Genomic DNA, 70,346 nt, shown 5'->3' on the forward strand with positions numbered 1-70,346 from the left:
ATAGTACCCTCTCAGGAACTACCAGTTAAAATTGCCTCTAAAACTAGTATCTCCAAATACATTTGGTCTATTCTTTAAACTTTTTTGCCAAATTCTACAAAGGCAGAGAGCATTAGCAATTAATCTTTTAATTAATGCTTATCATAAATGATACAGCAGTCTTCAGGAAAATGTATAAGATGCTATAATTTTTTATGTGCAGCATGTTCATTTGTAGCCTTCTGTGCAATCAGTGTGAGCTCTACGTCTCTATGCATTTTTAAATGGCATCAGAGCACATTTATCACTTTAAGTGACGATAAAGGTTTATAGTCCTTTGCTCCTGTGCCGTCTCCAGTCACGAAATCCGGGCTCCTCGTGCCAAGTTCTCCCTCAAGAAGGCAACCTCAGCGGCAGCGTTATCTTTATGAAGAAGACATGATCTGCTTCACAATGATCGCTTCCTGGTGAGGAGTTTCCAGGGACACCACGTAGAGAAGAGCGATTTGGTCTCCTTTAAAACTCAAGGCTGCGAGCTGTGGAGCTGGCAGTTTCCTTCCTTCCTTCCTTCCTTCCTTCCTTCCTTCCTTCCTGTCTTTCTCTCTTTCTTTCTTCCTTTTTTTTTTTTAAAGACTAGATCTCATTATGCAGCCCTGCCTGGCCTAGGACTTGCTATGCAAACTAGGCTGGCCTTAAACTCACAGAGACGCATCTGCTTCTGTCTCCCAAGTGCTATAATTAAAGTGGTGTGTGTGTCTTTCAATAGATAAATTACAAAATAAAATGGGGTCAGGGTTGCCTGAGAACCTCCCCGTACATTTTGAGGTATTGTGATTACCCTTGGTGGCCCCCCTGAGATGGGTGTACATCTCTATTGCCAAAGACAATATGCGCTCTGGACACAGCGTCCACAGGATCTGAGCCTTCTCCTCGAGGACTAGTTTTCATGGTTCCAGAAGCTGCCATGCAAGTTCCTGAGGGAGGGAAACTTGCAACAGTCCTACGCAGCTTTGATGCCTCCAATCTACAGCAACGACCAATCTGGCACAGTGGCCCTACAGGTGCAGTAGTGGCACACATACCTTGGCAGTAACCAACAGCTCTCTGACTGGATTTAAGACCCTCTGAATGAAAAGAAAATCATGCCGGGCGTTAAAAACGTAGCCAACTACCCTGGCCTAGTGAAGTGAAGGATCTTGAACCTCTAATATCTATTTTACCAAACCAGCATGACCCTAGCTGCATTACAAATATTTATTCTTCTGTCTCTAGATAAGTGTAGTTCTCACCCCTCATCAAAGAAATTTCTCTTTGCATCAATGGAAATCAATAGAGAGAACCACAACTGATCGGAATGGAGGCCACTCACCTAATCAATGTACAGCATAAGCCTGAGGGATCATTTTGGTCAGGAAGATTGTAAGAACTAGAGGAAAAGGAAGTTTGCAGTGAGGTTGTGTCTCCTAGCAATGTCAGAGAAACTCCCATGACATCCCACCAACAGGGCTGCCTAAAAACGACTTGAATAAGGATGACACCAATGGACATACTAATGCAGAACGGGGAATGCTCTCATGGCCTCAAGCATAGACAAATACCACCCTCTGCCCCTTTGGTCCACAGCCTGTCCTCTGACCCAGGCCACCGCTGCAGCACCTGCTCATACACACAAGTAATAAAAATACATAAATATTCAAACAGCCAAACCCAAGCCATTACAATCCAAAGGCCTGCCGTGGTGGCACACACAACTATAATCTCCACACTTGGAGGGCAGAAGCAGGAGGAGATCTGGAGTTCAAGGTCATCCTTGGCTTCGTAATGAGTTAAGGCCCAGTGTGTGCTACATTACACTCCACCTGGAAATGCATGCTCCCCTCCACTGACACGCATCCCAAAACACTGGAGAAGAAAATGTCGGCGAGTCACGGGAGGAACGCAAAGCTGCTGCGGAGCTCGTGAGCATCAAGCATCGAGGCTCTAGGTCTGCGCATGTGCGGAAAGAGTGGTCCTCCTTCCTGGGCACAGATCAGACCATTTAATATAGATTATTATTATTGTTGTTGTTATTATTATTATTACCAGAGTTTCTCTGCATAGCCTTGGCTGTCCTGGACTCCCTTGGTAGACCAGGATGGCCTCAAACTCACAGAGATCTGCCTGCTTTGGGGTCCCCCCGCCACGAACCGAGTGCTGGGATTACAGGTGTGCGCCACTGCACCACTTTATAAAATTATTTTTGTTGCTGCTTCATAGTTGTAGTTTTGCTACCATTGTGGGTTGTGTTATAAATGCTTTTGGAGATAGAAGTTTGATGAAGGGGTTGTAATCCTAAGGTTGAGAGCCATTGAACTAGACTTTTTATCTTTTAAATTCTCTGTGGAGATCTATTTGTTTTCCTAACTGCTGTTAAGTGAGCCCCTCCCAAAGCTATGCAACAGGGGATGCAGGCCCCACACTGTAGGTCTGAACCCAGGAACTTGGCTGTGGTCTCAGAGCAGTACTACACAGACAGAGAAAGATCTAGAAATGCATGTACAGACTATATAGTATGAGGGAAAAATAAGACTATCAGAAGAGACCCCTTAAGCCTAGCACTCTCGGCTGTGTCTTTGGTTAGTGTATTCATTTAGTCTTCAGTGATAGGAATTGAACCGAGGTCCTCACAAATGCTAGGCGTGAGTGCTATGAAACCTCGGCTCCAGCCCAGGTCTGATTCAAAAGTCTTGTTGTCAGGATTCTTTCTTATTTGAAAATTCTGGAATTTTCTACTTTGCCTCCATGAAGACAGTGCTCTGTGTGTGTGTGTGTGTATGTATGTTGGTGTGTGTCTGTGTGTGTTGGAGTGGGTGTGTATATGTGGTTGTGAGTGTTTGTGTGTGTATGTGGTCTGTGTGTGTGTGTGTATGTGTGGTCTGTGTTGGAGTGGGTGTGTATATGTGGTTGTGAGTGTTTGTGTGTGTATGTGGTCTGTGTGTATGTGGGGTGTGTGTGTGTATGTATGTGTGTGTGTGTGTGTGTGTGTGTGTAGTGAGGAGACAGGGAAGCACATTTCCTTGTCCTCTTTGGCTGTGACTCCCAGCCACCGCTCAGACTCTTCCTGCTCAAAGGCAGCTCCCACTGCCAGTTGTGTGCCTGAATGTGCAAATGTTATCAAAATGTCCAGGCGGCACGGGGAAGAACAATGCCCCAGAGGTTAATGAAGTCATGGGAACCTCCAGTGCTCAGGCCCAGCCTCAACTATTGCTGTCATTTGTCCATATCTGGCCAGTGTGCTTGCCCCTTGGTGTCCTTAGGGGGCATGGCAGGGCTGCTGCAGCTGTCCGCATCTGGTAGCCCGGGATGAGGACACCTGAGCCAGAGACTTAAAATGGAATATGTACCCTAAGACACACATTGTGTTGGAGCTACGAAACCCCGGATGCTGCCAATCAAGTAACCAGGGAGATGAGAAGAAAACTCTTAACCCATCCCAACCAAGTGAGACCGTCTGGAAATCTGGGAGATAGCGAATGGGGAAGGACACGAGCTAGAGACGGACCCACTGGGCGCTGTGGTCATTCTGGTATTTGCAGGTAGAGGAAGATGGAAACGCATAGTATGATTACATCTATTTACTTATGGGGGCACGCACTCTACAGTGACCATGTGGCACTTGCATAGCAGGATATGGTGGTGCATGCATTTAATCTCTGCCCTTGAGGCAGAGGCAAGTGGATCTCTATGAGTTCAAGGCCAGCCTGGTCTACAGAGCTAGTTTCAGGACAGCCAGGGCTACACAGAGAAACCGTGTCTGTAAAAACCTAACCAAACCAACCCAAAAACTTTCAGACGTCAGTCCTCTTGGAGCATGAGGGACCCAGGGTTTGAACTCAGGTCATCAGGCTTGGCAGCCTTTATCCACTGAGACATCTCCCTGTGTGTATGTGCTTAGCTTAAACATGCTTAGCATAGTCTCGCTCCTGTATACTGTAGAGTGAAGATGGTCCAGTAACTGAAAACCCCATGTGCTTTTTATCCAAGTTGACTGGGTTTAGGGATACAGGGCAGTGTGGCTGCGACAGCCTTCACTGTGGTTATGTGGGTGAAACAAGTGTTTCCTTGAATGGAGAACAGCACTCACGGTAGGCTTCATCTGCACAGTATATTTTGGGTTGCTCCTAAGGGCAGATATTTCATCTTTTAGCTGTGTTTATGAGCCACAGCAGGCAGAATTATAGCACGATAAATATCCTTTTGTGGTTACGTCCCGTGCTCGCTGTCTCTGAAGAGTGAGTGAGTGGTTTAGGAGCAAAGCTAGCAGGGTTAGTCCAGACCCTACTACTTAAGAGCTGTGGTTTAAGGCAAGCTATTTAACGCCCCCAAGGGCCACAAAATCCTCACCCGGAAATCGGAATTAATAACAGCACCTGCTTCGCGGATTGGCTGTGGAGATTCTGTGTGGCTATCCCAGGGTTTTAATCTGGCTCAGCTCTGGCACATATGCCAAGGATCGATGAACTCAAGCTGTTACTCTTTGAATATAAAGTACCACACAGGCTCATGGTTGAACTTCTGGTCCCCGGCTGGAGGTGCAATTTGGGGAAGTTGTGGAAACTGAAGAAAGGTGCCTGGCTAGGAGGATCAGGACATGGGAGGCGAGCCTGTGAGGGTTTGTTGACGTGGTCGCCACTTCCTGGCTCTACTTAGTGTTTCCCGTTCACCGTGAGAAAGGAATACACTCACACTACCATGATGCCTGCCCAGGCAGCCACACACAGAGCTCTCTGAATGCGTGAGCCAAAGCAAGTCCCGTAGGCTGCTCCTATCGGGCGTTTGGGCAGAGACCTTGCTCACGTTGCTTTTTTAAATCATTCTCCGTCAAGCACTATCATTTGTGGGTACCCCTGAGTTCCCTGCGCTGGAAACTTGGTCCCCAGAGCAACAGTATCAAGAGGAGGTTGCCTCATGAGGACTTGCACATCACGAATGGACTCATAGGTAAATGAGTTACCTGGAAAGCAGTTTTACTATAAAAGGCAAGCTTTAATTAGCTTGCCTGCTACGTGTCGCCATCTGATACCCTTAACCTCCTTATGATATAGTGAAAGGCCCACGCCAGTTGCCAAAAGGATGCCAACACCGTGCCCTTGGGCTTCTTACCCCCTATAACTGGGAGCTAAAAAAAATAAAAAATAAGGCAAATAAACCCCCAAAAACTTATCTCCTTTATAAATTGCTCAGCCTCAGGAATTCCATTACAACAACACCCATTGGACTAAGACAGACTTGTTCAACTATAGGGTACTTAACTGTTGTCAAATTATCAGTATGACCTAATAATTGCCCCATGTCGAGCACCACTTGTTCTTTTTAATTTACCAGTAAGGCCTAATAATGTTTATTATTAGACTTATAATTATTATTACGACAGCATTTTCTAACCCGCTAGCAGTCAATCAAGACACAGATGCCTTTTATATTTTAAAATAGCCTTAGTTAACCTGGGACAGGGCAGATATTAATGCCCTAAACTACTTCCCATAGTGGGGCAATCCCATGCTATCTGCTTCTAATAATTTCTATCAAGCTACCTCCCATCCATAATCCCATATACTTGCTAATGTTCTCCATCTGGATCAAATCTTCCATCCACACCAGACATGTGCTTCTCCTCCATATCATCCATGGTAGTCTTCTTCTCCTCTGGTCTCCCTTCTTCCCAGGATCCTCTCTGTCTCCCCACACCTGGGAACCTTAGCCACACCTGTCTCATTTGCCCTGCCCAGGTGTGACAGCCTTTTAATTAGCATTAAAATACATCAGATCAACATAATTGTGTACCAGATGCTGTGCTAACGATACACGAAATGGATGAGCAAGTACATAAAGGGAGGTTCTTGCTCTCACAGAAAGAACTGAGGTCGGCCATAAAAACTGTTCGTTCAGACAGTGACTGAGGCAAGAACACGGTTGACTCTAATCTAGGGGCAGAGACCGGATCACAGGATGAGGAGTGAGCCTCCAAATGTACTAATTGTGGGAAGTAAGTCAAGTCTGGGGAAAAGAAGTAGCCATGGAGAAGGTGTGTGGACCTTCTCTCAGACAGTGGGAGGGAAAGCCAGCTAAGGACCAGAACTTTGAAGGCCTTGAACACCAACATAGGAAATTTAGGTGACAGGAAGCAGAGGCATTTGAGCAGGTGGGCACATGATCACATTTAATTCTGGGGCCCAATACTCCAGTGTCAGGTAGAGGGAAAGCAAAGAGAGATGAAAAGGAGCTGGTTACAACAGCTCTGTCCTCACGGAGCTCAGAGCTCACTGGGGAAATAAGACGCGTGTGTCAACATCCCAGACAGAGAGTACAGAACAAAGCCACAACTACCTTCAGGTCAATGCCCAGGAAGTGAGTTTTCATTTCCTCAACTGGAAAATGGGACAATGGCAGTACATTTACCCTTCTGGGTTTATAAGGATGTAATCATGCTAGGACAATGATGTGTGGAAAACCATTCGCAGAATACAAACCAAGCTTCGTTCAGTATTACCCAAGGGCAGGCTCCAGCCTTCGCTGGACTCCGGGGTGGAGGAAGTTAACTGCACGCTGGTTTTACTGCGTGAGGACTGAGAAAAACAATACCAACTTAAGTGAACCAGGAAAGCAGGTTGAGGTTTACCAGGAATACTGAGCCAATGCTGACGCTTTGAGCATCTCTTTTTTTTTTTTTTTACTTTTATTGAATGTCTGATTTAGACGTCATGTACCAAAATCTCTCTCCTTCCCCAGTAAAATAAATCAAACAGACAAACAAAAAGTCTTGTCACAGAAGCTGTAGTGTATCACGCAGTATAGCCTTTTGTCCACATACGTTTATTTTCGAATGTTGGGTCTGGTTTGAGGCCTACACTATTGTTACCAGATCCTCACTGGGACTTCTGTTGGATATCCTGTTGTTGCTGTGTGTCAAGGAGATTTTTAATCTTTGAATCTGCAGGTCCGGCCCCTTCATGTATTCCAGCAGGTCATAAGTGGGGTAGAGTTGGGGTGAGGTCAACTCAGAGCCCTGGATCAGGGCCCACTCCCTTGTCCCCAAGGCAAGGCCTACTCTCCCGCTCCCTTGTCCTCAGGGCAGGGCCCACTCTCCTGCTCCCTTGTCCTCAGGGCAGAGCCCATTTTCCTGCTCCCGAGTCATCAGGGCAGGGCCCACTCTCCTGCTCCTGAGTCATCAGGGCAGGGCCCACTCTCCCCATCCCGTGTCCTCAGGGCAGGGCCAGTTCTCCTGCTCCCGAGTCATCAGGGCTTTGAGCATCTTTTGTTTCAACTTCCCTACTTCTGTCTCCGTGGCATACTTCTTTTGGCCTCAGACATTCCAAATTGTGAGACACATGTGTATGAATGAGAATAACAACAACCCGGCGTTTGGAGTGTCCTTTTAGAACAGCAGGTAGAGGGATAGACTATTTCTGTAATCTTCTTTGTTTGTAAGCCATGTGAGTGAGTACATTGCCTCAGCTCTCTGGGCCTCAGCTATCTTCCTGGGGGTGAAGACATCAGATCCGGTGACCCCCTAACATTGGCAGAGCCTCAGGCTTTGTCAGAATGTGAGGTGTGTGGGAATTCTGGTACACTACACACACAGCTGTTTCTTCTGAGAAGAGGGTTGGTATAAGTAGACTTTGTAAACACCCCCCCCTTCCTTTTGGCTTGAGATGGGCATCGCTGCTGTGGAAAAGTCTCTCACCTGTCACACCAGGGCACAGCACGTTAGGGTCTTATGACTCAGGCTTGTTAGAGCAAATGAATACTTCTGGAACAAAGCAGAGACTGAGGCAGCTCTCATGTGGATGAAAAATACGCACGAGCCAAGCACCAGCTCCCACAGGGATTCTGTGGGTTGCAGTTTATCTTATAGAGGAAGATACTGTGGGTTCTCGAGGTCAAGGATAAGACCAGGATCTAAGGCCGCCAAAACAGAGGAGGCTTAAAATCTGGGCTGACTGAGTCCCAGATCATTCTCCATCTGCAATGGTAGAGTATATTAACAAAATACTTCCCCCATAATACCTCTCTCTCTCTCTCTCTCTCTCTCTCTCTCTCTCTCTCTCTCTCTCTCCCTCTCTGTCTCCTGTGTTATATGTGTAAATAATAGCACATATATGACAAAGCATGTACGTGGAGGCTATGAGACAACTTGACTGTCATACTCACTTTCCATCTTGAGACAGGGTTTGCTGTTGTTTACTGTTGCATATACCGGGCTCGCTGATCCATGAATTTCTGGGGATTCTCTTGCCTCAGCCTCTCATTTTGATCTAGAAACACCAGGATTGCAGATTGATGTTACCACACCCAGCTTTACACGGGTTTTTGAGATTTGAACTCAGGCCCTTTTCCACTGAGCCATTTCCCCAGCCCTCAGCTACAAACCTTCAGCAATGAAGTTCTTTGCCTTAAGATGAATCTTATTGTCCACGATTCTTCTAGTTTTTTTTTTAAAGCTAGCTCCTTCCTTTTAGCTCATCATGGAAGTTTCTTTCATCTTGAGATAAAGCCACACCCACAGCCTTCCCTTGGCCACACCCACAGCCTTCCCTTGGCCACACCCACAGCCTTCCCCTGGCCACACCCACAGCCTTCCCCTGGCTCCACAATCTGCCCACCAACCTCCCTTCGCATCTGCATTGCCCTTAGTTCCTGTCCTCCATTCAGTCCTGTAGCCGACTTCTGACTACTTTTATTGTTGTTTGTTTTTCGAGACAGGGTTTCTCTGTGTAGCCTTGGCTTCCCTGGATTCACTTTCTAGACCAAGCTGGCCTTGGATTCATAGAGATCCACCTGCCTCTGCCTCCCTAGTGCTGGGATTAAAGGCCTGCGCCACCATGCCGGACCTTTTTCTTTTTTTTCTTTTTGAATATTTTTGTTTGTTTTGTTTTGCTTTGCTTTTCAAGACAGGGTTTCTCGCTACCACTCCCCCCTCCCCCCAACCTTTGCACTCAGATAGTCCAGCAGATGTCTAGAGCTCAGCCATGTCCTTATGCCACAGCCCCTCCCCCTACAGCCACCGTACCATGTCTACATCCGTATGTCCCCAAGTACCTCCTGTATATGACTCCTTCAGTTTATTCCTGTCCCCAGTGTCTGAATTCAAGGCCTTCCTGGTCCACGGCGCTGGCTTCACACTGTGCTGTGGGCCCCTCTGAGGTCATATCTGCCCAGCCAGTGTAAATATACTGAAGCTAGAATGACCGTTTTTTTACATGGAAAGCTGGCCGTTGCCTTAAAGTTATTCGCTGTAGTCACCTCTCTATTCTCAGGCCCTAACACTCTACAACAGGGCTCTCTGCTTAGAGAGAAAAAAGCAAAAAGAAAAAAAAATCCTGCAGAACTTGGCTCCCTGCCTCATCTTGACCTCTGCCTCCTGAAGCGGCCCACCTTCCCCCGAATTCTTACACCCTTTCTCCAGAGCCTAAGCCTAACCCACCCTGACCCTGACTGCCCCTGAGCCTGCCCCGCCCCCCCAGCCTGCCCCTCCTGAGCCTTCCGCCGCCCCCCCCCCAGCCTGAGCCCCCTGAGCTGTAAACCTAGCTCTCTGCTGCCCACGCCATTCGTCACAGTCCTTCCCACCTGCTTGCCATGTTTGTGTACAGGTAGGTATTACTTCTCACCGAAGAGAGCGCAGGCTGTGCCGCCTGTGTTTGCATTCTCAGCACCGTGCATAATGTCTGGCGCACCGCCTGTTACGGTACACGTGGCTGGAGAACAACACACAGGCCATGACTTTGGAGTGAGATGCTTAATTCAAGCCCCAGTGGAAATTCATAGAACTGCAAAACTTGGCAGTAAAAAATAAAGTGCAGCTTTTTTTCTTTCTTTTTCTTTCTTTCTTTCTTTTCTTTTCTTTTTTTTTTTTTAATAAAATCCAAGCATCTGTTTACCTTTGTATATTTTCTTTGGATCCTGGATTTTAAGATAAATGGACCACTGCTCTGCCCCCGTATTAGAGCATCCTTGGTCCTGTACACCGGTACAGAGGCCTTGAGGTGATAAGTGATGCATTAGATCTTTTGTTGATGTTGTTTGTTTGTTTGTTTGTTGTTGTTGTTGTTGTTGCTTTTGTTTTTGAGACAGGGTTTCTCTGTGTAGCTTTGGCTGTCCTGGACTCACTTTGGAGACCAGGCTGGCCTCCAACTCACAGCGATCCGCCTGCCTCTGCCTCCCTAGTGCTGGGATTAAAGTTGTGCGCCACTGTGCCCAGAGCATTAGCTCTTCATAGGGGTGTAAAAGTACAAAGTCTGTCCTACCTGGACAGACATTGAGAACAAGGATCAGAGTGTTTCAGGATGAAGGTCAAGAGGACTTACCAGGTCTGCACTTGGGGATGGGGGCGGATGCACTGTCAAACTGCACCTGGCAGGGACTGCCAGAGATGACAAGAACGCACTTTTTAAAATCTCATGCCAAAGGTTCCTGTGTTATGGTTCCAAGCTGGCATGCATAGCTGCAGCTTTAGATCTGCATCTGTATCTATATATAACATCTGTCGTGCTGCCCTGATGTTCTGGCTGCTCAGAGGAAGTGAAAAGTAGACATGGAAGACCCAATGCTAAGAGTTTAAAGTTTACCGGGGAACGGACTGGGGGGGGGGCGGCAGACAGCTCAATGGTAGACTGTTTGCTTAACATGCACGAGACCTTGGGTTTGGTCCCCAACACACACACACACACACACACACACACACACACACAGAGAGAGAGAGAGAGAGAGAGAGAGAGAGAGAGAGAGAGAATGGATAATAGTGTCCTGAAGTATGGGGGGGCCAGCATCTGCAAAGAGCGTTGCATTTCAGCTATTATCTTGTGTCTTAGGCCAGCAAACTCACTGTGCAGAATGAGCCAGGGCTTCGGTCCAGCGGAGAACAGCTCTGTCCACCCTGTGGTGGTCTCCTCATTCTGTTGGCTTCATTCCAGAAGTTCCATGCTACAAAAATGGGGAGGGGGGTGGGTTCTATCAGATACTGGGGATTGGAAACTACGATTCTGACTTTGCAGTTTTCAGATACAAAGAGTACCCCACTTCCTAAAGCCCACATATCTGCTGTCATGTGTAACTGTGATTTGATAGTGGGGCCAATCCAAAAGCATGTGAATTTAAATGGTTCCGAACTCTATCCACAAAGTTAATTAATGATTGTTTTTGAGTCTGCAGAGAAGTTGATTCACTGAACGCAAGGGCATGGATTAGTCAGAGCACATACGAAATAAAAATTTCAACCCCAGTTTTTAAAAAAAGTATTGCTTGGCTTGAGAAGCAGGGCCTTTTCTTGGCACTGCTGTTGGGAGAATAGCGCTAAGAAAACATCAAAGACACACACACACACACACACACACACACACACACACACACAACGGCATATTCACAGGGAACACCCTCTTGTCTTTCCTATACGCGTGGAAAACCGTGCCAGAAGGATCACACAGAAGCTTCCTAGAGAAAACAGCGGTTCAGCCCTTCCCAAGCTTGAGGCTGCTCCTGTGCGTCCTACGTGGCTTCACCCTGAGCCTGAGCGCAGCCCACTTGAGGGGTTCAACCGGCCCACTGTCCTTGGGATTCGTGAGCAATCTCTGTGTTTAGGCTCACTTGGCTGAAAAACTCTGAATCAGTAACCCAGGAGTCACGCGTGACAAATTTTTGTCTCCCTTCGGTGTTATCCGCCCTTCAGCTGTGTATCCGGGCGCTGTTGAGGCGCCTGCACCTTTGCCGCAGACCTCAGGGTCTGCAGCACGCAAAGGTCTCCCAAACTGGGGTGAATAGGATGCGAGCTTCTTTGTCCTTTCACGGAGTTTATGAGGTTCTCCAGTTACGAACCTCCCTCCTGCGCCCCCCAAATACACATACCTCAGGTGGCATTTCTCACCAGTGTAGGCTGCTCTTTTCATTGAGACTGTCCAGGATTCCAGCCCCTAGGCTAAGCGCGTCTCCCGTGGAAGAGTCTGAGCAGCGGTTGGAGGGGTGGTTAAGCTTGCCTTTGAGAAGAAAAGAATCGAAGCACACAGAGTAATTTAGCCCAACTTTGAGCCCAAGTTGGATTTGATGCTGAAGCCCTTAAATCTCCATTGCTCCTTTTATTCAGCAAGATTAATTCTTATGGAACAATTATTGTATTACAGGCAGTGTGCAAAGGATTTTTCCACACTAGCCTCAAAGGTAAGTCTGCCACTTACCACCTAAGGGATCTTAAACAACTTTCTTTTCTTTTCTTTTTTTAAATATATTTATTTAATTTTAATTTCTGTGCGTTGGTGTGAGGGTGTCAAGGGTTACAGACAGCTGTGAGCTGCCATGTGGGTGCTGGGGATTGAACCCAAGTCCTTTGGAAGAGCAGGCAGTGCGCTCAACCACTGAGCCATCTCTCCAGCCCTTAAACAACTTTCTTAACCTATTTTTTAACGCTATTTTCCTGTCTGCAAAAGAGGCTTTAAAATGTGACTACTGCGAAGAGCAAGCGAATTAAGGAGCAAAGCACTTAAAACACAGGGCTGTACGAATTAGCCGGTAAAAAAAATGCCTTAAAAGAGTCCCATTCACTTGTACTAGGAGAAACATCTTGCTCTAGGATTGCAGGAGATCCAAGCACCTGCTAGGTAAGGGGCCTGCTCCCCGGGTCTTGCCGCAAAAGGCGCTGAGGTCTAGGGTGCCTAGAAGGATCGGCTCTTAGAAAAACTCCCAGGCTGAGGATCTGTGCCTGAGTGCAAGGGCCGCAGCATTATGGAGGATCCCGGCTGATACAAAAGCTATGCGCAGGGCATCGCCGGCAGGGATTGACTGGCGGTGTCCCTTGCGCGCGCACAGGCACACATACACAACATGAGCACAGATACACAGGCACACGCGCGCGCGCGCGTACACACACACACACACACTCACACAAGCACGCACTGGCCGGGACCGCCAGCCCCTGCTCCCCCGCCCGCCGCGCACCAGGGCGGAGTTTCCTCCTCTGCTTATTGTTCGCCTAGCCGCCGCCCCGCCCGACCCGGCCGCCGCTGTGGGCGAGCTCCTGGGGGAGGGGGAGGAGGCCAGTGCGGACGGGACGGGGCGGGAGTCCTCGCAGCAGCGCGCGCCCGGCCTCAGCCTCGCAGACACCGCCCGGACCGCAGCCCGCTACGCTCCTTGCTGCTGGCTCCGCGCCCCAGCCCAGCTCTGCGGTAGGCAGGAGGGGCCTCTGGAACGCGACTCCAGAGTTCGTGGCTGTCGCCAGGCCTCCCAGAGCAGCGCCGACGCTCCCGCCGCCCAGACGCGCGACCCTGCGCCCAGCGCCGCAGCCACCTGCTCCGAGTCCCAGGGCGAGGACAACCATGCGCCCTACTCTGGCGCTCTCCGCACTGCTGCTGCTGCTGCTGTCGCCTCCGTCTCTCTCCCAGAGTAATGGTGAGTGGACAGCCGTGTCTCCTCCGGGACCCCTGCTCGTTCCCTCCGCCCCAAGCCAGGTGGGGCTGCGGGGATGCCCGCTGCACCGCGTGGTCCGACCGCTTGCTGCGTCTCTCGCGTGGCGGCACGCAGAGTCCTGACCTTGGTACCATCCACGCCCCCTCCAATTTGGAGAACGCAGGTGCGGGGCCAGATCGTGGATTTACCTCTGCTCTCAACTCGTGTAGAGTGAGCGGAAGAGGGTGAGGCGGTAAAGGTGGATTTGTGGGAGAAAAGGAGGAGGAAACTTTGGGTGTTGGGAGGTCCCAGATTCTCGCGGGACCACCAGAGTACGGTTACTTTTATTCTTATGTTGGAGGCGACCAAGGGCCGTAGTGTGAGGTCGTTGAAACCAAGAAAAGCGACAGGCTGGGAGCACAAGGAGTCCCTGAAGGAGACCGTAAGCCTCTAAGTGCCCACGCGTGAAGCGTGCTTCTGGTTTCAAGCGCTTTCTTTTAAGTGTGTGCTGGGCGGGTGGAGGAAGCGCACCTTCCGTGGTCCCTGAGTCTGGTTCAGCGGGGACTTTGCCTTCATGTTGCCAAAGGACCGGATCCTATCTCAGAGCGTGGCCAGGATGGTGGGCCCCTCCCACCCCTTTGTGCAAACAGAAACTTCTTTCCCCTAGGAGGTGTTTGAGCTGCGTCTTAGTAATACCTCAGGCACCCATCTCCCATCAAACGCACCTTGGAGACAGTCCCACTACGTTCCTTCTCATGGTGGAATGCTACTTTCTGTTTGAGAGGTCAGGCAGTGTCTGCAAACATAACCACAGCAGGTGTCCCAAGGTCCTTGCCAAACAGCTGAGAGACTCAGGCCAGGAGAGAGGAACGTTTCATAAACTGTAGCCTTACCCTTCCTGAGCAGGTAGCCGCAGGGAGGAAAAAAAAGGGGGGGGGAGGCTTTCTCGGGTCAGAAGTGCTGTGGTGACAGCCGAGGCAGGGAAGGAACTCAGCTGCTCTAGGTGTTAGTGTAGGGGAACTGGATTCTACGGAACAATGTGATGAGAGTGCCGTGCTCTGCCTGGGAGAGAGGGCTGGTGCTCAGGGAACGGTTTTAAGCTTTGGTGGGTGGCCTGGCGTGAAAAGGAAGGGCACTCCCACTGGGGGAAGGGTCTGTGCCCCTGGAGGAGGGGTGCAATGTGAGGGAACAGCTTGGAGGTCCACAGTCTACAGTTTACACAATCCATAGGGATGACAAGTTTGTGTTGTGCCTTGGTGGCTTCATGGTGGGTCTTCACATGGAGTCTTTTGGAATGTGGGGGGCGGGGAGGGGGAGGGAGGCTCGTAGTACCATTCAAAAGCCGGCCGGGCTAGTTAGTCCACAGTCATCCTGATCTTACAGAAGCCAAGCTTCTCTTTCTTGGAGGAGATGTTGGAGAAGATGCAGGCTGTGCGAAAGACCTTGCTGTCCTGCCCTGAGGGGAGATGCCCAGGAGCCATCGTAGATCAAGGCTGAGGTTCCAGTTTGGCACGAGAGAACTGCCTAGAAACCACGTCAGCCGGCAAGCCCTCTCAGGGACTCTACTACAGGGATCATTATGTGCAAACCAAAGTGTGCCAAAATCTGCCTGTGTTCCCAGCACTGCTGAGTCCCGGGTACCCAAATCACCAATGCCATTTTCACAGTGTGTGGTAGTACAGAAAACCTCTTTGACAGTGTTTCATGGCAAGAAGGGGTTAGGACAAGGACAACAAAGTGATGCTGATGCTGCTGGTGGTGGTGGTGAATTCCATCCAAGGCGGAAGAGGCTTAGGTAAGCAGGGCACTGGGTAGTGCTGGTTTTGCACCCTCTTCTAGGCCAGCTCCTTTAGCTTCTGTGGTCAGCAATACCCCTAGCCCCACCTCAGTAGTTGGACTTCTGTTGTGAGATGCAGACACCATAGGCTTAGGGTGCCAGCCTCTGTAACAAAGCAATTATCAGGGCCTCTGTAACAAAGGAATTATCAGGACACATCTCAAGCTTTACCTCCTAAGCTGGTGGCTTGACACACCCCAGGGGTTAACATTCCTGGGACCTTTTCTGTGTTTTTCCTTTGCCATGGGGGCAAGTCAGACCTTTAAACCCCACTTTCCTATCTGTCTGTAAAGTACAACGGAGGAGCAGACGGGCCCTCTGTTTTCCACTGTTGTGAGATTTCTGGGCTTCCAATGTTTACTGGCTGATGAAAAGAGACTGATTTAGTGCTGTCCATCTGAGAGACATTTGAGGGATAACCCCGAGGAGAAAAGGCAGTGTGACATGGTGGAAACTCCCAGGCTGGGTCCCACTTGTAAGCCTGTGGACAAGGTAGTGTACTTTTCGAGCCTCTGCTCCTCCCAAAGATCACAAACCTGCTTCGTAGGTTATCATCAGAGAAGCAATGAATAGGGTAGCCGGTTTGGCACTGCGCCCAACTTACCAATATTAGCTGCTTCTTGGTAGTGGCTGTAAACTGCTGTTGGGCTTGAGTGGCTGTCAACGTACAGCTGCCTCCTAGAGGCCATGGGAGGCCGTCTTAAAGAGCACAGCATGGTCTGGGGAGAGCTTCTTGGAGTGTTTTCATATGGAGATTTAAAAATAAAAAGGATCTGCCTGGGGTGGGAAGTCTCTTCCTGGGGTGACTAAAATATGGGATGAATTGTAAGGGGTAGAGGGGGATGGGAGCCACTCTAGGGAGTGTGAGGTGGGGGTCTGAGCTGCAGAAATGCTATTGGTGAGGGGACCAGTCTCTGGTTGAGGGAAAGTTCCAGAGGCAGGGTAGAGGCGGTTTTTTTCTGGCCGGCACTGACGACACGGGATTCGTCCTGAGGTAGCATCTACAGGGCCAGTGGGACACAAGGTGCAGTTTATCTGTGGCAAGGTTGAGAGCAAAAGTCACTGAAGGCACTAGGGGCTTGGGGGTGGGGTGGGGTTGGTGGCTTCCCGGGGAAGGACAGAGACAGCAGTTTAAAGTCCTCTGGAGGTCTCCCTGGGTGTGTGGAATGTTAGTCACAGGTAAAGAGAGCCTGGGAGTCTGCCCTTCTTCCTGGGGCTCCTCCGTTTACCCAGAGGCTACCTTTGGAAGCTGAGGCGGGAGGAGCCATGGGGTCAGAATGCCTCAGGGGAGGAGGCTGTTGAATGGGTTATCTCCTGAGCCCGGTGGAACCCGTCGGACTCCATAGCCTGCTGTGCCTCTCCTCACGGAGAGCGCTTGGAGAACAGGAACTTTGTAACATTTCTTTCCACCACCTGGGCAGATCCAGGGTTTTCTGCTGAGCAGGTGCCCCTGGCTGTTGACCTGAAAGGGAAACCCCGGGCCAGCTTGAGTCCTTGCCTAGCCTTTTCTACTCGTGCGCTGGGAACCAGTTTCCCCTCCATCCAGGCTGGACGCCGCTCTCCACAAGCTGGAGATAGGATGGAGTTGCTCTGCATACCAGCCCAAGCTGGCCTGGAGACCCAGCAGAGCTAGAGCCAGGAGCCTTGGGCTCTGTTCTTATCTGTGCCCATAGGGTCTGAGGCGGGCAAGGAGTTCTGTTGGTAGGGTTTCCTGCCACAGCCAGTCCCAGGAACATTGTGGGATAAGTCTTTTCTGTCATGTGTTTCCTCTACTTATGAGGCCGTGAAAGATCCAAGGAAGTGTCAGATGTGGTATCATGAGCCCCCTAACCCTTCCCCACAGGTCTTTAAGAATAGCCATCAAGCCTTTAATCCTAGCTCTTGGGAGGCAGAGGCAGGCGGATTGATGTGAGTTCCAGGCCAGCGTGGTGTACAAAGTGAGTCCAGGGCAGCCAAGGGTACACAGAGAAGCCCTGTCTCGAAAAAACCAAAAACCAACCAACCAACCAAAAAAACCCAACAAAACAACAACAACAAAAATAGCTGTCATAGCTGGGTGTGGTGGGTGGTGTATGTTTAGTCTCAGCACTCAGAAGTGAAGGTATCTCTGAGTCCCAGGCCAGCCAGGACTACATAGTAGGACCATGTCTTTAAAGAAGAAGAAGAAGAAGAAGAAGAAGAAGAAGAAGAAGAAGAAGAAGAAGAAGAAGAAGAAGAAGAAGAAGAAGAAGAAGAAGAAGAAGAAGAAAGGGGGAAAAAAAAAAGGAAAAGCTTTCAAGAAAAATCTACCCAAAAGATAGATTGTGGAGCCGGGTGTGGTAACCCATGCTTGTAATCCCAGCACTCTGGAGGCAGAGGCAGGCGGATCTCTGTGAGTTCAAGGCCAGCCTGGTCTATCTACAAAGGGAGTCTAGGACAGCCAAGGCAACACAGAGAAACCCTGTCTCAAAAGACAGAAAATCGAAAAAAGATACATTGTGGGGTGGGGATATGCTTGATGCTCTCAGTTCAATTCTCAGCATGGACTAAAACCCAGCATGGTGGTAAAAGTCTGTAGTGTGAGCGCTTGGGAGGCTGACACAGAGCCATCAGAAGGCGGAAGTCACTGGCCTCAACTGGGAGTCAGCCTGAGAAACAATAAGACTCCATCTCAAAACTCAAAACATTGTAAGGCTTGAGGTAGGATTCCTTTAAATAGCAGCCCACTTTGCTATTCAAAGTGGAACCAGGAACTGGGGGTGTGACAGGCGCTGGTGGTAGAGCCCTTGCCTAGAATACACAAAGCCCTGAGTTCGAGCCCAGGTGCCACAGAAAGGGAGCATGGTCACACAAACCTATAATTCCGGTACTTGGGAGGTGTGGAAGGAGGAGTATAGTAAGTTCTAGGTCAGCCTGGGCTACAGGAGAACCTGTCTCAAAGAGGGAAAAAAATGAACATTATGGGGTGCAGTTGCCCAAGGGTAATTTGTATAACATTTCTACGTAACTGTTCTAAGATAGAATCCAAAAGCCGAGAGCCACCTGGAGCTCACCTACTATAACCCAGGCAAGGGGGTGAAAGGCTACTTACCCAAGTTTCTGGGCACTCCCAAGCTCCTGGCAAGAGGCAGGTGTGTAGAGGTGTACAGGGCTGTAGACAGCTAGGAACTGAACTCGGACTTTTTGATGCCACCTCTCTGTCTTGGAAATGGGGGAATTTAGAAAGTTGACTATGTAGCCCTAACCAAATCTTCCGCCTTCCTGTCTGCCATCAAGGTAACCAAAGCTTGGTGTTATCTGGCCAGTCAAGGCCAGACAGACAGACTCTCACAAAGCTGGGCATCCCCAAGGTGTGACTGTGCACGTCAGTGTCCCCAACTGACCTGAGAGCTCCTGTGGCATCCACAGCATTCAGTCAGTACCTGCAATAAATAAAAGGGTGCTCAGAGATGTGTATGGGAAGAGAGACCTCACCTCTAACTTTCTAACCCTCATCTCCCCAAATCTGAGACGCAGGCCTACCAATATAGTCACTGTGTTGGCCTCTGGGCCACCAGGCCTTCCTTTCCTTCTGTTCCTCTCCTTTCAGCACATACCACTGCCACCCTCTCTTCCTTTGTGCCTTTATTCTCCTCTGGTCAGCCACCTCGCACTTCCCTGGGGCCAGGGTGCAGGGTGGCACCCCGTCCGCCAATTGTCATAGCCGGAAAGCCACACGCCTCAACCCAAGGGTAGACAATTCTGAAGAGTGGCTGAGTGGGGCTTGCATTTAGTCCCAAGTTGGGGTGCAGGAGATCCCCCCCTTCAAGAACCAGGCCCCTGGGGATTTGAGCCTACTGGGGGCCTAGTGCTGTCTGTGTTTGAACCTTGCAATTCTCTGACTGGCCAGGGTAGACAGGCTAAGGCTGTGACAGGGCCCAGTCATTCTGCGATCATTAGTAAGCACACAGGCGAAGTCTGAGGCCTCCGCCATGGCTCTCAAACACACAGAGCTTAGCTTGGGCTGTATGGCTCCTCAGACTGTCCCCACTAGTGTCACCGAGTGCTAAAGGTGGGCTGGTATAAGGTTGCCACTGGGTAGCCTCTATCTCTGTCCATTCCAGAGAAGGGAGACTGAGGCACTGGCACGAGGACTTACAGCCGGTCACCTGACCATGTCTTCCCGCAAACATTCCTAGGCTCCTCACTTTCCACTTCAAAACTTCTGCTCGAGTGTGTTTAGACAATTTCTCAGAGCTGAGGGGGGACTTGACTATCTTACTCTCCTGCTGCTGTCACCTCTAGGTGTGCATCACCATGACCAACAGTTTGACACCGTGCTGGAGACTGAACCCAAGGCTTCATGCACGCTAGACAGGCATTCTACCAACTGACTGACCCACACTCCAGGACGAGTGTCACCTTCTTGAGTGAGAATTTTCCAAGACATATCCCCCGCCATTTCCTTACTCCATGCGGCTTCTCTTCCCCTCCCCCCACTCCCATAACCCGAGTTCCATTCCGTTCACCAAACAATGATACGTCTCTTTCTGTGCCTCTCTCTGCTAATCCAGTGGTTTTCAACCCGAGGATCATGACCTCTTTAGGGGTCACACCACCCTTTTATGGGGGTTGCATATCATATATTTACATTACAGTTCATAACCAGCGAAATTACAGTTATGAAGTAGCAGCAAAAATAATTTTATGGTGTGGGGGGGGGAAACACCAGGACATGAGGAACTGCACGCACGCCTGAGAGGGTCGCAGGGTTAGGAAGGTTGAGAAACACTGCGCCTGACTGTACCGTGAAGGCAGAAACGGTTGTTGGTGCTGTGGCCACAGCGTCTGGAAAAGTCCCTGGCCCACAATAGGTGTTCAGTAAACACTTGCTGAGTGAGAGAGAGGCAGAGCTGGTTTGGAGCCTAAGGTCCTGAGGCCAGTTCTGCACTCTCCACTCCTGACCAGAAGGGTGGAGGTGGCAGGCAGGAGCTGGCCAAGGTGCAGAAACCGACCAGTGAGCATGAACCGGAGCAGCGGGACTCCCAGGAGGAGATGCCGCAGCCTCAGGTCTCCTGTGTGGTCCTCGCCCTCCGAATCCTTCAGTGGGGCATGGGGGCAAAGTGGATTAAACCAGACAGCGTCTAAGACAAGCCGTATCACTGTCACAGTGGAAGTGCTGAGTACTGCGGTAGCTGTTCTGCCCTCAGTAGCCTTGGAGCCTCCTGGCTGGTGATAGGGCCCCACCTATCAGGAAAAACAGAAGGGATAAGAAAGCCACTGTAAACCAGGCCACCTGGTGGCGCACGCCTTTAATCTCAGGAGGCAGAGGCAGAGGCAGACAGATCTCTGTGAGCTGGAGGCCAGCCTACAAAGCAAGTCCAGGGCAGCCAGGGCTACACAGAGAAACCCCGCCTCGAAAAAAAAAACCCATAAATAAATTAAAACAAACAAATAAACCATAAAGAAAGCTACGGTAGCTCTTCCTTTGAGGCTATCTCCTCCAAACGACATATGACTTTTCCAAGAGTGCTTTGCTGAACTGAGCTTCCTCACGTTCTGATGCCTAGCAGCAGAGAATCAGCAAAGAGTGAGTCCTATTTGACCAAAGATAGGTAGTCACCTTATAAAGAAGCGGAGATGGGTACCAGGGTGGGTCCTGGGCCGATTCCCACCGTCTCTCGGTGGTTTGTGGACGCCTCAGGCTGCTAGTGGCCTTTGTCAGCCCTCCCTTCCCCGAAGCAACAGCTCCAAGTGTGCAGAAGAGGAAGAGAAGCGCTTCCCCCATGGCCCTAGGCTTTAAGTCCCTCTGACCTAACCCTGCTCAGTGCACCCTGAAGTTTGGAGATTCTAGGTGTCAGTATTGAGGGAGAGGTTCCTTTTAAGGCAGAGAAACCAGTTCTCCCTACCCAGGCTCCTCAGCCCACAGCTACTCCACTGAGCCCGTTACGCTGAAACTTCCCCATGAACTGCATTTGAGCCAGGGTAGGCACAGGGGAGGACCTGGGTTCCCGCACTCGCCTCAGGACAGGATGGGAATATCTCTACATGCAAGCGCATGAGCATAGGAGTACACATACACACCCCACCCCACCCCCACTTTCCCTCACATTTCCATGGATACATGTACGGGCAGAGGGCAACATCCTCTTAGGAATCCTGCACCAAACTGCACCTGCATCTGAGGCTTCTGGAAAACCCATATTGACAAAAATGTCAAAAAGTGATGAGAGCGCCCCCTAGGGCCGGTGTGTTGGGGGTGAGAAACAGTTGGGGCCAGTGACATGGAAACCTGGTAGAGGTTCTCCGTAGAGCTGCCTTGTGTGTGTTGGGGGGGGCAGCACCAGGAGCTTGGGGGAGGCATACTTGGACAAAAACTAAGTGTAAGGCAAGGTTTGTATCTACCCATTGAACATAACTGCATTTGTCTGTTCTGCATGGGGGGGTTCCCTTTGAGAAAAATGCCATACTGTCAGAGAGAGGAAAAAGGGAGGTCTCTTGATATGATGCCCCAGACTTTGGAGTTATAGGCTTTGCCACTTTGCCACTTACTTGTGGGCCCATGACCTGAGGACTGGCTCCTTGCCTTTGTTTTCCCATCAGTGAAATGGGCCCATTCCCCAACAGTGCTGGTCAAATAGAGACACAAGTGTATCTGGCAAGTGGCAAGGCATAAGAATGTTCTGGCTGTCTTCAGAGAGCCAAGGCCTTGGAGAGCCTGGACTGTGGTTCAGGGGAGGCTCAGGAGAGGATCCCATTAGTCTGTTCTTCCCCTGAGCTTCCAGGGGTGGGGGTGGGGGTGGGAGTAAACACTTAGGCAGCACAATTTGTGTCTCCTCAAGCCCTGGGAGAACCCGGGAGCTCTGTCGTGTATGCTCCCAGAGCATTTACAGCGATGCATTCCAGGACACCTTAGGACAGTCACAAATACCTGCTGGCCACAGCTCTCCCTGGGTCCCCTGTAACTCCAGCTATGGCTGTTTGTGTGTGTTCTGTGGGTATGTGTGGCAGAGGGGCATGGCAGACACGGGTAACAAAGGAGGGATGGATCGCTCAGGGCTGAACTGTGGAGCAGGGAGGAAAAGAAGGCTGCCTTGTAGATGAAGCTAGCCTGGCCAGCGTCTCCTGCAGGCCTCGGTTTTCCCATCTGCAAACAAGGAACTGCCTGAGCAGCTCTTGGGGAGGGGGGGGGCTTTTCCCTTTGCTTCGACTCATCTGATGATTTGGATCCCTGTGTGGATGCACCGAGGAAGGGGTCCTAGGAGTGTGCTGTGTGGATGATCTGATCTCCTGCGGATGCCTGCAAGGGGAAGTGTCCTCAAGGCAGTGTGGCCTGCTTAGGACAGTCTGGGATGTGTCACCGTGGAGGACATCGTGTCATGGGAGCCTCCCTCCTTCTCACTGTGGGTCAGGTGTGCCCCTTCCTCCTCCCCTATGTGTCCAATGGTTAGAAGAGGCAGGAAGGAGCTGCTGGGGTTGGTGGCCCAGGGCTATTCACAGTCCGAGGCAAGGGGGGATGGCTGCATTGGACCACAGGGTTTCCCTGAAGCCAAAGAAAAGCCACTCTGACCATCTACCATGGGCAGAGTCAGTCTCTTCTTGTTGGGGTGGGATCAAGTGGCACCCGGGGTCCCCTAGCTGTGACATGACTGTGAGATGCAGAGGAAAAAATGCCGGGGACCAGACCTAGAGGTCTGCTTTCTTGATACATGTGACGGATGAACATCAAACGCACTTCACCGAGCTGTGTTCTGAGCTTCATTTCCTAAATCACCTAGTCACTGGCTGTGGAGCACTGTGGACTGAGCCACAGCCTGCGCTGGCTGCTCAGTGGCTTACTGCCTGTCCTCTGCTTCTTCAGCCAGAAGGAAGGGTAACTTTGGGCATGTCACCCTGTTCCAGCAGGGACCGGGCTCAAAGGGATGTTGAGATAAGCTGTGGATCTGCTTGTGTTCTGGGTCACTCCCGCTTTCCAAACAGGAACTCAAGACAGGAGGATGGCAGCGGCTTTCCCAGTCACAGCCCTTGATGTTAGGTTGACCTTTGCGTCCTCACATAGGCGAGTGGTAGAGCGAGCTTGGCCTGTGCATCTTTCTAGGCTCTGTAGCTTACTTGGAAGCAAACTTGGAAATGCAAGAGGGCAGAGACAGAGGTGAGGATGGAAGTGTGTGCGTGAGCGTGCACATGTGTGTGTGTGTGTGTGTGTGTGTGTGTGTGTTTCTGGAAAGGGATGGAACCTTCCCTATCCAAGCCAAGGCAAACTTCAAGAGCAAGCTCGTGTGATCTAAGCCAGCCTGGCCCTTCTCACGACTTGGAACACGTCAGAAGGAACATTCAAAGCAGCTCCCAATTCATGGGGGAAGGCAGAGCTGTAAAACAGACCCTCTCCTGTGTATGCACTTGTGTGTATGTGCAGTGGTCGTGTCCTCGGTGTGACGTCATTAAACATCGATACTCTTAGGGGAAGGAGAACAAACTGTTTGGAAACCTGGTTCCCAGGAGCTGCCTGGATTCTTGGCTCACATCCTAGGCGGGACCTGTGGAAAGTGAGCTTCTCGGGCTAGCTCTGACTGGCCAGTAAGTTCAGGCCTGGCTTTAAAAGGAGCCAGCTCTAAGGGACGTAGCTGTAGCCATTGGCTTGGCTTCCTCATTTCGCCCGCCCCCAACTCCAAAGAAGATCAGTCTTTTATGTTCTGGTGGGTGGACCCTCCTAGATCCAGTCAGGGAACTAGGTGATGGAATGTCCCGTGTGGGCGCTAAAGAAGCTGAGCCTTCTTAGCAAAGTGGTATCCCTCACCCCAACTCTGTCCCAAGCACAGGGGTGGGAGAGGTGTAACAGTGAGGATTATTTTGCTCATGGGTGTCTTTCCTGGAAGAGGGACTTGTGCTGCCCAGAACGCACAAAGCTGGGAACGCAGCACTTGTGGTCACCTACGGTCACGACCTCTGGCTTCCACTCGATGAAAGGCAGTCATTCCCAGGAAAATTCACAGGCCCCATGTCACAGACAGAGCTTTCAATCTGCTTCCCAGAGGTGACTGTCCCACAGCTGGGGATGCAGGACTTCCCTCTGGCTTTGTGCCTTTGTTTGTGTCAGGCCAGCAGTGGAGGCCGGCCCTGGCAGAGGCTTCCAGGGTCCACTGCGGAACTGTGAGCTCCTGGCTTCGTTCACGGGAGGGGGATGGGGATGTGGCCATGGGAGTGATAACGCACCCCCTCAGGAAAATATTTACCAAGGTTGTTTCTGAGCTTAACTGTGAAGGGAAGAGTGGAGTGCCAGATGCACAGGCACTTTGGCTCTGGAAGTGTGAGCATGCCCAAGGTTGAGAACTAGGCGCTCTGCCGGGAGGAGGGGGTGGGCCGGTACCATTGAGCCCCACACAGCAGTCTGCGGTGGATTGTGGCTGAAGTGGGGGGGTGTGTAGCCCTCTGGATTGTCTGGGTTCCAGTCCAGCCTCCTCACCCCGCCACCCAAGTCTGAAGTTGCTTCTCCTCATATATATATACAAGGGAAACAAAACCATCAAGCAAAGGTCTGGCTGGCACAGGAAGGCTCTGTGTCTGGCCACTGAGAAGCGTGAATAGATAAACAGTTTAAGAGGTAGGCTTTCTTTTCTTTCTCTTTTCTTTTTTTCTTTCAAGACAGGGTTTCTCTGAGTGGCCCTGGCTGTTTTGGAACTTGCTCTATTAGGCAAGATCCGCCTGCCTCTGCCTCCCGAGTGCTGGGATTAATGGTATGCGCCACCACTGCCTGGCAAGAGGTAAGCTTTATAGTAGGTGGGTGCATAGGAAGTTTCACACACACACACACACACACACACACACACACACACACACACACACACACACACACACACACCCCACACGGGGCGAGGGAGGGAAAGAAAGAAAGAGATTGCATGTGTGCGTTCACACCTCTGCCTTGGTGTCTCCTTGGTCACAAGTCTATCAGGACATACTCGTTGCCCAGACTGGTCCCTGCACTGGTCCACAGTAGGGTGTTGAAGCCTGGCTTCCTGTCTGCTTCCTCTTGCCTACAGTCTCTGTGGACTTGAGAGTATTTTAATGTTTTTCTCAAGTGTATACTTTTTCTTTTCTTCTTCTTTTTTTTTAATGTTCATTTTTGTCCCAAGGTGGATAGATATTTCTCTCTCTCTTGTCAGACAGGAAATCTAGGCTCTGAGAGGCCCCTGCCCGCATAGATCTCAGGCCTCTCCTTGCTTTCTCTGTGGTGGCCTTTGCAACTGGCTATGACAGGATGAAGGGCTCCTTTGGGACTCACTTTTCCAGGTGCTGTCTTCTGCTGTGGGTTTGTCCACCAACCTTTGTTGGCAGGTGGGGGTAGGGGTGGGGGAGGGGGCTGGCGGGCAAGGCAGCTGGGCCTCACCTCTGTCCCTGCCCACCACTGGCAGTGGGCAGGCTGCTCCTGGGCACCCTGCCCAGACCAACTGACTGGGATTCACATGGCCAGCAGCAGGCCAAGGGATTAGGAGGCCCTGGGAGGGTGTTGTGGAAGGAGGCTAATGGCCCCCTCAGGAAGAGCCCAGCCCTTTCCCTGGGTAGTCGGGCAGGCCAGCATCCTTAGATGAAGCTCCCAGTAGAGGCAAAGCTGCTGGGCCCCTTCTTATTATAGGCAGCTGTGACTGGCAGGGGGGCAGAGGCTGAGGAAGAGCCAAGGGGGAGCAGCTGCGGGCAGAGCTGGGCACAGGATGGCATTCCAGGCTCTCATCTTACTCTCCTTCCTGAGTCACAGAAGGTTTCTAAGATTCCTGCTGAGGCCTCGAGGGTAGAGCTGGGGTGAGATCTGGGCCTTGATGTCCGTGGAGAAGGGCTGAGAAGCACCAGGTGGGGTAGGGTATTGCCCACAGTGGCCTTCTGAGTTCTATCAGAAGGGATGGGAGAGGTCACTGAACTGTGTCCCTAGGCTAGCTCGATGCCTTATGTGGAAACTGAGGCTCATTGAGAGTCTGAGTCAGCCTTAGAGCGGGCTGCTGTCTCTGGAGTGCTCTTCCTCCTTTGTTCCCACCACTGAGTGACAGCCAGAGGGTGTGTGGCAGAGCTGAGTGGAGTGGCCACGTAGAGGAGACCTGACACCTCATTGTGCACGGGACTGGGAGCTCCTGGTATAGCTCTTCTTCCCATGCTCTCTGCAGGACCTCAGCCATGGGTCCAGCCAGCCCTGTTGCCAGGCTGCCTAAAGCACACACAGATGTTTACGGCCTGCAGTGTCCATGGCGACACTGTTCATAGCGGCCTGAAGTAGACTTGAACCTATGGAAGCATCCGTCAGCAGGACGGTTGTTCCGAGTCAGGTCCAGCCACCTGTCCTTAGTAAGCCAGTTAAAAGTGGAAGGCAGAAAAAGGATCTATTCAACGTGGCCACACTGGGAGATCCAGCAAATCCCCAAGTCCATCATCTTCAGGGGTCTGAAGCTAAGGAGCAAAGATGTGCATATCTAAGTATCTAAGTAGTAGTGGTCAAGATGTGGCCCCGCCCACCACTGATCCATCACTGGGCTTCTGTCTCATCCTGCAAGTACGCCTAACAGGTTATTAAGCCAAGAGGGAATCTCTTAGGAAGACAGGTTCCCCCTCCAGCCAGTGCTTTGTCCTTGGGAGATTGCCATTTCTTTGGTGTCCGTCGTTTGAACAGTCTGATGGATGAGCAATAAGTGTTTCTGTCAGCCCCACTACATGATACATACAGGTAGGGAGCATGCAGCCTGCGTTTGTTTCTTTGTGGGTTCCCTTTTATCTCTTCCACCCTTATTAGCCTCCCAACCCTAGATAGGAGAGAAAAAAGGACAGAGGGGACAGGGGACGGACTTATCGTCTGACTACTTCCTGCTGATTAGGGCCATTGAGTTCCGTGGGGCAAGTTTGATCTTCACTGTCAGGATGTGTTTTTTCTTCTTGTTTGTGCATGACTACTTGACAAACAGCATCCAACCACCAACCAGCCAACAGCAGCCCCGCCTCTTGGGGCCCCTAGCATTTATATTATTCTGTGAAACATTCTCCGAATTCCAAACATCATGCTCTTGAAGAAATGATCTGCAAGGTGCCAAGGCTATGCCCCTGCTAAAGCATGAGGCAAATCAGTCACCTGGGATTAAAATGAAACCATATTCCCATAACATTTCTGTTGTTGTTTTTTTTAAACCAAAATTGCAAAATTCTTACTACAGGGGTAGTGGGTGTATAAACTTGCATAGGAAAATACTGTCATGAGAGTTAACAACCACACTTATGAGATGCTGAACAGTGAGGGTGGTGGTGGTGATGGTAAATTAAAAAATTTAATCTGGCAATTAAAAAAGCCAGAGTGGGGCTGGGGTCATATTTTGGTCACAAAGTGCTTCCCCAGCATGTGTGAAGTCCTGGGTTCAATTAGCAGCACCTCAAGAGAGGGAACACAGTGCAGGCTTATATAAGATGTCCAATTTTACAGTCTTTGTGAGATGTGATGTTTCCCTTCTAACCTCTCCTTCGTGTGTGTGTGTGTGTGTGTGTGTGTGTGTGTGTGTGTGTGTGTGCGCGCGCGTATTCATGTCTGTGAGTGTAGATGTGTCATCTATCCCAGTTATCTACTGTTATTGCTAGGCAGTGAAACACATTATATCCCACACTCAGCCACACACACATCTTTGTTTGCTGGGAGCAGCGGACCTAGAAAGAGAAACAAGAGAGAGAGAGTGAGAGAGAGAGAGAGAGAGAGAGAGAGAGAGAGAGAGAGAGAGAGGTCCTAGCAGCCATTGCTGCTGGCCCACAATGAGAAAGACAGCCAGGCCAAGTGGATCACGACTTGGTCAAGCCTCTCTATCCTTAATTGTCCACTGGAGTCAAATCCCTGTGTTGGTTATCCAAATGTGTCTTGGTTAGGATTTCTATGATGTTCAGTGGACATTTTCTAGAAGAGGTCTTGCCTGCCAGTCTTCATGTTACAGAAAACCAGGAAGCCAAGCACCTCAGTGGGGCAGTTTTTTAAAAAATGTATCCTCTCATGTAATACTTCCTGAGTACAGCCTGTCCCTCCACTTCTCCCAGCACCCCACACCTACTCCAGAGCCATTGCTCCTCCATTTCCCTTCAGGAAAAAAGCAGCCCCCCACCAAACATTAGGTGGAGTTCAGGGGACCCCTCAGAAGAGGGGGAGGAAGGATTGTAGGAGCCAGAGAGGTAGAGGACATCAGGGGACCACGGCCCACAGAATCAACCAAGCTGGCCTCACAGGGGTCACAGAGACGGAAGTGGTGATCACGGAGCCTGCGTGGGTCTGTGCTAAGTCCTCTGCATATATGCTATGGTTGCTGAGCTTGGAGGTTTTGTGGGACTCCTAACAGTGGAAGTGGGGGAATCTCTGATTCTTTTGCCTGCTCTCGGGACACTTTCCTTATTGGGTTGCTTCTTCCAGCATTGATATGAGCAGGGCAGGAAGAGACCACTGTGAGACTGCCCTGGGACCCACACTATCAGCCTCCAGTCACCTATTCTGATGGGAAGGGAAGGGAAGTGGAAGGCAAGTTAGGTGCAGTGACCTGGCGGGGAGCTGGCTGACTGCACCCATCCCTGATGCCAGCTGGCACTGGTATCACCTGGAGAGGCAGGGTGTACGGCCCCTGTTGGCACCTTCCCTGGAGTACACTAGGCTTCTGCTGGGACAGAGTACTATGCAGGTGGCAGGGCTGCAGGGTGGCTGGCCACAGTCCCTCCCAGCTAAGCAGCAGGGAGGAGTGTTGTTGGTAACAGCCATACAGAGGGCAGAATCCCGCAAGGTCCCACCATGTCTTCAGTCACCCAGGTCTGTTGCTGAGGTATAGAACGTTAGGTTTGTAAGTTAATTTGATTTTTCCCTGTTTTGAGTGACAGGTTGGTTGTTTTCTCAGGGGTTGAGTCCATTTTCCCTGTTTGTGTGTGAAGCTTTGGCGTTGCTTCTAACAGCAGGCATACAAGTGGCACTGTGGGACTCTAGGGAAATCACTAGGGAAATCACAGAACAGGATTGGAAGCTGGATGAAAACACAGACTCATGAGAAATTTCACATCAAAGGTCTGCCAACAACTGCTTGGCTGTCTGGAGTTGTAAATAAAGTTTTATTGGGACACAGCCATACTTAATTAATTTGCAATATCATCTCTGATTGCCTTTGGGCTCACCCTGGCAGAGCTGAACATTTGTGGCAGACTTCGGGACTTGCAGAAACATTTGCTGTCCTTTTTTTGCATTATCACCGTGTCATAGTGTCTTAGCCCCTCATCTGGGACCCTCCCTGACAGCACTCCCCCCCCCCCCCCCCCCGCCATTGCCATTTTTGCTCCTTCCAGAAGCACTGGATGTGAGAGCACAGTGGGTCTGTGCAAGCCCAGGCCTTCTTCCCCTTGCTAAGGGCTGTGCAGATGTTGGGGATAAAGACAGAGATGGGTTACACATCTCTGTAGCAGGAAAGAGGTAGAGAAGCTAAGAGTTCAGACGCTTCTGTGGGTAAGTTCCGGGGAGGGCTTGGGTCCCTTGCTTCTGTGGCGGTCTCTTTGCTATGTACCCACATGGCTTAACAGGTTGTCCTGCTCATCTTCCTCTTAAGAGGCCTCTTTCTTCTTAAAAAACCTCTAAGGGTCTTCTCCATTACACTGGGGATTCAGGCTTTGACAGCAAATCCAGGAAGAGGTGACAGTGACGTACAGGCCATGTAACCCTCCTGCAAAGGAAAAACTGAGCTGGCCCACGTGGGAGATACCATCCCTGGCATGGCCCTGGTTTTTCAGATAGAGACTGGTAGATAGCGTTTCCCTCAAATGACGCACCAGCCCAAGCCATGGCGCCTGTGATCCCTGCTTAATTTGGACAAAGAGCTTTCGCGGACATCATTATGTTAAGGATCTTGAGACAGGATGGGATACGTGCAGGTGGGCCCCACATCCAGCCAAGATTGTCTTTGAGGTTCAGAGGAGAAGGTGGCGATTGAGGCTGAGATGATGACCCGCTGCTGGGAGCCGCATGGGATGGAGAGCCTCCAGAATTCACACAGATGCTGCTGGTTTCAGACCTCACTCTTCCAGACGGGAGCACTCTGCCCCAACAGTTTTCTACCTCTCAGAACCTGCCTGGAAGTTGGGCTGGAAAAGATGGTCCTGAAAAGGGGCAGGATTCAGACAGACCTCGGTGGCCTGAGCCTCAAGTTGCTTCCTGCTGGGTCCTTCCAGCAGCTTCTTCTGGGAAGCGAGGGGGACGCAGAGTGCGTGTCACTTGAGCATAGAAGCAGGCAGCCCTAGAAACCTTGCCTGAGTGTCCAGGGAGGCCCAGAGCAAGCCTTCTGTAGTCCCAGTAAAAGCTGACTCACCTGTGAATTACGCACAGCACCACACCAGGAAACCGCTCACATTCTGAGGGACCTTAGAAACCGGCCGCCTGCTTCACAGATTGGCCTGGATCTCAGGGTCAGAGGCAGAGCGGTGTGTGTGTGTGTGTGTGTGTGTGTGTGTGTGTGTGTGTGTGTGTGTGTGTGTGTGTGTGTGTCGGTGTGTGTGTGTGTGTGTCGGGGTCTGTGTCCCCATTTCTGTGTGTTCTTTGATCCCACCAACCCAAGGAGGACTGCCTCAGGTCCGGCTTGGTGTCTGTCCTCTGAGCTTTCATTTCTCCAGGTGACAGCTTGGAGTAGTGAGTTGGGGTTGAGAAGGAAGGAGAGGCCAGGCGAGTGTCCGGGTGTCCGGGTGGAGTCCAGTCCCGCTGCCTTCCTGCCTGCCTGCCTGCCTTCCACACGCCCTCTTCCTGGGGCATTCTTTTCCAGTTTCCTCTTCGGCTATTAATAGTGGAGTCAGTCCCAGGTCTGGGAGCAGCCGGGAACAGGAGGAAGCTGGTCCTTGTGGAAGGTTTAAGCAGCACCCACCTCTCCCTGGGCAGGAGGCTGAATGGGTCCCCTCCTGCTCCATCCTCCACCCTCCTGGAGCAGCTCCCCCAGGCTGATGGAGTCTTTCCTCCCACCTGTTGTCTGCCACCTTATGCCTTGTTCTCCATCCCACCTCAAACGCCTTTCCCCGCCCCCCTCTCTCTCAGTTCTTGGATAAGCAGAGAAGCAGCCTGGCCTGCTTGCTGACCCTTCTCCGTCTCTGCTCCCTTCAGCCGTTTCTCCTTCCCTTCCACACCTTGAATCTCACAACCAGCCCTGGGTAGGACGCTGATGTTTTAGCTACAGATAGATGTCCCTCTGTTTCCAACTCGTTTGCCTTGGTGCCTGCAAGGGTGTTGGTGGTGCTAGGACCCTTCCCTTCCCCCACTCCGTGGAGTCAGTCACCACATGGTATAGCGTTTGCACGCAGCCTGCACAGATCTGTCTATATGCATCAAGTCACCCAGACCCACGGCTCTTCATGTTGCGTCATCCCTGGGATTGGAAGTCTGCCCCCTTTGCTTTCTCTTTAGATTTATTTTATGCTGCATGTATGAACACCATGTGCACTTCTGGTGTCTGTGGAGATTGGAACTGGAGTTATGGTCGTGAGCCACTGTGTGAGTACTGGGATCTGAACCCAGGTCCGTTGCAAGGACAAGTGTTCTTAACCGCTGAGCCATCTCCAACCCCTCGTGGCTCTAGAGGGCCGACCACGCACCCACACACCTCACCAGTCCACTGCCACAGCCCCCCCACCTGACGCATTTTCCCTGTTCTCCCCTTTGCTGGCGATCCTCCCCTTCCATGTTCCAGAGGACAGTTTGGCTAACTGGGTTCGTCTTACATTCATGGCACTGCTCTACTTTGGCACAGAAGGCTACCCAGCAATCCCATCTTATTTGTCTTACAATGTTTCTGAACCTGTGGTCCTTGGACCAACAGCATCAGTCAGTGGCAACCCGAGGCAGGTGGATTGTCACACTCTCTCAGGGCTGGGATGCCCAATGGAATTTTGAGAACCCTCTTGGAGTTTTGATGCTGGTTCTTGTTTGCGGTTTTCGATAGGACTTTCTTTTGCTTTCCTCCCCTACCCTCCCCAGACAGGGCTTCTCTGTGTAGCCCTGGCTGTCCTCTAACTTGTTCTGTAGACCAGGCTGGCCTCAAACTCAGAGATCCACCTGCCTCTGCTGTAGACCAGGCTGGCCTCAAACTCAGAGATCCGCCTGCCTCTGCTGTAGACCAGGCTGGCCTCAAACTCAAAGACCCGCCTGCCTCTGCCTCTTGAGTGCAATGATTAAAGGTGTGCGCCACCACCACCCAGGGAACTTCTTATTCCTTCCTTCCGACCTCCCCTAACCTCTCCTCTTCTTTGTTTTCTCAGCACCACGGCATCTGTTGTCATCAGTGGTCTCCCTGGAGAGCCCTGAATGTGAGCGTTTCAACTGCTACCAGGTGTCAAATCTCCCCATACCAAAATTACAAGCGCACACAGGTCTGTACCTGTCATCCTCTTCCTTGCCATGTCGAAGATGGAGATGTTTCCTATCCAGGACAGGGCAGGTCCCGCGTCAGCACCAGTGTAGCTTTCTTTATGTCTTAAAGACCCTTTGAGACAGTAGAAGACCAGTCACCAGTGATAAAGGGGGTTCTTGCTTGAGCTGGCTCCTCCCGCCTCTACCTAGAAACCCCAGCCTTGCGTGCTGTGTGCACCAGCTCCCTCATTAGGGAGCTTCCAGCTGCACTGTGACTCTGAACACCACATGCGGGAGCTTGGCAATGTTCCCGCCCCCGCCCCCAACCCCTCCCCTGCCCCGCCCCCAACCCCTCCCCTGCCCCGCCCCCAACCCCTCCCCTGCCCCTGCCCCCAACCCCTCCCCTGCCCCGCCCCCTCCCCCAGGTGTTGCCGGGCTCGCGGTTGAGCAGCCTGAAAACAAATGTGAGAAACCCAAACCCTTGGTGTCTCTATTTCCCACTATAGGCAGTGATTATCCAAAATTCAGCATTGGAATCTCTGTAAAGTTAAGCTGTATTTTCTAGTTTCTATCGCTAAGGATACATTTTGGTAATCTTTGAATCTGAGAATCAAGCAGGTGTTGCTTCTGCTTGCCTTTGGGATGTGGTCTGTCTGTGTAGCCTAAGTGGTCATAGCCTCAGTCCTAGGGCTGCAGCCTGCTGATGCTGGGTGCTTGCTCTTGCACTCATCTTTCAAATACAGAGTCTTCTTGGCTGATTTTGTTTGTTTGTTTGTTTGTTTTTGTTTTTCGAGACAGGGTTTCTCTGTGTAGCCCTGGCTGTCCTGGACTCACATTGTAGACCAGGCTGGCCTTGAACTCACAGTGATCCATCTGCCTCCCGAGTGCTGGGATTACGGGGGGGCCCCGCCCAGCTTTTGGGCTGATTTTTTTTTTTAAAAGCGAACTAATGCTTATAAATGTAAACATAACTCAGCTGTGTTCTTGTTTACCGCATTCAGGTGTGTGGATTCAATCGCAGCTGATTACAACCTCTGTTGGTAAACAAGTATTTCCTGCCTCTATGGGGCCAGTATAAAGCAACCATAGATGAGTTTCTGAAAGTCCCTAGGGGAGACATCGTGCGGTGCAATCAAGAGTTGTAGGCTGAGAGATTAGTGCGCTCGTAGCCTTACTTGATAACACTGTAAGTTTTGTGAAGGGCTTGCACCCGTTTTCACTAGTTCATGTGCTTTTAAAATGAGAGCGACTCTTTAATCTTAGAACTAACCCCATCAGCAACAGCGTCATCGGTTTGACTGTCTTTGCACCACATTCCTTTGTACATGGGTCAGAACAGGTGGTGGACAGTGGCCTCGGGTGGCAAAGTGGCTTTGTTTCCCTTTGCATCTGTCTTCTGCCCTTTAATCCATATTCCTGCTACGACTTGTCTGCTGTTACAAGTTTTGCTGATTGGGGGGGGGGGGGTGTGAAATGACAAACCTTCCTTTTTTTTTCTTGCGTTTCCTTAGCTACTGACATGTCTTGATGGTGAGGGGTTGTGTGTGCCTTTTCTTTTTTTCTGTGAAATATTTTGTGCTAGTGGCTTTCTGTGGAGACAAAGTAAGAAATGCAGCTTGAAGGTAGGGATGTTTATTTTGGTTCACGGTTTCCGAGGGGTTCATGGTCACGTGGCTCTGTGAGGAGGCAGAGCCTCAGGGAGGAGAGAAGGGGAGAGAGGAGACCAGACAGGGCAAAGATACAACCCCTCCATGGCACACCGTGGTTACCTGGTGACTGACTTCATCTGGGGACCAAGGGTCCGACACAAGCCTTTGGGGGAAGATTGTCAAAAGCAGAGCATCTGCCCTGTGTCTGTTTTCTGTTTATTGAGTTTCCTTTCGCAGACTTTTTGGAGAGGGTAACTGGACTCTTTGGGATCCTTTGCTTGCTTACAGCCCCCACCCCCCCACCATCAGATGGCATTGTGGATATTCATTCTGATGTGTTGATGCTGTTTTCAAATGGCCCACGTCGGCTCTTTCAGGCGGATCTCTTAGTTTGCTGGTTTCTGTCTTTTGGACTTGCTCTTTGCTTGTTTCTTGTTTTCTTTCTCACGGGACTCGCACCACGAGCCATGCCAGGCTCAGCTCGCGCTCCCCTCCGTCAGCCGCAGACGTGCTGACCATTTCCCGAGGGGCTGTGCCGCACGGTTCTGGGGGGACGGTAGACACAGTGTGGACCCGCGTTGTTATGCTGAGCCGTAGCTTTGCCGGAGCTTCTGCGCGGGGTAGAGCAAGAAAACGCACAGTCATTTTTATTCATCCTTCTAGCTGTGCATACATTAAAAAACGAGCTCGGGAGCTGGCAAAATGGTTCAGCGGATAAGCAAATAAGATGTAAAGACACAGGTTCATACTGACATCTCTGGACTTAGGGATTTGTGTAGCCTTTTCTCTCCAACCCTTTCTTGCTTGTTTGCAATTCGTGTGAACAGTAGCTTTTTGACTAAAACCTATAGAGAGCTGTGGACTTGGTGTTTTTAAGTAGTAAAAGTGTGTTTCACCCAAGGGCATGGGTGATGAATTTCAACCTGATTTTTAGCTGTAAAGTAGAACTGAGCAGATAATTTACAGCCAGGCTCTTTTTACTGCCCAGAGTGGTTGCCTACAGCTTTCAGCAAGGCTGTGTGTTGTACCTAGACTATGGCAAACTTTATTTTCATAGACTTCATTGGTCCTAGGATTGCCTCGGCATCCCACTTAGTTTCTTTTTCATACATTGCACCAAGGGAAGCCACTTCTTTGAGATGCTTGGTTCTGCTTACCTCTATTACTCTAGTGCCCCAATTGCCCCAAATAACGCTCCATGGACGCTCCCCTCTTATGCAGCCACCGTAGCCACCCAGCTGTTTTCCAGCCCCACAGCTTAGCCTTTTTCATTATATCATAAGGATTCAAACATTATTTAGCTTTTGGCTTCTTTCATTAAGAAAAAACAACAACAACAACAACAACACAGCACACAGAAAGGAGTGTTATAGGGTTAAGGATAGCCTGGACTATATTGAGACACTGTCTCAAAAAAATCAAGGGCTGGGTCATTGAGATGGCTTAGTGAGTGGGTAAAGGTGCTTGCTGCCAAGCCTGAAGAACCGAGTTCAATTCCCAGAACCAACATGTAGGAGAGCTCAGATTCTGAAAGTTGTCCTCTGACCCCCACATGTGCTGTGTGGTACACACAAGCACTTGCCCTCTCAGGGACACAGGTAATGAAAGTGTAAAGAAAGGAAAAAATATCTGTGGAAATAGCCCCAGTGGAGGAGCCCTTCCCTAGAATACCCTGGGTTCAGTTGTTGATAGTGCAAAAAAATAAAGTAAAATGAAATAAAATACAATAAAATAAAAGGCTAACGTGTTTTCCAAAGTGCTGACCTAATTTGCATTTCTACTGTGTATGGAGTTCACTTTTAACCTTTACTTTCAGCAATTCTAATAGATATGTAATGGTGCATTGTCATTTTAATTTGGATTTGCCTAATGACTGATATTAAGCATGAGTTTATTTTCTGCTGAGACATCTTTAGCAGTTTTTTCTTACAGAGGGGTGGGGGTCCACTATTGGCCCAGGCCCAGTGGTCTCCTGTCGCAGCCTACTGAGTGTTGGGGTTCCAGGCATGTGCGCACTGCCAGCTTTTACTGCTGTTTTCCGTGCCTCTCCCCTCCAAGGGTTTGCTGGGTCTTGCATTCAGTAAGCATGGTGAGAAGAGACAGCTTTGTTTTCCCCAAAGCACCCAGCCGGTCGCCCCCAGTTTCTGCATGCCACATGCTTACCTGGAGACACATGTATTAAGTAAGGGAAATTTTCTTCCATTCTTAGTTTACTTGAATACTGATACCCCCCTCTCCTCCTCCCCCTCCCCCTCCCCCTCCTCCTCTTCCTGTTTTAATTGGGAATAAGAGGGGGCTGGGGGTTAAGAGCACCTGCTTCAGAGGTTCTGAGTGCAGGGCCCAGCCCACACCAGGCAGCTCCTCACAGAGTCCATATCAGGCAGCTCCTCACAGAGCCCACATCAGGCAGCTCCTCACAGAGCCCACACCAGGCAGCTCCTCACAGAGCCCACATCAGGCAGCTCACAGAGCCAGCTCCAGGGAATCCATATCCTGTTTGGACCCCAGGCACCTGCGCCTGCATGTGTGTATACTTGCAAACATGTGTGTGTAATTAAAAATAAAAAAGATTGTCAAAAATAAGTTGGGACTATGATGATCATAGGCTTTTGTGTTGTTACCATGGTGCTTTCTGTTTTGTCTTGTTTTTAAATTCTGCGCTGTCCGTGAGAAATCTCACTTGGTCATGTAGTACTGTCATTTTAGGCAGCCTGGGTTTGGTTAATCGTTAGGTAAAGTCACTGAGATACCACTCACTCCGTCAGTGTTGAGGTTGCTGTCGTGACAAAGGCCGATGAACCCAGTGAGGACACAGAAAAATAAAGTTCCATGAAAAGCTCCTGTTTATATAAGATTGGGCGGCCACTTTGGAAAATAGTTTGGAAAATAGATGCTACATATAGTGTTTCCATACATCTTGGCATTTCTATTCTTAGAGAAATGCAGCCATACAGCCCACATAAAAACTTACACACAAATGTTCCTAGAAACTGTTCTCAGGAGGCTGGTGGTCCACACAGAGCACAGTGAACGATGCTGAATGAAGAAAATACCGTGGTGAAATGCTCTGCAGTAGTGCCGAGGGATAAAGATGAGGGAGGGAGGGAGGGAGGGAGGGAGGGAAAGGAAGGAGGGAGGGAGGGAGGGAGGGAGCGAGGAGGAGGCCGCACAGAGAAGAGCCGCCACAGCGCAGATGTCCTGGGGAGGCAGATCCACAGGCAGAAATGCATGCAACTAGGCAGCATCAGAGCTATTTTCCTGCTATGTCTGTAGTGTGCAAGTTGTGTTGGTCCAGCAGGGCTGGGTTTAAATTCTGTTGTTGCTTTGGATACCTTTGCTCATTAGAGGCTGGGATGTGCTCCAGAAATGCCTGTTTGTCTCCCTGAATATATATAATGTTTTGCGTGCATGCGTGCGTGTGTGTCGTGTGCATGCATGCCCGCTACCCACAGAGGCCGAATAGATCATAGGATGCCCTGGAACTAGAGTTACGGATGTAGCCGCCATGTGGTCCTCGGAATTGAACCCAGGTCCCCCACAAGAGCAGCAAGTACTCTAATCTGCTGAGCCATCTCTCTAGCCTGTAGTGTTTTGCTTTTTGAGGTTTTTGTTTTGTTTGTTTTTCCTGCTCCCAGAAGTCTGCCTTTTTAAAAACTTACCCAGCGTATTCCATTGTTAAAGCCCTTGCTGGCATTGTGGGGCAGGGGAGGGGACCTTCTCTGATGTTCTGATTAAGCCCCACTCAGGAAACTGTGGATGGGGGTGTGGCTTTCCCAGTGTATATTCCTCTCCCTAAATGTTAGCTAGGCTTAGTTCCTGAGAGTCCTTGTAGCAGCATCATTACTTTTTAGTTATCTTTTTCTCGTTAGGCTTGGTGTTGTCCACTGGGACTCCCAGTTACTTAGGAGGGTAAGGCAGGAACACGATGCTAAGTTTGAGGCTAGCTGAGGCTACACAGTGAGACACCCCCATCAAAACAACTATTTTATGTGTTTGTTTAGTGTTGCTGTTGTAGTTAAGTTTCGAACTTCATTGGTTTTTATTTTCAACATTATTAGTTCATTCTCCCCTCCCCTCCCCCCTCAGTTTTTACGGTCAAATAGCTGGCCCTGGATTCCATCCACAGAACTACAAAATTTTAAAAAAAAGAATTTTTTAAAAAAACTCGGTCCTAAAGGAAGACCAGGGTGATGGCAGTGTGGGCCCATCCTCAGCCTGCTTAGCCCCGCCCACCACATGGTGGCTTTCCCTAAGTCCAAGCCCAGGGATAATATCATGCTGATACCCCCAAAGGGTGGATTGCTACAGGATCACAGCCTGTTACGGGAGAGACTGGCGGAGAGCTGAAGGAGAAAATTCTTCCCCTGGCCAAGGCTGTGCCTAGGGTGTCTCATATCCTGCTGTTGTTGTTTGCGTTTTTTGAGGCTTATACTGCAGTGAACATGTGAACAGCTTCCCAGGCAGCATTTGAAGGGTTAAAGCCAGTGGTTTGAAAAGGAGTGGGAAGGGAGAGAGAAGTCAGCCTGCATGGATACTGAGGGATGAGGCCATGGCTGCACTAGTGGGATGTGGCTGCCCTTCTGTCTCCAAGGCCCCTGTGTGTCAATTCTTTCTCCATCATCTCCTGGCTGTTCCATGGGTTCATGATTGGATGGCTAAAGCACAACCTTCTGCGTGCGTGCGTGCGTGCGTGCGTGCGTGCTCCCCGCATCCATGCTTCCAGTAGCAGCAGCCACTGGGGCCTCAGCTGCCTTCCTCAGAGCCGCAACAGGCACAGAGCATGCTTGCTGTAAGCAAAGTCAGGGTCACAGAGCTCTACGATGTGCTCATTGCCATCAACTCCCCATGCCACTAAATAATAAATCAGGAGGAGGATGGATGGCACCCGAGGGCTTCCCTGCCCTGCCCAGTCTCCCCAGAGACCACAGTTCTCAGAAATGAATCTGGTTTCCAGGACTCATGGAGTCAGCGGTGTAAGATGGTGCTCGCTGGTGGCGGCCCAGTGGCCTTCCCAGGTTACCTCGGGAGGACTTGACAATGCTCGCTTCATCCAGCTTTCTCCTGTCTTACATAGCTTGGGACTCACTGTATAGGGAATGATGCTGCCCACAATAGGCTGAATCCCCCTACATTTATAGTCAAGACAATATTGCACAGACACGCCTATAGGCCAACCTTTCAATTGAGGCTTTCTTAGAGGATTCCAGGTTGTGGGAAGTTGATTTGTTTTGTTTTGTTTTGTTTTTTGAGACAGGGTTTCTCTGTAGCCTTGGCTGTCCTGGACTTGCTTTGTAGACCAGGCTGGCCTCGAACTCACAGCGATCCACCTGCCTCTGCCTCCTGAGTGCTGGGTTTATAGGCGTACGCCACCACGCCAGGCTTAAACAAGCTGTCACAGGTTTGGGGGGATAGAGTCGGAGGTAGCTATCCCAGAAGGATACATTCAAGTCCTTACCCATGAGCATTGTGAAGGAGATACCGTGACCGTTGCAACTCTTTTTGGTTTTGGTTTTGGTTTTTAGAGACAGGGTTTCTTTGTGTAGCCTTTGCTATCCTGGACTCACTTGGTAGACCAGGCTGGCCTCAAATTCATAGAGATCCGCCTGCCTCTGCCTCCCAGAGTGCTGGGATTACAGGCATACGCCACCGCACCGAGCTTGTTTTTTTGTTTTTTGTTTTTAAAGACAGAGTTTCTCTGTGTAGCCATGGCTGTCCTGGAACTCATTATGTAAGCCAGGCTGGCCTCGAACGCAGAGCTCCAGCTGCCTCTACCTCCCGAGTGCTGGGATTAAAGGACTGTGTCACCAACACCCGGCTGACCATGACAACTCTTATAAAAAGAAAGTATTTAATTGAGGGCTTGCTTATAGTTTCAGCGGTTAGTCCACTGTTGTCATGGCATAGAGCACAGTGGCTTGGGTGGCCTGCAGACATGGTGCCAGATCAGTAGCTGAGAACTGTATCCTGACCTGAAAGCAGAGATTAAGAGAGAGAGACAGAGACAGGACCGGGCGGGCATGTGCTTTTTGAAACTTCAAAGCCCACTCCCCCAGTGACACACCTTCTCAAATAGTGGCACACTCCTGGATGACTAAGCACTCAGCTATAATAGCCTATGGGTGCCATTCTTTTATTTTTTTCCCCCTCAAAGATTTATTTATTTATTATTATGTATACAGTGCCTCTGCCTGCACATAAACCTGTGGGCCAGAAGAGGGCATCAGATCACATTACAGATGGCTGTGAGCCACCATGTGGTGGTTTCTGGGAATTGAACTCATGACCTCCAGCAGAACAGGCTGTGTGTTTAACCTCTGAGCCATCTCTCCAGCCCCGTGGGAGCCATTCTTACTCAAATCACTAGAGCCACTGTCAGACTGTATCTCTTAAATTCCACTAATGCTGACATCAAGGTGACAAGAGGGAATGAATGATGCTATCAGTTGGGAAATTCCTCAGTGAAAGTGTAGCACCTACGGGGCTAGGAAGATGTGTTTTAGCGGCTAAAGCTGTCCATGCAGTCATGAGGAACTGAGTTCAGTCCCCACAAGCTTGCTTGTAACTCAGGACTGGGACAGGATGAACAACCCACCTGTTCATCCCACCTCTCAGCACAGTGGTCAGCCTAGCCTAGCCGGTGAGTGCCAAGCCAGAGACCTTGTCCCAGAAAACAAGAAGAGGAGTGACTGCCTTTGTCTCCCACAAGGCTTGATGGTGCCACACCTGGTACTGCCTTCTGCTTCTCAAGAGGAAAATATATGTGAGAGAGAATGGGATCTTTGTGGGGAAACACCCTCCCTCCTCGGGCTGTGGTTTAAGATGCCCTGCCCAGCCCAGTGGGGCACTGGATGCCCACCAGGATCACCTTGCAGGGCTATTTGCCTGACCACAGTCTACTGCTGCTGCCATTGTTTCTTCACCCCCTCCCCAGCTAGATGTGCGTCCTGTGCTTGACATCACATGCGCGTGCATCCAGGGAATACTGGGCAGGCTGCAATGTAGGCTGGCCATGGCAGCCCTTTCTTTCCCCGGCACAGCCTCTCTACTGCCTAAGGAGAAAACCAGGAATTGCCAACACCCTTAGTTAGTGCCCTTCCGCCTTCTCCTCATGGCCACCCTGGCCCCATCAACGTCCAGTGCCGAATCCAACCTCTGCTTGTCTCTAGTGTCATGTCTCTGCCTCCGGCGACCAGCGGGTTCCTCTTGGCAACTGTCAGACACCATACCTTTCCCACTTGTAGGCTTTCTCCTTTCAGATCACATTTCTACAATGGTGAAAGCTTGTGTTTCTCACCCTGTGCAATGGCTTTTTTCCTTACACAAAATAAGATTAAAGGCCTTATTTTGACGTCTGAACTTTTGTCTTATTTGACCTGGGATATATACATATATATTTTCCCCCTTTTTATTATTTATTTATTTATTTATTTTATTGAGATGGGGACTCATTATGAAGCTCTGTCTGGCCTGGGAGTATGTAGACCAGGCTGTCCTGGAACTCACAGAAATTCACCTGCCTTGCCTCCCAAGTGCTGGGATTAGAGGCGTGCATCACCGTGCCTGGCTAGGTCATACTTTTAAGAGAGCCTTGTTCTGTTCTCAGAGCTGTTTGGTTTGGACAGCTCGCTCTCTGTAAGGCCTGCGGTTCTCAGCTGCCCCATGCCCACTTTCTGAGTTCCACATGCACATCCATGTCGGCCCTTGGTCCCCGTCCCCTGTTTTCTCTGTTAGAGATACTTGTTTCACATAGAATTCTTTTTAGCTTAATGGTCAATGCAGGGCTGCTGTTAAATGGTTTAAAATGATGAGTTTCAGTGTCAGGTTGACAAGAACTGGATTGTGTGGGCCAGTTTTAACTGTCAACATGACAACACACCTAGAGTCCTCTGGGAGGAGAGTGCTCATGAGGATCTTAGTTATCTAGAGCGCGTTGGCCTGGTGGGCGTGCCTGTGGGAGAGTCTCTTGATTGTTAATTGCCGCAGGAAGACCTGGCCCACTGTGGAATGTGCCATTCACCCGGCAGGGGTCCTAAGCAGTCTAAAGAGCAGACAACTAGGTGAGCAAGCAAGCAAGCAAGCAAGCGGGCAAGAACTAGTGTATGCATTTGCTCTCTTTGCTTGTGACTGGATGCAATGCTTTAAGAGTAGACTTTCGCTTCCTGGTATAACAGACCAGGACCCCTTTCATATCCATAATAAAACCCCTTTTATATCCCCAGAGTCGCTTTTGGTTGAGGTGTCTTATCAGGGCAAGAGAGAAGAAACCAGGCCAGCTGCCTGTCCTGTTCCTCCCCCTGCCCCTCCCCCTCGCCACTTCCTCTCCTTGCTCATTCTTCCTGAAGTTACCAGAGCCTGTCAGTCAGTTGTCCCAGCTTCATGTCACCTCCCTGGGGTTGTAGGCTTAGGGGCTTGTTCAACATAGGTCATCACAGGCACTGTCATGTCACAGTGCCCTCATACGTATTCTTTTAAACCAGTAAAAGCCTTTCTTCCTCGACCCTTTCCCCACTCAGGCTAAGCCGCCAAGCTGAACAGCCCAAACACACTGCTTTTTCTCAGCACAGTCCACAGTGGGTCCTTGGGAGCATTTGTGTAAGTGCAGTTGAAAGACCCTCCTCACGGAGTGTCCTTCGTCAGGGAGACCCTCCCCAAGAACCAGCGAAACCAAAAGTCCGGTTGCAAACGCAAGAGGCTTTATTGATTACACGGGTACCCGGGCGACACAGTCTATCGGATGACTGGCGCGCCGAGTGAAGGGGAGGAGACCCTTTTATAGGGTGAGAAGCAGGAAGCGGGGGTTACAGAAGCGAGAAGCATAGTTACAGGGTCTTGATTGGCTAACTTAATGCGGCTAGATTTAGCTCTGGTTAGGGCTTTGGAATCAGGAAATGTTTAGGCTAGCCTATTCACTGACCATACATCCTGTTTTTTCAATAACTTGGCCAGAACCGCTTGTGCAGACCTTGTGAAATGGTGGGTGACCATGAACCTTGTGACGTCTGCGAGCCTTGTGACATGGTGGTATTTTTCCAGTCTGACTGAGCCTTTCAGGTGACCTCCCTTAACCATTGTACAAGCCTTACAAAATAGAATCATTTACAAAATAGCAAGCCTTGACTAAACAACATTTAGAAGTGGGGTCTTTCATTCCCCTCTTTTTCTATGAACTAGAATGGAATCTTTCATTCTATTTCAGTTTCCATTTCCTGCTTCAGGCGATGGTATTGTTGGGTGAGGACCATCGCTTGGATTATGGATAACCTATCTTTCATGAATTGGACCAATCTGTTGAGGATGCAGGGTCCAAATAGGAGAATCAAGAGTATAATAATGATTGGTCCTAGCAGGGAGGAGATTAGGGTGGTAAACCAGGGGGACCCATTAAACCATCTCTCGTACCATGACTGGCCTGACTCAAAGAGACGCTGTCTCTGCTTTAGTCTTTTTCTTAATTTGCTCATACTATCTCTGACTAGCCCAGTATGATCCGCATAGAAACAACATTCCTCTTTCAGAGCTGCACAGAGTCCACCTTCTTGAAGGAACAGAATGTCCAGTCCTCTCCTGTTCTGGAGGACCACCTCAGAGAGTGAGGTTAATGATTTTTCTAGGGCCGATATAGATTCTTCTAATGTCACAAGATCGGTGTGCATGGCCTGCTGGAGCTGTCTGAACTGGTATGTTTCAGCTAGGGCAGTGGCTCCTGTTCTTATTCCTGCAGCTATTCCTCCCACGGTGAGACTGCCTAACAATAAGGCTAGGGTGAGGGAGACAGGTTCTCTGGGATGTCTGGTCATTCCTTTATAATGAGAGTATATATAACTAGGGTGATGGAAGGTAACCCTGGGCCAGACTTCGACCAGAACACAGAAGTCACTGGTTTGGGTAAGCACTGTGGCTGACACATAGGGGGTTAGTCCCGAGTTGCAGGCCCATTGAGTCCCAGTAGGCCCGGTGAGCCAATATTTGCCGGGATAGATCGTGAGGGTTTTGTTGCATAGGGCCTGATGGGAGTGGGGCACTTTTTCTAAGCAGAGCCCTTTTCCCGGAGAGTGCTGCCAAGCGAGCGGCTTTATCGGCCATCCTGTTTTCCTCTGCCTCCAGGGAAGTTCCTTTCTGGTGCCCGGGGCAGTGTATGATGCTGAGTTCACGGGGCAAGTGTAGGGCTTTTAGCAGGGCCAGTATCTCAGTCTTATTTTTAATTTCTTTGCCCTCCGAGGTCAGTAGGCCCCTCCTCCGGTAAATTTTTTCATGGATATGGGCTGTGGCAAAGGCATACCTGCTGTCGGTGTATACGTTGAGGCGTTTACCGCTGGCCAGCTACAGTGCTTTGGTCAGAGCTATCAGCTCGGCACGCTGGGCTGATGTCCCCGGGGGGAGAGGGCTGGACCAAATTACATCCTTGGTGGTTGTTACGGCGGCTCCTGCTCGCCGTTCTCCATTTTCCAGGAAACTGCTGCCGTCCGTAAACCAGGTGCAGTCAGCATTCCGGAGGGGCTGGTCGGTTAGATCAGGGCGGGTCCCGTGAGTCTCAGCCAGTATTCTCCTGCGTATTGAAGTCCCATTTAGGGCGTTTTAAGGGAAAAGCGCTATTAATCTCGTTGAGCAGCTGGGTTGGCCGCCCGTTCTCTCCTGGGACATTTTTCTGTGCCTCTTGAATGACTCGCTGGTATTTCTCGGTGGTCAGGAGCGTCTGCAGGAGTTGCTGGCAGTCGTCCCAGGTAGGCTGGTGAGTCACTAAAATAGACTCGATCAAGGAAGTAAGTCTAGTGGGATCCTTAGAAAAAGGAGGGTTATTATTTTTCCAGTTGTAGAGGTCTGAGGCAGAGAAAGGCCAATATTGAATTTGTCCTCCATTGCCTGCTCGCAAGGGAAAAGCCTGGGAGGTGGCGTCCGGGGTTTGTTCCCGGCGGTTCCCGCAAGCGGCCCGCCACAGGGGAGGAAGTTGCTGCTTGGGATTGGGGAGGTGCCTCCGGAGCGGCGGGAGGTGCAGCACCCGCCGGGGGCTGAGGGCCCTGGTAAGGTGGAGGGAGTGGTTAGGTGGCGAGGAAAGGAAAGGCTTAACCCAAGGGGGTGGGTCGCGGACCAGAGTCTCCCAAGTAATGATGTATGGGACTTGGTCAGGGTGGCCATGAGGGCCTGGGTCCATCACCTTTGCCTTAACCTGTAAAATGAGAGTCAGGTTAAAAGAGCCCTCCGGTGGCCAGTTAACATTGAAGGTTGGCCATTCGGAGGCACAGAACGTTTGCCATCGGTCCTTACGGACCTCCACAGATTGGTTGTGTGCGATGGTCCGGACTTCCCTGAAATGTTTAAGGGTTAAGGTCAGCGGGGTGGTAACTGTCTGGCCCATGTCTGCAGAGAAAGGGAGTGTACACAGAGTGACAAGAAAGATTAACAACAAACCAAAAGAGATAGATCGCGCTGCGCGGTGCCGGCACCAAAATGAAAGTAAACCAATTGGAGACTGCGTTGGGGTTCCGGTTTCCCCGTCTCCCAGACGAGGAGCGTATCCGTTGACCAGGGGCGAAGCCCCAACCAAGCCGAGTCGGATCGTCCTCTCAGATGGGTCCTAAGGACCCCGGATACCCCCATGGGACGTCTCCCAGGGGTGTGGAGGAGAAGTCCGAGTTCGTCAACTCCTTCTAGCCTCCACCAGATACTAATGACCCAATTGAGTCTCAGAGTAGCACAGAGATGGAGGACAACCAGGAGACAAACAAGACACACAATACCCACAATGCCAGCAGCAGAGAACTTACCTCCCGATTTTGGGTCGGTGGTCCCTGGGCGGGGGTCTCTATCCCGGACGAGCCCCCAAATGAAAGACCCTCCTCACGGAGTGTCCTTCGTCAGGGAGACCCTCCCCAAGAACCAGCGAAACCAAAAGTCCGGTTGCAAACGCAAGAGGCTTTATTGATTACACGGGTACCCGGGCGACACAGTCTATCGGATGACTGGCGCGCCGAGTGAAGGGGAGGAGACCCTTTTATAGGGTGAGAAGCAGGAAGCGGGGGTTACAGAAGCGAGAAGCATAGTTACAGGGTCTTGATTGGCTAACTTAATGCGGCTAGATTTAGCTCTGGTTAGGGCTTTGGAATCAGGAAATGTTTAGGCTAGCCTATTCACTGACCATACATCCTGTTTTTTCAATAACTTGGCCAGAACCGCTTGTGCAGACCTTGTGAAATGGTGGGTGACCATGAACCTTGTGACGTCTGCGAGCCTTGTGACATGGTGGTATTTTTCCAGTCTGACTGAGCCTTTCAGGTGACCTCCCTTAACCATTGTACAAGCCTTACAAAATAGAATCATTTACAAAATAGCAAGCCTTGACTAAACAACATTTAGAAGTGGGGTCTTTCACAGTCCGTCATCCATTTTTCCTCCTAGGATGTTCCAACCCTGGAAAGGCTCTGTGGCTCTTGTTAGGACTTGCTGTAATGTTTTGAAAGGCCAGGCATCTGGGAGTTGGGGGGAGGCGGGAGGGAGGTAACAGCAGAGCTGTAGAGAGAATTTTGGACTTTTGGTTTCTTTAAAAACACAGAAATATTGTTAAGGCTATGTTTATGTTTTAGTCCCAGGTGTGGGGATAAGGGGCTGCTTCACAGCAGCTGACTGCGGCTTGCCTCATGCTCGAGCAGAGGTGTGATTTTTGCCAGCCGCAGATGGTTTCTGTGACCATGTGACATTTGGAATTCTGGGGACTTTTCTGAGGACTTCTCTCAGAGCCCCCAAGAGACAGGTGGTTGGTCTTAGTTTGTTAAGTAGTCCTGTGCAAAGAAGAAATTGGGTATCTTGACAGTGAGGATTAAACTTGCCCTAGGGAACTTACTCGCTGTCCCTAGTCAGCAGGAAGTAGTCAAATGCTCACATCGCCCCTTTCCCACCCCTGATTTAGTATTCAGGGATTTCTTTCCTTTCTTCTTCTTCTTCTTCTTCTTCTTCTTCTTTTTTTTTTTTTTTTTTTTTTCTTCTCTCTTATGGTGTTAGGGGGTGGAGAGGGAAAAAGGAAAGGGATGGAGAAGGCTGGGGAAAAGGTGAAAAGAAGTGTGGGTTTCTCACTCTGCAATGGCTTTTTTCCCCTTACATGTAAATATGATTAAAGGCCTTATTTTGGCTTCTGAACTTATGTCTCATTTGACCTAGGGTAATTTTATTTTCTTTCTTTCTTTGTTTTTTTTTTTTTTTTTGGCTTTTGGCTTTTTTGCTTTTTCGAGATAGGGTTTCTCTGTGTAGCCCTGGCTATCCTGGACTCACTTTGCTGGCCTCGAACTCACAGTGATCCACCTGCCTCTGCCTCCCAAGTGCTGGGATTAAAGGCATGCGCCACCGCACCTGGCTGCGTATTTTTTCTTTTTTTTTTTGTTGAGATGGAGTTTCTTGGAACTGTGTAGACCAAGCTGCCCTGGAACTCATAGAGATTCACCTGCTGGCTACACATGGCAGACTTGGGGCTGTGTAACTGTAGATCCATGAAGGATGCAGCCTTCAGCAAGGCAAATGCCAGAGATGGGTGGGGGGCGGGGTTAATGCATCTGGGGATGAGCTAGAGAAATCCACAAACACTCTGGCTAACACCTGTGTTGTCTTTTTCAACAGCTGGGGACACTGACTCAACTACCAGCACAACTACTACTGTCCAAAACCCGACGGCAGCAACCACTATCAGCACGTCGACAAAGCCTACCGTTGGTGGCACCACCACGGCAGCTACACTTTCTTCAGCACAGCCAAACACTACGCAACACAAAGACTCAGTAAACCCAGTCCAATCGCTAACACCTACTCCCACATCTTCTGCCACATCTTCTGCCCCAGGCTCCACGGAAAATCAAAGTGGTGGCGGCCCTACTCCAACTATCAACAGCACCCAGGATGACAAGACTAAAACAGCCCTCCCTAGTACCAGTGTCCCCCCTAGTAGCAGTGGGCAGTCAGTGTCCTCTGGAGGCAACAGCAGTGCCAGTGTTACCAGAACCCCACCATCCACTATGGGGAGTAACCAGCTGTCCAGTAACGCCTCATCCCAGCCTACGGGCCTATCTGTCTCCACAACGCTTCCTCCGACTGCCACAGCAAGCCCTCGCCCGTCTGTGGCTACTCCTTCACAAAGCACGGAGAGCCATCCTGGCGGACAGCATAGCCCTACCACGGTTCCCAGCAGCTCTGCCTCCCCGGCCAGCACTAATATCTCTGTCCCATCAAGCAGACCTACCACACAGAGTAAGCCACTCTTCCGCATTTTTGCTTTTGTCTTCCTTCCTCCTCTTTTCCTCTTTCCTTCTTCCATCTTTCTATTTTGGTTTTTTTTTTTTTTTTTGGTTTTGCGAGACAGTGTTTCTCTGTGGAGCCCTGGCTGTCCTGGAACTGGCTCTGTAGACCAGGCTGGCCTTGAACTTAGAGACTGCCTGCTCCTGCTGGAATTAAATGTGTGCACCGTGATGCCAGGCTGCTTTTGTTTTTCTTAAGACATGAGAAGGGTCTGGGGAGATGGCTCAGTAGGTAAGAGCACTGGTTGCTCCTACAGAGGACTCGGGTTCAATTTTCAGCATCCACGTGGCAGCTAACAACCATCTGTAATCAGCTGACAACCTCAGGCACTGCACACATGTGCTCCATAGATTAAAAATGCAGAGAGAGAGACAGGGGAGGGGGGGCAGACACTAGGCAGTGTATTTGGGTTTTAAACATTCTGCGTGTCTTCTGCCTTCATCAGACCTAGCCATGAATTCTCCTTTTTAGCTGTGACAGAGGCTAACAGTGAACTGATTCAACCAAGCGAGAATCTATGCCCAGCATGATTATGGCAGCAGGATGTTAGAAAACTCTAGAACAGTGCTTCTCAGGCTTGGGTTATAGCACCCCTCCATAAGAAATACACTTTCAGATAAGGAATGGTCAGTGCGCGGCTGGTCAGCAAGCACGTGCTGCCAAGCCTGATGCCCTGAGTTGGATCCCATGGACCGACATAGTGGAAAAGGAGGGCTGGCTCCTGCAAGCTTTTGTTCTTTCTGGACTTGTATGTTGTGCACACTGCTGTTTTCTGTCTTCCTCCCTCCCTCCCTGCCTGCCTTTTCTGAGACTGGCTGGCCTGGAAGGAACTTGCTATGTAGATCAGCCTGGCTTCAAACTCAGAGATCCGCCCGCCTTAGCCTCCCGGATGCTGGGATTAAAGGCGTGCACCAGCACATCCAGACTAATTTCTATTTCCCTTTACTTTTCAAGTACCAGTCTTAACTAGGTACGTAGTGTCAGAATCTATGGCTGCCTCAAGAGCCTTAAAGTCCTGACGAGGTGTTTCTGAGCATGCACCTATGCACTGGGAGACAGGGGCTACACCCTGTAGCAGCCGCACACACCATCCTAAAGGAGCAAGTGCCTTTGAAACACAAAGCATGGCCCCTCCCACAAAGAAGCACCCAGTGAATGTTAGCTGTGGCTAACTCCCCGTGGCTCAGGGAGGTAACCGTAGCATCATTCCTGTGACTTCTGCTAGTTCTTACGTCATCCCGGTCTGACTTATTCTCTGTCATGGCCCAGGACCTCACTTCCCTATTCCTGCCCCTTCTTTTTCTGCACACAGAGGAAGCTGTCCATAGAGACAGCTGACATAGAGAACTACGGAGCCAGAAAAGAGTGTCCTTCCTTGGCAGGTGAAGCTGGTCTCCTCAGCCTTTGCTTTGTCTGTTTCAGCACCACCGGGCACCACTGCAGGGACTCAGGCCACTACCAGCCAGGTGCCAGGAGTCCCTCCACAGACTTTAACCACACCACGACAGCCTACAGAGTCACCCATCATGGCTACCACTGAGCAGCTCACCCACTCCAGCTCTGATTTGACTCCAGGGGCTCCGCACGGCCCCAGCACACCCTCTCCCGTCTGGACATTTGGGCATTACAAGGTAATTCTAGCAAAGATGGACTCCAGGGGGGGGCCTTTACCTTTGACCTACTCAGGCCTCCCCGGCTGGACACTTTGAAGGAAAAGTTGTCCATTTCCCCTCCTCACCCCTCCCAGATGTCTGAAACAGCTGGGCAGCCATGCCTGCAGCTGGCTGTGTGTGCGTCTTCTGTGGCACTTACCCTCACAAAACGGAGAATCAGGGATCAAGCTGACTTTATGCCTAAACCATCTTCTGACCTCTTTCAGCTAAAATGTGATCCTGCTGTAATGCCGGATGAGGAACTCCTCATTTTGAACCTCACGAGAGCCAGCCTTTGTGTGAGTAACACACACCTGAGCCCCGCTTCATCCTTTGTCCCATCTGAGGTCTAGCTGTCTCTAAGTCAGGCAGCGCGCAGGGGACCGCACCCAGAGCATTGCACAGTCCCCTCAGCTTTCACTGCTGCGGGTGGTCTGGTTGCAGGTCTTGTGGCTCTAGATGTATGTGGTGTTGCTAGGTTTTGCTTGGACCTTGTGGTTCTGTCTTACAATTCCAGCTATTTTGGAGGCAAAGGCAGGAATGAAGTCAAAGTCGGCCCTGGCTACATAGTGTATTTGAGGCCATCCCAACAATTTAGTGAGATTTTCTTTTTAAAAGTAACAAGAGTGCTAGAGATAAAGCTTTTGACTGCCATGAGCAAGGCCTTCAGTTTAATCCCCAGTACCTCACAAAAGAGTTGAGGTGCCCTCTGTCCTGAAAGTGGGTGGGCTACACTGTGTGGAGCCACTGAGCTCCTGGGTACAGGTGGTGGCTGGCTTGTTGCTGCCCTCTACTGGCCAGTGCCTATTCTTGCAGCCTCTTCTGGGAGCAAGGAGGACTCAAGAGGGCTTGGTTTCTCCCTAGGTGGGGGCCCTCTGGCTCTGTCTATGGTTTTCTTGAAAAGGTTCTGTTTTGCTGACACTTACTGAGTGAGCTACGAAGCATGCATTTGGCCGCCAGGGGTCTGGAGGAAGCAGTGTTGCTCTGGGATTGAGCTTTGGCAGGAAGGCAGAAATAGCATTGAAACTGCTCCTGAGATGGTTAAATAAAGCCCATAGGCTGTGTACTGTTTGTGGGAGGCATTTCTTCCCTTCTCTAGAAGAGGAAAGCGGAAAGTGCTGCACCTTCTCCCGCAGGTGGCCTGAGGAAGATCCATGTGGGAAGGGTAGGGGTGGCACGTGGGAGACCTAAAAAATGCTGGGGTCACAAGTTCACGTTTTTCATCAGCCCTGAACTGGCAGTACTGAGTAAAAGCCCATAGCTTACACCTCACCATCAGCCCCGGAGCCATGTTTCTGTGTTCTGTAGGCTTCGGTCTGTGTAAGCAACCCTGTGGACCTCCCTAGGATCCCCATACAGTGTGCTTTACTTTCCCGCTCAACCTGTTCCTGGCCACAGCCTTAACCTGTGCATGGGATCAGGGACACTGATTTGAGGGTACTTACTGTCTTGAAGAGCTGTGTGGTCCTTCCCACCTGAGGTCTTTAAAATGGGCACCAGAGGCTGGAGAACGGCAGGGTTAGATCCCTGCATTGCCTCTCTCCCCTGGCAGTGGTGGAGTTCTATACAGTTTTATTCACTCCCAGCAGAGACACCTTAATAATACAGCTACTTGGGGGGTCTTGCAGGGGAGAAAGGGGGGCCTGGGGGAGGTGGTAAGACATGCAGACAGGATGTGTAGGCTGAGGAATGGGGAAAAGAACTTGGAACAAGGTAGAGAGAGAGGGAGGATAGGGGCTAGCCAGGAGAAAAAAACAAACAAAGCTCGATTCCTGGCAATCTAGGAATAGCACCAGTGAAGTGAGGAAAAGATTGGGGGGCAGGGGGTGGGGTGGCCGTACAAGCCTAAGCTGTTGTCACAAACCTCAGAGATCTGTGTCCTCTGTACGGTAGGAACGAAGTCCTCCGGATGAAAAGCTTGTGGAGCTGCTGTGCCATTCAGTCAAAGCGTCCTTCAAGCCAGCTCAAGACCAGTGCACTGTAGAGATGGCGCCTGTTCTAGGGCGTCAGGCAGTAGCAGTGAAAAGAGTCATTATTGAGAGTGAGTCAACGGCGAGGGGACCCTAGCCTGTGCGGGCAGGAGGCGTGCCACTGAAGGGTGGTTGCGGGGTGGTGCCAGGAACTATCCCAGGAGGCCCCGGGCGACTGGGATAGAGGACATCCTCCTTTTGGGTATCCCTCTACCTGTGTGATATCACTCTGGGCTGGACCCTGGAGGCAGCGCTTTCTCTCTTTCTTCCACAGCGAAGCTTCCTCCTAAGACTGTGTTTGAGCTGCTGAAGGACAAATGGGATGACCTGAGAGAGGTAAGTAGCTGCACTGTCCTAAGTCCAGTGTCCTCTGGTGTAGAAGGTCCTTTGGACCACATAAGCATCTGGGAGAGAGGCATATACGACAAAGCAGGTAGGGGACACAGACCCACGCAGAGGGCTCACAGTGGACGGGTGGAGGGGTGGAGATATGAGGTCCGGACTGCTTTCTGCCACTCACGTTCCCTCTTTTGGCTAGGCGGGAGTCAGTGACATGATGCTGGGGAAGGAAGGACCACCAGAAGCCAATGAGGACCGCTTCAGCCTGCCGCTCATCATCACCATTGTCTGCATGGCATCCTTCCTGCTCCTCGTTGCTGCCCTCTATGGCTGCTGTCACCAGCGTGTCTCCCAGAGGAAGGACCAGGTAGACACTTTCCTACTCTAGCTAGCCCAGTCACCCAGTGAATTCACTCAATCCCTCCACATAGTGAGTGGATCTGGACCCTTCTTTCCTTTCCTTTTTTTTTTTTTTTTTTAAAGACAGGGGTTCTCTATGTAGCCTTGGCTGTCTCAGACTCACTTTGTAGACCAGGCTGGCCTCAAACTCACCTGCCTTTGCCTCCCCCAGTGCTGGGATTAAAGGCGTGCATCACCACGCCTGGCTCTGGACCCTTCTAATAGGCTCTTGTCCTCACTATTAATCTAGATTGCCTTCTAACACTGGAGACTCAATGTGGTGGTAAGAACAGAAACACAGGGTTTAAGCCCTGGCTCTGTCCATGTCTAGGTGTCAATCATAAGTCTGCAGCATTGTCATCTGAAGAGTGGGGAGGGTACCTAACAGAGCTCTTCTGGAGATTTAGGGACATATATGGCCTTAGGCAAGTGCCCCTCTAACCAAGACTTCTTTCACTTGACCTACTAGAACCATCGTCTTTTCTGGTGTGGTGGTGTACATCTGCAATCGCAGCACTTGGGGAGCTGAGGCAGGAGGATCACAAGTTTGAGCATGACCCTGTCTCATAAACCTCTCATGTTTACAGTGCCGTTCTGCTGTGGTGTGAACCCTAGCTGCAAATTACTGAGAGCGCTAGGAAACTTCCAACACCCAGTGAGTGACCTTATACACTGAACAAGGCGTGAGTGGCCATGCGTATCCATGACCAAATCTCAGAGTACAAACTGTTGCGCCAGGCTGCTGCCGCCCACAGCGTGGAAGGCTGCAAGAACTGCCATGTTCACTTGCCCATTGGGAAAGTCCCATCAGCTAGCTGGTCTGAAGGAGCTTTCCTTTTCTTTTTCTTTGGTCCTGTTTATTATTTACTATGGAGCGAGGCACAGGACCTCTGAAAGGTTTTAATGGGGAGGGATGGAGGAGAGAGAAAAACAACTTAAGGACAAAAAGCCCTAAAATCTCTCTCCACTGATGTCAAAGACTGCCACTAAAATGAAAGGTAGAGAGCAGTTGATAATTTTAGGATATGGACAAGTATTCACGAGATGGTCAGGCCAGCAGCCAGTTGGCCGCAAGAAGCATCTGTGTGTCCCCACAAATGAGCCAACTTGAGGTTCCTGGGGTGAGTGGGGAAATATAGTTGACAGTAAAGCTCACAGCTCTCCAAAATTGCCTTCTTCTTGGGGTCATTGTCCCCACTCTAGCAACGACTCACAGAGGAGCTGCAGACAGTGGAGAATGGTTACCATGACAACCCAACCTTGGAAGTGATGGAGACTCCTTCTGAGATGCAGGAAAAGAAGGTGGTGAGCCTAAACGGGGAGCTGGGGGACAGTTGGATCGTCCCTCTGGACAACCTGACCAAGGATGACCTAGATGAGGAGGAAGACACACACCTCTGATCATCAGTCGGCTAGCTACCCTAACAGCACTGCGGAGCTCCAGACCACCCAAAGTGCCATTTGGACAGAGGGGAAAACTTCCCACTGGAGGACAGAAAGACTGGGGAGGGAGAGTGGACTCCCAGGGCTGCCTCCTCCCAATCCCCTCAGGGCCTTAATCTTCCCTTTTCAAGTTCAATGAAGTCACGTTCTGTCCAGTTTCCTCGTGTGCAATACCCACTTGTGCCTGAGCCACCGGAAGGCAAGAGGAAGATGGAGAAAGCCATGTAAGGGGGCTTTGGAGCTCCTCTAGTCGCGGACCCTCTCATCTCATAAGTAGATGACCGAGGCCTTAAGAGGTCAGGTGACTTGCACAGGGTCACACAGCTATTTGGTGACAAAGATTGTTTCCCCCCCAGTGTGGTGCTTAACTGCACCATGCCACACTACTGTGTTCATTTGTACCCACTCCCCAAGGCACAAGACACTTGCAGGTGGGTGGGCTGCAAAGAAAAACAAGCCCCTATGGCCCCAAAACAGGTCCCCCACACATTCCATCTCCTATAATATAGCCTCTGCTAAAACTTGTATCCCACCTGCCATGGGTCAGTCTCTAGTCCCAGTTTCCCAGGGCATGACTTTGAACCCTTTGTTCTAGATTTTTATTTCCTTGCCTTTCTTTGCTTAGTGGGATTGGGACCTGACTCACACAGGCCTCACCGTCCAATGGAGGCTGCCTCAGGTGGGTGGGCAGGCGGAGAGGGAGGGAGTGCGTGCCCAGCTGGCTTCCTCATGGCAGCGGATTCTGTACTAGCACTGGCCTGTCACCCAAGCACGCCTAGAATATACTCCCCAAAGTGTCCTCTGCCCTTCTGCTTCCACAAGGAACAAGTCTGCAGTAGCTACCGAAAGCAAGATGTTCCCTTTTGGTTGTTCACTGCTCCACGGAGGGGGTGACTCCTCAAAACCCAGTGTCACAGAGCAATTGTCTAGGGACAGACATGGCCTGGGGTCCTGACTGGGCAAATGTGTCTCAGCAGGCAATGGATCTGACCTACCAAGCAGGGTGCTCAGGGAATTGAGACTAGTTGTGTTGTGTGTGTATGTGTATTTAGTTCAGCTCCCCACTGCCAAAGGCCAGCGCTCAGCGCCTGGAGACTGTAGCTAGTTTCACTCGCTGGCACCCTCCTTTGCCATGGAGAAACGCCAGAACATGCAGTTTTCAGGTGCCTCTGCCCACTCTCCTGGCATGGAGCCAGGCTTTTGTTCCCTTTGTTCTTGGTGGCATTCCAGCTGTCTCCCATTTCTGGTGGCCTCTCAGGGAAACAGACCAGGCCTAGTACCTAGCACAGGATTTCTGCAGACTTAACAGTATCACATGGCCATGTACAAGCTGCTGAGGGCTGGGCATAGTGAGGCTTCATCTGGTTTTCTTAGAAAGGGGTCGGGGGGATCCTGTGTGGAGCTTTGGACTTGACCCGTGATCTGTCTTGTTCTTGGCCTAAAGTCCCATGACCAACTGTCTGCTCAAGTAGCTTGTTTTAAAAGGGGAGCTAGGGGGAGGGCAGGTGTCCTCTGCTTGATTCCGCCTTTACAATTGCCGCCCTGTGAGATACTCTAGGGAGAAAAGGCTGCCAGAAATCAAGGAAGGCTCCCAGTGAGTTTCGCAGCTTGAAAGATGCTAACAAGAGCCCACACAAGCCCCTTAGCCTGCTTCTCAGATTTGCAGGGAGGGTGAAAGCAATGCCATCTGGAAGGAAAATTAGTTCTGTTTGCCTCCGCATTAGGTTCTGTCCACCCAGTGGGTTAATTCTGTCATGGCCTGTGTGAGAGGCTAAATAGGATTTCTTTTCCTTTGCTACTTCAGAGTCACAGTCAATGGGGAAAGGCCATTTGACAGACAGCAAGTGCTATTTCTGCAAACTGGTCACATACTGCAACCCCACAACCTCTCAGATACAACTGCAAGAGTAGACAAAGGCTATTGTTTCTGGGCTGGGGAACAGCCATGGCTCTGCCCAGGGTAGCCCATGGAAGCTCTCTCTGCCCAAGCTGGTCCAGGGTTCCTTCTTGTGCACCCAAATTGTGTTGCCCTTTAGGACAGCTTGAGAATCCGGAACCGGGCCTCAGCTTGTGGCTACTGCCAGGACATCTACTCAACAGACACACTGCTAGCATCTATAGGGACCAGCTTTCCGGGCTTTTACTGGGTTTCTAGAGCTGCCTGTTAATTCAGAATCTCAGGCTGAGAAAAGGAAGAGGAAGGGGACCTTAAAACCAGCTGTACCAAAGAGAAATCAGAGCTCTTTATTTCAGTGGCAAGTGGTTTTCTCCAGCTGCAAACCCCAAGGGCCTGATGACTGAGGCTGAACAAATGCAGCAGCGCTTGTGCTGCCGTGGGAGCAGGGAGAGAAGCAGCTGAGCACAGGGCACAGAGCAGTCTGCATGGCAGAGTAAGACCCAGGCTCAGTCTACGTTCCTCCATGGAGAAAGTCAGTAGGCATTTTGAGCTTTATTTTTATTTTTAATTTTTTGTGTGCCCTCTCTTCCCCCTTGGACAATACACTAGTGAAACTTTGAAGAATAAGTTGAAGTTGGCAAGATATATGCGTATTTTTCACTATGTAAATACAAGAGCCACACGTTTACCCTGTACTACTAATCAGGCAGCAAACTTTGGGGAAACATTTGGTAGCCATGAGAGATAGCTAAGTTTTTTTTTCTCTCTCTCTCTTTCTCTCTGAACAAGAATGTAAATGTCTATTTAGTAGAAGTGAGTTTTTAAAAGTGAGAAACCTAACAAAGGCTGGTAACAAAAGTATTTGCATTGTAACTAGGGCAATTTAAAATGTTACCTTTGCTCCTCTCCAGCCAAGTCTCAATCCTACTGCAGCCTGGGCAGGAGTTCAGAATGTGCTTAACAGGCTGTGATGGTCACAGGGGATAAGTATGGAGCTCAACTTCCTACAGGAAAACACATCTGAAGCCACAGAGTGAGTGAATGGGTCAGAGTCAACCCGGTGACAGACAAGCTTCAAACACTCATCCCAGACTGTCCACCCTGTGCTGTGTGTTTCTCAAGAACAGGGAATTAAGGATTGCAACTCACAGGTACAAGGCCGACACAGGACACCACCTTCCTCACCATTACCCTAGCCATGCTGGGGAGGGCACAAGGGACACACACAGCCACGTGCTGGACTCTGGAATCATTTGGGTCCAAAGTGTAAATAAACATTTGGGGGTGTGTGTTACGTTTCCCCTCCCTGTCAGGAAATAATTTTGAAAGCTCACCTAGGAACAACGGGCAGTGAGCAAGAATGGAAGAGAATACCATACATCAAGGCAGAGAGCAGGAGCAGCCGGGCAGTGGGGCTCACTGCCAGTCACCTGCTGCTTCCCTCAGGTCTGCTGAAAAGCCAGGGGTCACTGACTTCTTATGGGGCCTTCTTCATGTTAGCAAATGTCAACTAGCTTGCCTAGGAGACTGGGGAGCACGTGTTAGTGGACAGGGGTCTTAAGTACACTGGAATTTTTTGAGAGACTATAGTTAACTATTGCATTTTCTTATAAAGTATATTTTGGAAAGTTGTACACTGTCAATTAAAATGCTTTTCTGTAAGCTGGCTGAGGCCCTAGTGTTTTTGCTCTGCCTTGAATTCTTTACCCATGCACCTGAAGCCATCAGCTGCTTGAGTCATTTGAGTAGCATCCTCTGCTACGTCCCCCCAGCAGAAGGGGAAAAGCAGGGAGCTGCTGGAAGAAAGGAGCGGACAACTCCAGGGCTAGAACTTGAGGGGACCTCATCCCCACGTCGCGCTGATCTATAGGTGTGTGGCCACCCTCTGACTCCCCTCTACTGCCTGGGTGCAACATAAGTGACCACCACTAAAGAAAGGTGCCATGCCTGTCGGGTATGAAACTGGTCAAGAAATAAAAACAAGTACACTAGACACCAACTCAGGTCTGGCCATAGAAGGTTGCTACAAAAGGCTTTGTGCCCGTCTTCTCACAGCGAAGGAAACGGCTGATGGACATGAAGACACTGGCTCTTTGCATCTCTTGGCAGCACTGCCAGCAGCTACGTGTTCTCAGGGCAGGGGAACCCCAATTCCCAGCTTGAAGGAGGGAGGGAAAGGAATACTGTACAGGTCTGGCCCGTCTGCGTCTGCCTCAGCAGTCCATGGTGAGCTGCAGACTTCCCCTCCTCAGTGTGGATGGTTTTCTCCATTCCCCCACCATGCTTGTTCGAACAGCAAACTTCATTTCTAGATCACATCCACAGCTACTATGATTTTTCCCCCCCTAATCTTTTGTGACACTCAGAAGGGTGGGCCAGAGTTAGGGCCAGGGTATTTTGAGGTTAACCTTGTGAGCATGCCAAGGATACAGAAAAGACCCAAATGCCAGGAACTCCCACAGGACCGTGGCCCTGCTCAGGCAGTGTTCTAAGAGTGACTCACGGTTTATCAGGGCCCACAAACTAGCTCTAAGGCTCCATTCTCTTCCTGAGTAGGTCACTGGCCTGGCTCCTGGCCCTGACAGTCTAGAGGTCCTCTCAGTTGCCCAGTTCCCCATTCCATAAGCTCCCTCTCAAACCACCTCTCTTCTGTACTCAAAGTGAAAAAAGAAAGGCAGGACTGGCTACTCTAATGGACACTTAGGACAAATACTAAGGTTTGCTTTTTTATTTATTTATTTATTTATTTATTTATTTATTTATATTTTTTAATGGATTTTCTAGACAGGGTTTCTCTGTAGTCTTGGCTGTCCTGGACTCACTTTTGTAGACCAGGCTTGCCTCGAACTCACAGTGATACACCTGCTTCTGCCTCCTGAGTGCTGGGATTAAAGGTGCACCACCATGCCCGGCTCGAGTGAGCATTTTTAAAAAATATATTTTATTGATTTATTCATATTACATCTCAATAGTTATCCCACCCCTTGTATCCTCCCATTCTTCCCTCCCTCCCATTTTCCCCTTATTCCCCTGCCCTATGACTGTGACTGAGGGGCACCTTCTTCCCCTGTATATGCTCATAGGGTATCAAGTCTCTTCTTGGTAGCCTGCTATCCTTTCTGAGTGCCACCAGGCAGGCATCCCCATCCAGGGGACATGGCCATCTATGGGCATCAGAGTTCGTGTGAAAGTCAGTCTCCACTCTCTACTCAACTGTGTTTACTGCACATATTGTTCTTGGCTGGTGCCATAGTTTGAGCAGTACCCCTGAGCCCAGATCCGCCTGTCACAATGTAGGTTTCTAGGACCCTCTGGATCCTTCTATTTCCCCATTCTCCCATGCTTCTCTCACCTAGAGTCCCAATAGGATGTCCTCCCCTCTGTCGCACTTTCCTGGTAAGTGAAGACATTCATGGGACATGTCCCTTGGGCTAGTGTCCAGATATAAGTGAGTATATACCATTTGAGTCTGCTTCTGGGTGAGTTCACTCATAATGATCATTTCTAGTTCAATCCATTTGTCCACAAATTTCGGGAATTCCTTGTTTTTGATAGCTGAGTAGTATTCCATAGTGTAAATGTACCAGTTTCTTTATCCATTCTTCTAATGAGGGACACTTAGGCTGGGTGAGCATTTTTTAAATCGCACTTTTAAAAAAGATTTATTATTATGTATACAGTATTGTGCCTGCATGTACACCAGAAGAGGGCGTCAGATCACATTATAGATGGGTGTGAGCCACCATGTAGTTGGTTGCTGGGAATTGAACTCAGGACCTCTGGAAGCGCAATCAGTGCTCTTAATCTCTGAGGCATCTCTCCAGCCCCTTAAACAGCATTTATTTTTCAGCACTGAATATTTATTTATTCTTTTAACACATTTTTATTGAATAATAAAATAATTCATATTACATCTCATTTTCTATCCCATCCCATGCATCCTCCCATTCCTCCCTCCCTCCCACTTTCACCCCAATCCCCCTTCCCTATGACTGTGACTGATGGGGACCTCCTCCCCCTTAAACAGCATTTTTTAAACACCATGGCATTTCCTTTTAATAAAACCAACAGGAGCTTCACAAATACAATCTGCTGCTATATTCCCTTGCAGAGTTGAGACTGGTCAATACATTGTATGTACAGTGTTTACACTGCCAAACATCTCTTGGATTTTGCCAATCATCCATGTTTTGACTTGTATTTCTGAATCTACTTTTGAGGTCTGGTCCTTAAGGATGTTCCTCTGCAGCAAAAGCAGAGACCTAGGCTTCTCCAAACCTGAAGCACCTCTGGCTCCTCTCCCTTTACTTTTCCTACAATTTTGTTTCAGTCTAGTTTTCCTTGTACCCAGGAAACAAGTTCAAACTCACAAAAAAGTTAAAACTGCTGATTGCCAACAGCAGATTACTTTTTCCCCATGAAACATTTTGCCAGTGATTTCAAAAATGGAAATTTCCCCAGAAACTCTTTGAGCGTGAGCAGTACTTGACACCTGAGCACTACCTCAGAGGAAAGCTCCCAAGGCCTCTGTAGCTGTTACTGTCCGTCTCTGAAAGCCCGAGGGAAAACCAAAAACTTTTAAGACAGGGTTTCATGTAGCTCAGGTTGGCCTCAAAATTGCTATATAGCTGAGGCTGACCTTGAACTCCTTATCTTCCTGTGAGCCTCCTTTATATGTACTAGGATTACAGACATGAGCAGTTAGGGAGTGGGAATCAAATCTAAAATCTCCTGCATGCTAAGCAAACATTATGACTATTGTCCCCATAAATGTAATTACTAAATTTCAAAGTAATTTGGCATACACATGTGTTCATATATAACTTTTTATTAAGAAAATGAACAAAATACATTCTTTCTCCATATGTACATTACATACAACGTAATTCTACAATTGCAGTTGTTCAGTAGAGATCCCTCATTTATTCACAAAGTAGTGATTACGTGTACCAAACCTGGGGCCAGAAATTTACTTTTACCACAAAGAAATCCTAAGAAGTCCACAAGGATTGAATAAAAGATGTAACAGACAGGATCATGTAAGCCTGGGGTTGGGGATGATAGCAGAAATCACCGGAGCCCACACCAGCCTAAATACAGCATTGGTGCTGGAAGAGGAGAGCAGCCTACACCCACGGTCTCCCAGCTATCTCATGACACTGCTAGGGATGCTCCAGCACTGCCACAGAGGAGCAGCAGAGAGCTGAGCCCAGGAAGTGACTGCTCCTCCACACATTGAGAGGAAGGCTCTAAGTGGAAAACTGAAGTTCTGGCTCCTTGCTGGAGTTTATACATTGTTTTTTTAGGCATTTGTTTAGCATGATAAGGAGCTCTCATCCATGGAAATGGACTCCTCATATTCTGTTTATATTGTATTTCTTTTGCTTTGCTTTTGCCTTTTTTAGTGTGAATTTCATTAGGCCATATAGATGTTCATCACCAACAGCATGCTGCTTATGGGGTATGACTATGTTCCATATGCCTCTGATGATGACTAAAGGCCATGATAATTCAGCCTTAGGGATAAAATTTCCAATAACCTGAACTAGCAACAGTCCACGGCTGCTGGGGAGTTATCTTTCCCCAAAGCTCATCACTACAGATACAGAAAGAGACTACTTTGCAAACTATGGCAAGAGAATGCTTGAGAAACATACACAGGGGTGAGCCAGACAGTTGTGTCCTGGTCCTACCTGCAAACCTGTAGCAGAAGACAAAAAGGTATTAACATTTGCTTAAGGGCCTTTCTTGGTTTTGACTACTCTGATAAGGAAAAATAAGAAAAATAAGGTAAAAAAGAAAAGGCAGGCAGGCAGGCTAGCCAGGCGTGGTGGTGCACGCCTTTCATCCCAGCACTTGGGAAGCAGAAGCAGGAACCTGAGTTCCAGGCCAGCCTGGTCTACTTCATTCCAAGACAGCCAGAGCTACACAGTGAGACCCTCCTTCAAAAACACAAAGCAGGGTGGCATGGGGAAGAAGTGGTTTTATCAGTCAGTAAAGAAGAGCCTTCCTTTTACTTAGTTATTTCTAGTTTTCTGTAATAGGCATAGCTCTTAACTACAAAATCAATAATTGTTATTAAAATTCACAAAGGCAACTAACCCCCCCCCCCCCAGCTTGCACATACGCTGCTGTCAGTGTGTGGAGGCTGGAGTGCAGCATGAGGCAGGCCTGAGGGTAAGCCTGTGCCCACTGGCAAGCTCTTCTTCCTTAGTTTCCACCCAAACTTTGGCTCTGAAGCTCTGAAGCTCTTTATCAGATGGCATCTTAATGTCTGGTCACTAAGTCCTTCTAACTCACAGAAGCAAAACCACTGACTTTAAAACTAACAAGAAAAAAGTCTTCGGTTTCTTTGTCCTCTTCTGAGGCTAAAGACTCAGCCACACATAACTTTTAGAGTGGTGGTAAGGGGGGAAAACATTTTTCAATTCAAAAAGAGAAAGTGTATATTCTGACCCACAATCAAAATCTGCTCAAAGAAAAGAACACATTGTTTTACAACCTCTGGAACTAAGCAGGCTAGATATAAAGGATAACTAATCCCACGCAGTCTAACTGATTTAAGGCAGACCGCCTTTACGAACACAAGTGTGGCTGCATCTGTGCCCAGGCTCCATGAAGGCAAGGGAACCACACTGTTCACCAGTGACCTCTGGAAGCACATCAAACGCAGCTCTTTTCTCTGATAAACAAAAAAAAATCATTTATATGGGACTTGAGCTTCTCGAGTGCCCCACTGCTTTTCTGTGAGTCTTCCACTCTCGTGTACTTGCTGCATGTGTTTCCTCACTCCAATTAAAAAAAAAAAATCCCCCCATAGAAACTTACTTACACATCATCTCATATTTTGGAGTTTGACATTTACTACCAAGTGATGACTGACAGTTGCTTTTCTGTATGTTCACACAGGCATAGCTGACATGTATATGCAAAATTAAGCCAATACTTTGCAAAGGTACAAGTGTTCTGATTTCAGAAATGGGCACATTAGAAAAATTAAAAGCTGCACACAGCTGTTTCTAGTAGCCCCGGCATCCCAAGAAGGGAAACGCAGCAATGCATTGCAATATGCTCAACAGTTACTTGCAAATACAGGCAGACATGGCTTGGATGATTTCTAATCTTTAGCTGTAACTCAATCTGAAAAGCTTTGCCAGCTGTTAAGGGAGCTGGAATGTATTCTAGGTTCTCCCTCCAATTTAATCCATCACTTTACAGATGTGTAGAACACCTAAAAGCGAGATGTTAGCAGATGCCTGTAACACTGAAGACAAATAAATAGGAACTGCAAGGATTGTATAGGAGTAATTCATCTTAAGGCATAAAAATGGTTAGTTCAGTTAGGTATGGAATTGAAGTACACAATGACTACTTTCTTCCTATTTTAGGGGCTTAGTAAATGAATACCAACCTAGTAACATGAGCTAAGCTGTAGAACTTTCTTGAGACTTGCTAACAAGGGAGAGAGAGATGAAGTTCTCCAGAGGCTCTCTGAGCAACCCTTACTTGCACTTGCACACAGTGGCATGCTGCATATGGAGCACACTGTATTTATTTTTGCCAACAAGTTGGCATCCACTAAGCAGTAAGTGAACCTGAAGACTCATGAAGTCTACGGGCTGATGTTCTGTATGGCGGCCAGATCAAGTGTCAAAACCCTTGGCTGGGCTTGCAGCTGGCATGCACGATGGTCCAGGGCTACGCTGCAGCAAGAGCTCAGAAATGATGATTAAACAAGCGCTTTGGGAGGCTCCAAATTTCACATTGAAATGCTTCATTTAATATATTTTCCCTGTAGGTTTATCAAGAAACTGGCCACATGTAGGAAACTACTTACTTAGTTATAGAATTTAAAGATTACAGTGGGCTTTGTTTTAAGGTCTGTTGTTGATTCCATAGCTGTCAGATGACATCCACACACAGTTCTGTTTCCAAGCAATGCTGGCAGAGTTTGTGGACACGATTTACAAACAGCTTACAAGTACAAGAGAAATTAGAACCGTCCTTTGCTTTCTGTGTTGTGAACTGGATTTCAATTTAAGTTCTGTGGCTTTTGAAAAAGACAGTACCAGGAATTTTCCAGAAGGTATTTCTCCCTGAGAACTAGAAAATCTAACATACTGTACAGTCTAAGGACTCCCTAGGTTAAAGGCTACAGATGTTACTGTCTGATGATTTCATCACTAGCTTTATGACTGCAAATGCAATTTAGTTTGGAGTTGGATCTAAGTTCATTTTCTTAGGGTTTTTTTTAAAAAGTTCATTTCCTTATTCATGTATTTTGTATGTGTGCGCGTATGGCGCTCAGAGCACAAATGTGGGAAGCAGTTCTCTCTCCACTTACATCACGTGTGCCCTGCAGAAGGAACTCAGGCCGTCAGCTTTGTTGACAAGCCTCTTCACTGCTGAGCCATCTCAACTACCCTAGATTCATATTCCTGATGGAAAGAGACATTTATATCGCTTTATTATTTTTATTTATGAAAATAAGGAATATCAATTATTTAGTGGCAATCAAAGCCATTTCTAATATTCAAACTATATCATAAATTACCCAAGGGTCTCACTGTGTAGACAGGTTGGCCTTGAACTCACACTGATACACTCTTGCTTCTGCCTCCCAAATGCTGGGATTAATAACAGCACAAATTTACACTTCAACAAATCAATGTTACTGATGAATGCAGAAACAGAAGAAAGCTAACTATTCATGCTACTCAGCTGTACTAGTCAGCTCCATGTGATTTCAACAGAACAAAGTTGGCTAAAATTACAATAAAAGGAAAGGGTGACAGCAGCAGCTGTATAGGGCGGTGGCAACTGGTCTCCGTGCACTAGCCTTCTTGAACAATCTGTACTCTGCCAATAGTTCTATGACAACAATTTCTAGTTGCTAGAAGCTAAAGCAGGCATCTCAATTAAAGCTGCCACAGCTACGGTCACTGTCCCCAAATGAAAATGGCACACACATTTTATAGCAATGTCATTACATCTTTACCAATATACATTTTATAATCTCATTACTCTCTTATCATAAACAGAAGCATATATGATTTACAATGATCTGACTTTAAAAAAAAGCAATACAATAGTTCTAAACAATGCCATAGAAAATCTAGTAAGTAATGAATAAAGTTAAATTAGCCAAGGAAAATAAATAGAAACATAATTCACAGTAACTGGTAAGAAGAATGAATTTAAGGTTAAAAATTCATCTAAAAATAAAATCTGAGATAGCATTTATTAAGAAAGCAAGCGCATTTGGTGATAAAATCAATAACCCTACTCCATAAACAAGCAAAGTATCCATGTCTTCAGCTGTACTAGTCAGCTACATGTAATTTCAACAACATGGAAATTCTGACCTTCAACTGACACACCTATATATAGAAGATATATATATATATATATATATATATATATATATATATATATATATATATATATATATACCTGACATATACAGTATACTAGAAGCTTTGGATAGCCAAGTCATTTCAACATTAAGACAAATTAGAGAGATTAAACCCATAGTTAAAAAAAAAACCCACATATAAAAATTAGTATTATTTGCCTAATACAGAAAAAATTGCATGAAAGAGTCCAACGGCTTAACCTGTAAATACTATCATATTCAGACTCTATGACACACCCGCAGCAACTATAGAATTTTTTTTCTTGTAGAGCCTGCACATCCTACACCACAGACTAGCTAAAACACGGTGAAAATTCAGGTATGACTTTCTGCAGAGGGATGAGATTGTAGTTGAACAAGGATTTTTAAGAAATCAAGTGTCGGGAAGGGCATTTTAAAAGAGCTTTGTGACTTTGTCTCAAGTGCACACAATCATGACTTCCACCCAAGAAGTCACTTCAAACCGGAATTCCCAACTGTCACACTAAAGGTTTCACACTTGTTTTACTCAGGAAATAAAAGATTCACAATTTTCCAACACAAGAAAACAATTACAAGGTAACTTCTTTATATAATTACCATGAAATTTACTGTAATTCAGAGAATAGCAATCAGGAACATTCTTTTTTTTTTTTTTTTTTTAAAGGTTTTCCAACACAGGGTTTCTCTGTGTAACAGTCCTGGCTGTCCTGGACTCCCTGTTTTAGTCCAGGCTGGCCTCAAACTCACAGTGATCCACCTGCCTCTGCCTCCTGAGTGCTGGGATTAAAGGCGTGCACCACCACACCTGGCCTAGGAACATTCTTTTAAGTGCTTTTTGACGTATTAAGCAACAATCTTCATCTCTCACTAAACGGTTAAGTTCCTCAGCTAGCTTTTATGTGTACAGATTTTAAGTCTATTTTGTCTCATGAAACTGTTACTGTCTCTTTCTATATAACATTTTTAAGGCAGATGTGGAGTGTGCCAGTGGAATGGCAAGCTGACAACTTTACACAGAGAATACATATTTCACTCAATATAGTTTTTAAAAATAAACAAAGCACCGGGCCCTAAATCTGACATGCCTTACTACAACAAACCACTGGCTTAACTTTGCAATGTTTTCCATCAGCTGTTACTCCTTGGACACAGAAAGGCAAGTTTTAGTGGAAACGGGAACCATGTCAAACAAGGCGACACTGACAGAGCTTCACATTATCTGTGGCTTTAACGCAGGCGCTGGAATCCAACTCTACATTATTTTGTAAAAACATAACTCTAAACCAAACAAACTGGCCAAGTTAAGGCCTCATGTGACTTCAAAAATGAAATGCAAATGCATTTGTGAAGTGACTTGCAATTCAAATTCTTACAGAATGTAAGGTGAAAACAGCTGCAGGACGTTCAGCTTCTCTGACTGAAAGCCATCCATCTCTTCAGCTGGACAGAGTGGGATGGAGGCGAGGCTGGAGCTCGGGAGTAACCCACCGACAGCTCCCCAGCAACTGATGTGTCTACAGCTAAGTGTTTAAATTGGGACTAAGTTAGAATATGAAAGAAATTTTAAGTAGCAAAGCACACAGATTTGGTTCCTTAAATACTAACTTTTATTGTTTAAATTATAATATTCTGCTGTTATTCTTTACTAAATAAATATCTATACAAGCTCTCTAACAGGGTTCTGCTGTGGAATACTGTGAGCAACATGTCGATCTTGGTCCAGGATGCACAAACCCCAGGCATTCTGCAGTTATCCCTGGCAGTGTCCCACCTTGTCCCAAGGCACAGACTCCAACTTGACCTAGCCCATCATGTCCGTTACCCCTCAGGGAAGAATCTCACTCAAGCTACTCTAAGTATTTGCCTATGATCAACCATGGAAACATGATACTGAAAAATGAAAAATTCCAAACTAAACAAAAGTGAGTGAAGATGGAATTACAGTAGGGATTATAAAAATAGAGAAAAGTAATTAAGAGGAAAAAAAAAGAAAACCCCAAGGTCAAGAAATGAATTTCACCCAAGTAATAGAGTCTGAGGAACTGACAGGACAAAGCCTAGGGGGACAGGGCGTGGACACACAAAGGCTGCAGGCAGCAGAAGTCCGTTTGGTTGTATTGTCAAGGTGGCAGAGTCTGCAGTGCTAAGCCGCAGTTTCCCGTTAGTTTTCTTGTTAACCACTGACTTGCACCTGTCTTCCCGAAATGGGATCCACCAGGGTACACTATTAGTGATACAGTTTCTGTTCTTGGCTGTTACTCAGGAGAATCACATTAGGAAACTGCAAAGTCTTTTAAGAGAATGGGTTTACTCACATGTACAGTTAAGTGATTACTCTGTGTTTATACAACGTGGCACCTGCTAAGCTATATGGCATACTTTTTACAAGATACAAGTTTATTAAGTCACTACTGATTGCTCTGGGATGCTTGTAAAGCTAGAAAACCACCACTGCTCCTACAAGTGGCAAAAACATATTCCTATTCATCCTCAAAAGTAAAACCATGAAGACAGAGTGAAAAAAAATATATATCAAAGTCTTATTCCTTTACTTGACACATTTTGAAAGCACAGGTCATTTTCATAGTCACTCACTCGTAACAGCTGGCATTTGGGTATTATAGACTCTGCTTTCAGCATGGTGGCTTAGGAGCTGCATATGGCACACTGCTGCGCACATGTGAACACTAACTAGCCAAATGTGGGGTTCTCATGCTACATCCCACAACAGCTAATAGGAAGGTACGCTCCTCTGTTCCTGTATGTACAAAAATGGAACAACTAAAAGGGCAATTTGCTATACTTTCCTGCCTGATGAAAAACTCGTGGTATTATATTTTTTTCTTTTTGTCCATTTAAAAAAGCCTGGCCCACATGCTTATTAAAATGCCTGTCAGTTGTACGTCAAAGGACAACCAAAAACTATTACTCTTCAAAACAGCAGGGAAATACATCAGAAAAACATGAAAGCACAACTCTACAAACTAGTTTCCCAGGTAAAACTATGACAGAGAGAGAACTCAGAGAATGAAAGCGTGGATTCTGCATGACTCTCCCTACAAAGATGTCAATGAGAGCAGCGGTCAGCACAGACCCTGTCCTGATGGTCATCTGTGGAAAGCCTCTTCATGTTTCAGGATGATAGCCGTGGGTTCAGGTTTCTGTGATCTGAAGCCAATGGCTGCTGTAATATTTACTACAAAATACCAATACAGAAATATTAATTTTTGATCAGGTGTCTGGGCCAATCTTGAGTCTCACTTTTTAGTGGCAAAAAGTATAAATTCAAGCCCTCTAACCTTTCTCTGTTTAATATAATACAAGAAAAGTCAACAGTGACACATGTCACATTAACACACACCACCTGTGCCACAGAGCGAAAGGTCAACAGTCACACATGTCACATTAACACACACCAACTGTGCCACAGAGCCTCACACCTGTTAAGAATGAGGAAGTAAACCAGTGACCCCATGTACAACAGTTGTGATGAAAGGAAAAAGGAAAGGGAGAGAGAGGGGAAAAGGAAATAAATGCCAAACAACTCAACAGCAAAACCACAAATCCCTACAGCACTGAGTCTACCAGTGCTATTTTCCTAACTAAAAATAAACTATAAAAAGCTGGAGAGGAAAATAAAAAAGCCTAATTTTCATTAATACTATTAAAAGCTAAAGAAAAATATACATAATTAAATGGGAAGTATATCAATTTTGCTTTATTAGCCTAATGTAGGAATATAAGGAAAGGGGGATTGAGGTTGGGTATGAAGGAAGAGGGCTAAAACTTGTGATAATAAGGATCCTTCAAAACTTTGATGCAGTCCTCAGTCACTGTGACGTCACCTCTGCTCACACAAACACTGAATGAACTCCGACTCCTGTCTCCACTTCTGAGCCCAGCAATTCCTCAATTCGACTCCCCAGTTTACAGTGTGATGAGGTCTACCAGGTTGCCTTTAGGAGGAGTCATGCTGTCAGGAAAGAAATTTACTAAGGTGTCAAAGAGCTGAGTTCTCTGAGCATAGGTGTGATCCACATCAGAAAAACCTGGTGAAGAAAAAAAAAAGTATTACTTTAAAACTTCAACACAGAACAGAAAACTTAGTGCAACCAGCATCATGTACAACAGGAAAATCAAAATCAAGACAGGCTTCAAAACCAGCTGAACTTTACCAGCTCACGACAGACAGAGCAGTTTGTCTTAACCCTTTAATACAGTTCCTCATGTTGTGGGGACCTCCAACCATAAAATCATTTTCCTTCCTACTTCGTAACTGTAGTTTTGCTACTGTTATGAAGTAATATAAATATCTGTGTTTTCTGATGGTCTTAGGCGAACCTTGTGAAAGGGTCAGTCATTTGACAGGGTTAGAACCGCTGACCTAGAGGGCAGGGCACAGCAGTACTGGCTACCTTGGCATTTACACTTATTTCCTCACAGATGTACATCTGCGGAACACTGTTTGCTTCACAGACTGTTGTGCAGATCCAATGCACCTATGTGAAAATACCTAGCAGAAAGATCGCAAGTGTAGTAATTAGAAGTGACTTCTCATCTCTCCTGTGGTAGACTACCCCTCCACTACCTGATTAAGGAAACTCCACCCCCTGTCCCTTTAGTGCTTCTGTGCCATTAATTGTTTTTGGTAATAAAAATTTGACAAAACCATAATTAAGAGAACTTTAGGAAAGCAGGCTAAAATCAGCAAGGTCTTTAGAGGAGGACATACGATGAGAGAATTGAGCCAAAGTACAGACAACTATGCGAAAGAAATGTACATATG

At 48.8% G+C, this 70,346-nt stretch overlaps 2 protein-coding genes and 1 long non-coding RNA gene across 7 annotated transcripts in view; 1 reads left to right on the plus strand and 2 right to left on the minus strand.

Moving 5' to 3' along the window:
* Window positions 1–6,810: 6,810 nt before the first annotated feature.
* Window positions 6,811–12,882, minus strand: LOC311599998. Of its 4 annotated transcripts, XR_014780107.1 has the most exons (6): window positions 12,596–12,882; window positions 10,841–11,984; window positions 9,627–9,713; window positions 9,058–9,197; window positions 8,170–8,273; window positions 6,811–7,702 (listed from the first exon to the last, which is right to left on the minus strand). It is a non-coding gene; the product is annotated as an uncharacterized lncRNA (long non-coding RNA). The 4 variants fall into 4 exon arrangements; XR_014780109.1 differs by lacking the exon at window positions 9,627–9,713 and having other exon boundaries at window positions 10,841–12,882; XR_014780110.1 differs by lacking the exon at window positions 9,058–9,197 and having other exon boundaries at window positions 10,841–12,882.
* Window positions 12,883–13,057: 175 nt separating this feature from the next.
* PODXL (podocalyxin like) lies at window positions 13,058–57,825 on the plus strand. 2 transcript variants are annotated; one of them, XM_084786179.1, is made up of 9 exons: window positions 13,058–13,389; window positions 32,450–32,560; window positions 47,792–48,415; window positions 49,886–50,094; window positions 50,343–50,414; window positions 52,009–52,156; window positions 52,360–52,421; window positions 52,624–52,791; window positions 54,027–57,825. In XM_084786179.1, the coding sequence occupies exons 1-9, from the start codon at window positions 13,317–13,319 to the stop codon at window positions 54,222–54,224; spliced, it is 1,665 nt and encodes a 554-aa protein (XP_084642305.1). In that variant the 5' UTR covers window positions 13,058–13,316; the 3' UTR covers window positions 54,225–57,825. The 2 variants fall into 2 exon arrangements, with proteins under 2 accessions (XP_084642305.1, XP_084642304.1); XM_084786178.1 differs by lacking the exon at window positions 32,450–32,560 and having other exon boundaries at window positions 13,062–13,389.
* An 11,426-nt stretch (window positions 57,826–69,251) lies between these two features.
* MKLN1 (muskelin 1) overlaps window positions 69,252–70,346 on the minus strand; it is a 125,908-nt gene continuing 124,813 nt past the window's right edge. The window contains exon 18 of the mRNA XM_084786347.1: window positions 69,252–69,609. Coding sequence (XP_084642473.1) covers window positions 69,488–69,609 — 122 coding nt within the window. The 3' untranslated portion in view covers window positions 69,252–69,487. The remainder of the gene's footprint in view (window positions 69,610–70,346) is intronic.

Source organism: Acomys minous (genome assembly GCF_964271855.1).
Source record: "Acomys minous genome assembly, chromosome: 6".
Taxonomy (NCBI): Eukaryota; Metazoa; Chordata; class Mammalia; order Rodentia; family Muridae; genus Acomys; species Acomys minous.

Excerpts from the sequence above, each read along its gene's own strand:
- PODXL (XM_084786179.1), top strand. The coding sequence starts at position 13,317 with ATGCGCCCTACTCTGGCGCTCTCCGCACTGCTGCTGCTGCTGCTGTCG. Across the intron at positions 32,561-47,791 it reads AAAATTACAAGCGCACACAG|CTGGGGACACTGACTCAACT; the intron begins GTCTGTACCTGT and ends CTTTTTCAACAG. Across the intron at positions 48,416-49,885 it reads AAGCAGACCTACCACACAGA|CACCACCGGGCACCACTGCA; the intron begins GTAAGCCACTCT and ends TGTCTGTTTCAG.